Source organism: Panthera leo, chromosome B4 (assembly GCF_018350215.1).
Source record: "Panthera leo isolate Ple1 chromosome B4, P.leo_Ple1_pat1.1, whole genome shotgun sequence".
Taxonomy (NCBI): Eukaryota; Metazoa; Chordata; class Mammalia; order Carnivora; family Felidae; genus Panthera; species Panthera leo.
Genome location: NC_056685.1, coordinates 99,297,027 through 99,369,115, shown reverse-complemented (window position 1 = coordinate 99,369,115; position 72,089 = coordinate 99,297,027). Strand labels below are relative to the sequence as shown.

The 72,089-nt window shown below is 41.7% G+C and overlaps 1 long non-coding RNA gene across 1 annotated transcript; it reads right to left on the bottom strand.

Moving 5' to 3' along the window:
* Window positions 1–25,274: 25,274 nt before the first annotated feature.
* On the bottom strand, window positions 25,275–34,638 carry LOC122223685. Its single transcript, XR_006204393.1, has 2 exons — window positions 34,489–34,638; window positions 25,275–25,447 (listed from the first exon to the last, which is right to left on the bottom strand). It is a non-coding gene; the product is annotated as an uncharacterized LOC122223685 (long non-coding RNA).
* Between the last annotated feature and the right edge of the window lie 37,451 nt (window positions 34,639–72,089).

The window sequence follows — 72,089 nt, the reverse complement described above, 5'->3', positions numbered from 1 at the left end:
TTCTAAAAATAGGGAATGTAAATGCCTTGAGCAAGATTCATTCTCTCCACTTGTCAGCAGGCCTACATTGCTCCCTGTTGTCCTAAACATTCAGTCACATCTTACACTTAAATCACCTGAAGGTATTTGAGTTTGCAGCCCTGTTGCAGGAATTGGAGAAGAGTTGATGGATCGTGAGTTGGAAAATGACATGCTCAGAACATACTTTAGGAAGATTATTCTTGCAGAGATGTAAAAGATGGATTGGAGGGGGGGAAAGGACAGAAGCTTCAATACTAGTTAAAGAAGTCCCTGGAACCTTCCATCTAAGAGTTATACATGCATACCTAACCTAGAACTGTGGAAATAAAAAGTGATCTAAGAGATGTTGTAGAAGTGATATCAAGGTGTAGGTCGGGTGTAGGAGATGGAGAGAAGAGAGACTTCAAAATGATGTCAAAATATACACCTGGGACTGATTGGAGACTGGCGATACCATTAACAGAAATAGGGAATTCAAGTAGAAGAATAAATTTAGACTGGAATGTGGAGAAGAAGCAGATGAGCAGGTGAGTTTTAGTACCCAGTTATTTTTCTGATGCTGTTACTGTTACAGATGGTCTTGCTCACAGCACGACATTTCCTTGAGAAAAGCTGTAGGTTGAACATGGTATCTTGTTTTATCTTTCCTAAGACTAATGGAGGGAATCTGATTTGGACAGCTGGCTGAGGTTAAAGGTTTAGTCTGTGGCCATGGAATGAAGCCATATTAACTGGGATGAAATCTGTGCCCTTGACCAGAAGAGCAAAGGACTAACTGGTAATCACCTTCAGCCATTTCTGTTACGGCATCTAATCAGGTATTGGCTTCCTGTCCTCAACACTTTGCCAGCTGGATGGTCACCTTGCCTTATTGCCTGGCACAAATATGGATGGATGTACCACTGTTGCACTCGTTTGATGCTTCATCCCTCTTGATCCAGTGTGAGATTGATTGGATGAGCATGATGGGGAGTGGAGAAGTATGCTAGGTCAACAAGTGTGGGTGCATACAGTCTTGCTAGATGCTAAGTTTTTCACCCTGCCTGTCCATCCAGTCTCTGAGATCTGCTTCATGATGCCAGATGGTGGGTTTGCTAATGGTACTTGCTACACATCTCCCACCCAGCATCTTCTCACTGATGCTTGATGCCAAGACCTATTCTCACCTGGCTCTGAGTCCTGGTTCAGTTATCAGCTAACTTAGTGGCTTGGTATGACCTTTTTATTGTTTTTCATGATCCATAGGTTGACTGGGGTTCAGGTAGATGTTTCACAGGATGCTCACAAAGCTGTGGATGGGGCTGGAATATCCAAGAGGCTTCATTCACATGTCTGGCCCTTTGACAAGGACAACTGGAAGCTGGAGCCCATAAGCCGAGCTACTGATGGCTGAGTCTCTTGCTCTCACTGTGTAGTCTCAGGTCTCTCCTTTTCCCTGTGGCTCCTTCACATGGTCTCTCCAGCAGTAGCAGGTTGGCTGAACTTCTTACATGGCACCGAGGGATTTCCAAAGCACAATTCAGAAGCTGTCATGTCTTCTGATGACTTAGGCGCAGAACTGGCACAGAGTCGCTTCTGCCTCGTATTGGTCAAACCAAGTCATGCAGCCACCCTAGATTTAGAGTGGGAAGGCACTATGCAAGGATGTGAATATTGGGAGGCACAATTGACAGGCCATTGGACGTCCCCACTTCTATCTCAGAATAAAGTCCTCTGGGGGCGCCTGGGTGGCTCCATCAGTTAAGTCCAACTCCTGATTTTGACTCAGGCCATGATCTCATGGTTTGTGAATTCAAGACCTACCTAGAACTCTGTGCTGACAGCATGGAGCCTGCTTGGGATTCTCTCTCTACCCTTCTCCCCTCAAAATAAATAAATAAACATTAAAAAAAAAAAAAAGGAATGCAGTCCTCCGAGGACCTCTGTGAACTACCTCGCACAGTGTCTGACCTCAACTCCATCCTGCCTCCTTCCCTCACTTCTCTCTAGCTCCTCTGGCCCCCTTCAGCCTGAGACAGATGGAAGGAAGCTTTCAGTGAGGTATTGGCGGGAGCCTGAGTGAGTCTTGCCAGACATGTAGGAATCATTTAGGTAGGCAAGTAATGGTAAGGGAATACCAAGAGAGGTTAAAACATTTAAGAGCGCCGAAGATTTTGAAAATTACCAGTCATGTGGTGAGAACACAGAGTAGGTAATGGTGTATTGTGGAAGATGAGGCTAAAAGAGACAAGGAGGAGCCAGCTGACAGAAAATTATGTGTCGAGCCAAAGAATTTCAGTTTGGTTCCTTAGGTATTAAAGAGTTGTAGGTAGGAAACACTTGATTGGATTTGAATGTTAGAAAGAACACTCTTTGGGATTTTGGGAGATGCAGTAGAGACTGTAGAGATTTAAAAAACAGAGATACCAATTAGGAGGTTATTACAAACCATCAGGTAAGACATGTTGAAGGTCTTAGCAAGGCTGTCCCTAGAGTGCATGAGTCCCTGGGCAAGATATTTTGGGGGAACCCTGTCTATATAAAAAAATTGATTAAAAATGTATTACCAAGCTTATGAGTCCATAAAAGATGATTAACTTATGGTTTAAGAAATGGGTGAAGTAGAGATTCTCATAATTGTTTTCTATCCAATCAGTGCATAAAAAGATTCTTTCTAGTATCCTGGGCCCCATCTGCTCCTATTCAGGTTTAGGAAGTATCTCTTCATGCTCTTTTGTGTTGAATATGAGGTTCCTGGCTAATTTATATCTCCCATGGCAAGAAAGGGTAGCAACACAGTTCTTACAATGTCATGGCTCTTGGTGAGCTATTTATATAGAAGTAATACAGATCTTTTTTTTATTATTTAACTTTTTGGAATGTTTATTTATTTCTGAGAGACAGAGACAGACAGAGTGCAAGCCGGGGAGGGGCAGAAAGAGGGAGACACAGAATCTAAAGCGGGGTCCAGGCTCTGAGCTGTCAGCACAGAGCCCGACGCGGGGCTTGAACCCACAAACTGTGAGATCATGACCTGAGCCGAAGTCAGATGCTTAACTGACTGAGCCACCCAGGCACCCCAATACAGATCTTTTTATTCCTATAACTCATTAACATCGGTTATTTCATGCCTGTTACATCATCACTCATGATGTGACACATCATCCATTGTGCTGCTCTGAATACTGGCTTGCAATGTTTCTGTCATGGGTTGTTATTCTGTGTCATTGACGATAACCACAAATGCAAGTTTTGCTCAAGGTATGCACAAAAATGTGAACAATAATTTGTTTTCTGCTCATATTAAATTTGTTGATAAGAATTTTATACCTTAAATGTAAAATAGCACATATTTTAACCATGCCTTCTCTTGAACTCTTGTAACCCCTGCATTCCTAGAATGTCATCACTTTTAGTGTTGATCCCACTCCTGTCTTCCACCACCACCTGCAAAGAGGATAGGAGATGAGCCTCCGAGCCTGTCGGGAACAGCATAGTCCCAATAGCCATGCAATGTCCATCCCTCATCTGGCAGGCCTTAAGAACAACCTGGGAGAGCACAATGCCACCATATCAATCCAAAGGAGAGAAAGGACATTGATCAGAAGGCCCAGTGTTATTGCACAGCAACAATTTCAAAAGCCCTTGGAGGAGACAGGCCTGGCCATTACTAGGAGACTCTCTGACATGTGGTGCAGAACCTGAAAAAGGAACAGGGCAACTGCCTTGGATGCCAGAAGCAAGAGAGGTCGGGGGTAATGGATTCCTGTCACCACTGCCAATGACCTTGGATGCTGGGACCAGGGATGGACTGCAGTTGGAGCATAGATACTCAGGAGCAAAAGCACGGGCTCACGTGGGCAGTTCAAGTCCAAAGACAGGCAGTGGACTGTCAGTAACCAAAAATCCTGAATTCTTATGTCTGCTGTTAGTGTCCGTAACTGAAAATTAGAGTACCAGCGCTATTCTGGCAACAGAGTCTTGAATGATCCTGTGAAGGAAATACTGCACTGGCCAGTAGGAACATTCCGCCTGTCGGGCTGCACTTCTGGAACTGAGACCCAGCCATGCGCCCCAGAACAATCCCGCAGTGGCTGGCTCCAAAGTCCTTTGGGACAATTGGCTGCCAACCGCACACACCGGGTAGAGTTACAGAGAGCTCTCTGAAGAGGAGAAACAGGGACCAGGAAGCGTGTGGGCTAAGAACGCCAGTCCTAGGTACTAGAGGAGACTCAGAAAACTTTGAGGCCTTTGAGGAAGGCCCTTTAAAACACGTGGCCTGCTTTGTCACAGGACCTTAGACAGGTGGCCTGCTTACCCATGTCTAAGGGCAGTTCCTGCAGTATTAAAGGGCACCAGAATAAATACGTGGGGTTCGTTTGAGAGACTCTTAGAAGATGCTAAGGGAAATGACCATAACAATGATTGCCAAACTCTTCTCCACATCCAGAACATAAATATTTTTTCAAACAAATCTTCTATGGGACACCAAACATCTGTGTAAAACAGATACAAGCTCAGATGTGGTAGATGAAGTTGGGACATGAGGCGTCAGAATCTAGCTGACAGCCCATGTTCAGTATTCCTACCCCTGAGACACCTAGGAAAACCTCAGGATTCCACGGAACACAGTTTGAAACCCACGTATGTAAAGAACAGACTGGGGCGCCTCGGTGACTCAGTTGGTTAAGCGCCTGACTCGACTTTGGCTAAGGTCATGACCTCACAGTCGGTGAGTTCGAGCCCTGTATCAGACTCTGTGCTGACCGTGTGGAGCCTGCTTGGGATTCTCTCTTCCTCCCTTTCTCTCTGCCCCTCCCCTGCTCATGCTCTCTCGCTCTCAAAATAAATAAACTTAAAAGATAGAGTAAAGAAGAGGCTGCTGGTGGATATTAAGGCTGACTTGCTGCTCACCCCACTATGAAGATTGCAGCCACCTACTAATATTTCCCCTGTGGTGCTTTCTAATCTGCTTTGAAAGTTTCTAGAAGAACTTAAGCCACTTAAAAAAAAACAAAAAAAAAAAAAAACACTTTTTCAGGGCTGCCTGGGTGACTCAGTTGGTTGAGCATCAGAGTCTTAATTTTGGCTCAGGTCATGATCCCAGGGTTGTGGGTTCAGGCTCTGTGCTGAGCGTGGAGCCTGCTTCTCTCTCTCTCTCTCTCTCTCTCTCTCTCTCTCTCTCTCTCTGTCTCTCTCTCTCTCTCTCTCTCTGTCTCTCTCTCTCTTTGCCCCTCTCCCTGGCTCACACTCTCTCTCTCAAATTAAAACAAACAAACAAACAAAACCAATGCTTTCACTTCCTCTTTTTCCTGGGGAATCCAATTAAAATCTTTATTAAAGTCTTGCCGTTCTTCCCTGCTTGCGACCCTTGCTATATAAGCCCATACAAAAAACCTAGGGAAGAGAGTTGTTATTTACAGATAAGTTATTATGACTCCAAAAAAAAAAAAAAAAAAAGGAAATACCAAAAGAAAATAGTCCACCCGAACCCTTACAACCCAACTGAATCGGAGTAAGTCTCCCAGTAAGTCTCAAACACCTGTGCTTGGTTCTGCGTTGAGGAGGGTGTCCTTGCAATTCTATTGAAGACTCACTTGGAAATGATTTATTTTCACTGGAAGGTCATGCAACTTCTTTTTTCCAGAATCCCTTTACCAAATGGCTCCAGGAGCGTTTCACTGTGTTCTGGAGAACAGTAAAGCTATTGTGCCTTAAGCTGGAATGACTAACAGCGAAGGAGGCCGACCTTCCTGCCCTGAACCAGAGATAAAAGGGCTGCTTTGAAATTCTGGCCGTCCAGTTGACAGTATTTTCATTATTTCTGTGAAGCCTGACACTGGAAACCTTTGATGGGAGGAGCGCTTTGTGTCCTGCACGCAGGGCAAGTCAGCTAACATCGTGCATATTCTACCTGTCCCAACACTTCCAGAGGCTAACGGCTGATGACCTATATAAAGGAGACTTCACTAAAGATGTACAGACAAAACCCAAGCAGTCTGCGATGATATCAGACCGAAACTGCCCCCTGAAGAAAATGTGAACAGCCGAGAGGAATCTGTTTCAGCGACCTGCAAGCCAAGGTCTGTCTAAAAATTGAGAGGAGGGACGCAGAGAGTGAAAACCGCAACAGAAGGGGGCCTACTCTGCTGGTAGACGAGAGTGAGTTCACGGAAGAGGTACTTACTCCCTGTTGTTCACTTCCGGGGTTGAGTGCTTGCAAAGCTACCCCTGATGTTTTCAGTCCCATGTGTTACCAATCCTGGAAAAGGTTCCTCAATTGCGCACACTTGCCCTCCTTTTCCTTCCACCACCACCTGCGGGTCCCCTTCATTATCAACTCACGCATTTGACCATCCATCAGGACACAGTTCAGTGTCACAGCGTCACCTACTCTGAAAGCTGCTTGTTCCTTTTATGCAGGATTAAGCTGTGTTACCACCATGAGCCTTACTTTTTTTATTTCTTTTACAGTTTATGTATTTATTTTTTTTAATTTTTTTTAACGTTTATTTATTTTTGAGACAGAGAGAGACAGAGCATGAACGGGGGAGGGGCAGAGAGAGAGGGAGACACAGAATCGGAAGCAGGCTCCAGGCTCTGAGCCATCAGCCCAGAGCCCCACACGGGGCTCAAACTCGGAGACCGCGAGATTGTGACCTGAGCTGAAGTCGGACGCTTAACCGACTGAGCCACCCAGGCGCCCCTGTATTTATTTTTTGAGAGAGAGATGGAACAGGAACAGGGGAGGTGCAGAGAGGGAGAGGGAGGATCCCAAGCAGGCTCCACGCTGCAAAGCTCAGCACAGACCCCAATGTGGGGCTTGAACTCATGTGACCTGAGCAAACTCAAGATTTGGTCGCTCAACCAGCTGAGCTTCCCAGATGTCCCACCACCATGAGCTGTAAACCTTAGCTTTATAAATTGGACCTTGCACTCTCTTGTGCTGCATATTTGAAATTTTTTTTAACGTTCACTTATTTTTGAAGGAGAGAGAGACAGAGCATGAGCGGGGCAAGAGCAGAGAGAGAGGGAGAGACACAGACTCCGAAGCAGGCTCCAGCCTCTGAGCTGTCAGCACAGAGCCCGATGCGGCGCTCGAACTCACAAACTGTCGGCTCATGACCCAAGCCGAAGTCGGACACACAACAACTGAGCCACCCAGGTGCCCCTGTGCTGTGTATTTTAATGAGATGATCCTTGCGGACACAAATTCTGTCTTATTAACACTTGATTCTCTGACAGCATCAGCACAGCACTTGACTTTTCTGGATTTTCCAGTCTTTGGACATTAATTTAAAATGCCACATACATGGTAGATTTCAAAACAATGGATACGTTTATTGGCCGTTTTGATGATCTCTTTTGTGAAGTACCTGTCCATGTCTTTTGCTTACTCTTCTCTTAGGTCACTTGGCTTTTTCTTAATGATTTGTGGGATTCTTTATATATTCTGGATGAGAATTCTTTGTGGTTGTAAGTATTGCAAATACCTTCTCTCACTCTGTGGCTTTTCTTTTCATTCTCTTAATGGTGTCTTTCGGTGAAAAGACAGTCCTAAATTTACCATAGTCCAATTTATCATCTTTGGCTAGTGTGTTCTTTATGTCTTAAGAAATGATTGTTTAGCCCCAAATCTAAAGATAGTCTCCTAAATTTTCTTCTAGAAGCATTATTTTTTTTTTCACGTTTACATAATCAGATGTGATCAACTTTTTCTAGACAGGCATGTAAATATCTATGGCTCTCCGGGTCACCAACGTTCAGCCTACTTCTATTTACAAATACATAATAATACCCTGTGTAAGTTCTCAAACATTTACCTTTAATATCTTAAATGAGAATACTAGTCAAGTCGATACAGTTTCTTATACTATATTTACTTCTCTGGAAGCCCTTAGACTAGGAAAGGCAGAAGAGATCGTCTGCCAAAAAAATCTGGTGTTCAACAGTGCCAGGTTTAAATCTCAGTGCTACTTTTTAGTTGTTTGTGATTGTGGGAAAGTTACTTAATTGCCTTCAGCCTTGGTTTCTGATCTAGAAGATGTGGATAATAGTAGCTAAGATATTGGAATGTTGACCATGTGCCAGGCTCTGTGCCAAGTGCTTTACTTGCATAATATCATGTAAGCCTCAAAGCAACTCTATTAGTTAGGTGCGGTTAATATCATATCCTTTCCTCTTTGCAGATAATAAAGCCACAGAGCGAATCAGTTGGTGGATTCAGGATTTTAATCCAGGCAGGCTGACCCCAGGGCTCATGTATGTAAACACAGTGCATACTTTCTCCCTATTGAAAAGTCAAAAGCCATGTTCTGACTATAAAATGAGATAAGCCATGTAAAATGCTTAATGAACTCAGTGCCTAGACTCTGTTAAGAACTTAATATATTAGGATTTATGAATACAATGATAATCAAAGAATTAATTTGTATTATCCTCAACCCTAGGCTCTTTGAAAGCTAGAACTGCATTCCCTCTCCACTTCAGGAAGTGATATAAGGAAATCTTTTGTTACCAGTGAGAAAATGATGGATATCACATGCTGATGTGACTGGAGTTGGAAACACTGATTGCACCACACACAGTATCATAATTTCAATGAATTGCTTAACCTTCCTCCCTCCATTCTGCCAAACCTTCCCTTCTTTTTCTACCCAGTCAATATTTATTGAGTGCTTAGTCTGTGCTAGACCTGTTCTAGGAGCCAGTGACACAGCAGTGAACACAGCAGTCAACCTCTCTGCCCTATGAAGCTTACATTCTGGTTGGAGAAGATAGAAAATAAATAAATAAATAAATCAGTAACTGTAATATTAATAAGCTCTATGAAGATAAATAATGCATGTTAAAATAATAGAGAGTGAAGAGGCAGGGACCAAAAGGAACTTATTTATGGATAGGGAGATCAGGCAGGATGCTTTCTGAGGTGACATTTGAATAGACACCAAGAGAGGTGAGGGGGAGAGTTATGAGGATACTTGGGGGCAGAGGGTTGCAAGTAAAGAGAACAGTAGTTTCAGGGGCCCTGAGGTGGGAATATATCAGAAACATTCAAGGAGGGGTGCCCTGGTGGCTCAGTCAGTTAAGTGCCTGACTCTTGATTTCGGCTCAGATCATGATGTCTTGGTTCGTGAAAACTGAGCCCCACAGCAGCCCTGCTTGGGATTCTCTCTCTCCTTCTCTCTTCACCACCCCCTGTCCCCACTCTTGCACACACACACACACACACACACACACACACACTCTCTCTCTCTCTCTCTCTCTCTCTCTCAAAATAAATAAACACTAAAAAACAAAAGAAATATTCAAGGAATAGCAAGGAGGCTGGTATGCCTGGAGTGGAGCGAGCATGGCAGTAAATGAGATCACAGAAGTATGTGGGGTCAGATCATGGAAGGCATTAGGCCTTTGGTAATGGAGGATATTAGTGACAGGTAGTTTTACATAGTAATTAAGAACATAGTTTCTGTCAGCAAATTCTCTAACTTCAAATACTAGTTTTATTTTTGTATGACCTTGAGCATTATGGCTCCTCCTTGTGCCTCATCTGTACAATGGGTACACTTTGTGCCTTATCTGTACAGTTTCCTCACCTGCAAAAGAGTATTAATAATATCAAATTAGGCCTGAGCAAATTCTGTTGTTGTTTTTTTTTTTATTTTATTTTTGGTATCCAGGTAAAGAGCTGAAACGGAAGCATTTTTCTTTTGAACTTCTGATCCATGGAAGGTAGTAAGCCTTCACTCACATAAATACCCAAGATGGACTTTTTATTAACTATACTGAGGGTGGTGTTTCAGACTTCTATCATGAAATAATTGACAAAAGAGTATCAGTGAGAGTATTTCACTAATCAGTGATAGTACTGATCACTAATAGCACTGATAACTTATTACAATGGCTAATCAGTGATAGTATTCCAATCAAAAAAATGACTTTCATGTTACCAATGAGTTTCCAATGGGACTTAAAGATAGGTCTGGTTCTGAACACACATCAGACTCAGAGCAGAATGAATTTTTCTCGGACTAATTCAAGGCATTTAGTCAGGATGGCTCAAGTACTGTGAAGGGAGACAAATCTAAGCCACAAGGATATAGCCTATAAAGGAAGACAGGCTTTGATGGAATCACATCAGATTAGTGTTCTAATATGCAGTATAATTAGATATCAGGTCTAGACTCTTCTGAAAACAACACAAGCAGACAAGTACGGTAGGCCAAGACTTTAATTCAGAGGGTAGAAGGAGAATAAATGTTTTGTGGGGTTGTCCTTTCTTAAAAGGGTGACCTCTATTACAAAGTGTGTGTTGAGAGTGATACACATTTAGCAGTGCCAACATCTTCAGTGGCTTCGATTCACTTCCTAAAGCGGAGAAAGACACACAAATGAAGAGGAATTGGGGTTTATTTGGACTCCTTGTTTCCAAATAGAGCATATTCTGCATTTGTATCTCTTACTGCCTTAGTTAGCCATTAGCCCAAGACCGAAGAGCTTATTTTTCCCTCCGGCATGGTAAGTAAGCTAATGGTTTGGGCAGCATCCTCTAGGTCACATTCCCAAGAAAGGCATGGTCGTGGGTATAAGACGTCTTGCTCCATTTTCGTTTATTCGACCATCACTTTGGAAAACAGCCACCGTGTTGGCCATGCGAAGCTCAGAGTTCCACCCTTCCCGGTGTCTTTGATCTTCCCTCAACAGGTTCAAGGGCAAGAAGCGTCACTGTGACAGGTTTCTGGGGGGTACAATGTCATTGGAAGTGTTTAAATTAGTCTGCTTTGGGGAAAACGTTCTGCTGACACTGACTCTGTGGGTGCCTTTCATCCCAAAGGGCCAGATAAGATGGGCCCAGAAGTTAAGTCTATAGGACAATGGGTCAAAGAATAAAAATCAGGGATGTTGTTGACGAGGAGATATCGCAGCTCCTCTCTATCCCCTCACATCCCTTCATTTCACTCCCATACTGTAGGCTCTGGATGCCTTTTCCTTGATAGCGTCGAAATCTAAGACAATTGGCCTAAGAACTCAGGCTAGCCTGGCTAAATTACATTCACCGTTGCCTGTGGTCCACTCTAGGTCTCAAGGGTATGTGCTTGGGCTTGGGCCGGAGCCCAGCTAAACATAACACGCTTCATTGCCCGTGTCACTGTCTGTGTATGTATTTCACTCTAGAACAGAATTCAGGTGTACAGGGTTCCTCAGCATGAATCCCTCCATAGCCCTACATTGCTAGCAGGTGGCATAAATTTGGTGGCTCAAGAAAGCATATTCACTGGCAAGTAGAGCATTTGGGGAGTAGGTGTCCTCAGAGAGTGAGGGAAGGTTTATAGGATTTGGTATTAGCAGAAAAAGGGATTCCTTTGGGTGCCGGCTTGTCCAAGATTTAAAATGCTAGGCCAGCAACGAGCTGTGAGAGCGAAGACCAGGGCATCAGGGAGGCTCTGACCGTCCCTACTCTGGAGGCTCAGCCAAGGAACTGAAGCCAGGAGGATGAGCTCACCGTTGCCTTATTAATGTCCCATGTGTAATAAAAGTGGGTGGCAGAGCTCTCTTTCCAGAGAACACTATGTCTTATTGCTTAGTCAAACAAGGACAAGTACGTTTCAAATGTGTGACATTTAGCCAGGAGGCAGATACTGATCCACGGTCCTTTCTCTGCAGTTACAAAATCCCCAAAGCTCTGATAAACAAAAGGGCTTTCTGGAAGTGCAGGGACAAAAGTCATCTGGGGGAGGGGGCAAATACAGTTCTGACCACTAGTTGTGCCTCCGAGCGCCTACCCATCACTATCACATCTGCTGTGGGCATTTTTGTTCCTCTGAAATTTGGGGTTAATTTCACTCTTGAAAATACCTAGACAGCAGATTTTTCTTAGGGGTCACCCAGAAGCTTCACAAACTATTTTCCTAGAGCTGTGGATATTTCTCTTCTTATTTGTCATGGGATCAATCCATGGAATGACAGTTCTGTAAAAAAATAGGCCACACAGAAACCCATGGAGGAGGGGAAGGAAAAAAAAAAAAAAAAAAAGAGGTTAGAGTGGAAGAGAGCCAAAGCATAAGAGACCCTTAAAAACTGAGAACAAACTGAGGGTTGATGGGGGGTGGGCGGGAGGGGTGGGTGGGTGATGGGTATTGAGGAGGGCACCTTTTGGGATGAGCACTGGGTGTTGTATGGAAACCAATTTGACAATAAACTTCATATATTGAGGAAAAAAAAAAAAGAAAAAAAATATAGGCCACAACTGCCTTCTATTCTGTTATGGAATGCTCTGATTTAGGCGTCAGGAGAACAGCCACCAAGCATGTTGAGACCTGCCTAGAAGGATCTCTGCCATTTCCTCAAAGCTCTGTTGAGTTACTTCCTGTATCACGCCATCGATGATCTATCCCAGCTCTGCTGATTTCCTGTTTTAGGGTTTCCTGCTATGTCCTTCATACCCACTTGAGAATATTGTGTCAGATTTTAAGCTGGAATAAATAGAAGGGTCTGTAGTGTGGAAACAGCGACCTTTGAAGTAATCGCACTGGTTTCTTTCTACTTATTTTCATGTGGATGCTAGAAATTTTAAAATTATATATGTGGTTTGTACTATATTTTTATTGGACAGAGCTACCGTAGAGAGTTCTAGTTATTTTTTTTTTTTTTTTAGTGAAACATATGTGTACATTTGAAGAATACTTAAATTTGAGGGGTTACTAACACCTTACATGCTTTCCCCTGACCCTCAAGGTCTCTCAGTAAGCAGCCTAAATCACCTCTTTGTTTACTAAAGACTACAACGTCTGGAAGATTAAGGAGGACAGAAGAGAGTCAGAGAAAGAGAGGTGGTCCCTGCTGACATTGTCCCTGTCATATGCCGTGAAGTGAGTTGGCCAAATGGTACTTATGGTTTGACATGTGAAAAGGAAGAAGACACCCACGTTTCTAATCCTGGTGTCCTAGAATCTCTAATCTCTCTCTCCAGCTTCTGTCTTCTAGGAAAGAGGGGGGCTTTGAGATGGGAAACCGAGCGGCCTTCAGCAGGACTAGGATGGGGTGCGGGGAAGCTGGCTCCTGAAAATAAACAGGAAAAGACAAAAACAAACAGAGAGGAGGCATTTGCTCAGACTCAGTGGCCGCATTCATAGGAACCAGTGTGAGTCAGTGGGATCCAGAGAAAGTCAAGTCAGTGAGAAGGAGGTTATAGAAGCCCCCCTCCCCCCCAGGGAACGGGGAGTAGAGTACATTGCTGACTTCAACTTGTCTTTCTTTTTTTTTGTTTTTTAATTTTATTTTTTATTTTTTAAAATTTACATCTAAATTAGTTATCATATAGTGCAACAATGATTTCAGGAGTGGATTCCTTAGTGCCCCTTACCCATTTAGCCCATCCCCCCTCCCATAAACCCTCCCGTAACCCCCTGTTTGTTCTCCATATTTATGAGTCTCTTCTGTTTTGTCCCCCTTCCTGTTTTTATATTATTTTTGTTTCCCTTCCCTTATGTTCATCTGTTTTGTCTCTTAAAGTCCTCATATGAGTGAAGTCATATGATTTTTGTCTTTCTCTGACTAATTTCACTTAGCATAATACCCTCCAGTTCCATCCACGTAGTTGCAAATGGCAAGATTTCATACTTTTTGATTGCCGAGTAATACTCCATTGCATATATATATACCACATCTTCTTTATCCATTCATCCATCGATGGACATTTGGGCTCTTTCCATACTTTGGCTATTGTTAATAGTGCTGCTATAAACATTGGGGTACATGCGTCCCTTCGAAACAGCACACATGTATCCCGTCGATAAATGCCTTAGTAGTGCAATTGCTGGGTCGTAGGGTAGTTCTATTTTCCATTTTTTGAGGAACCTCCATACTGTTTTCCAGAGTGGCTGCACCAGCTTGCCTTCCCATCAACTTGTCTTTCAATGCATGATGAACAGGAGGCTCTCTGCTAAGACTTGTCCCTGGAGGCAAAGTGGCAACACCAAAGTTATTTTTCTCGAAGCAATGAGTCTTCAATTTTCCCTCTTGCTATTCACATGTTGTCATTTTGCCATTAAGGAGTAGAGTGATGGGGCACCTGGGTGGCTCAGTAGGTTAAACGTCCGGCTTTGGCTCAGGTCATGATCTCGCAGTTCCTGAGTTCGAGCCCCATGTCGGTCTCTGTGCTGACAGCTCAGAGCCTGGAGCCTGCTTCGGATTCTGTGTCTCCCTCTCTCTCTCTGCCTTTCCCCTGCTCACACTCTGTCTCTGTCTGTGTGTCTCTCTCAAGAATAAATAAACATTAAAAAAATTTTTTTTTTAAAAAGAAGTAGAATGAGGGGGGAAGTGGAGACTACAGAAACTTTCCTTGTCCTCCCACAGACAATGCACAGATAATTCTGAGCATTATTATTAACTGCCTTACACATAGTATCTTGGGACATTTTAGGGGAGGTGGAAATTTTTAAAATATCTTGCTTTGAACATAGTAATACAGAAATATCTATACAATTGATATCTCTGAACACCATGTAAATATGGAATCAGAAATTAAGAGAAAATTTCTACTTTAACTTATTGAAAATATCATTGAAACATTATGGTATTAAGATTTTAAGATGCTATTACTATTTTGGTATCTGATTTACTCTCTCTTTCCATGGTTTCTTTGTTACTTTAAGGTAAGATAATTGTGTAGTTTTCCCTGATATATATCATTCCAACACCAAGCAAATCTCTAATTCTCTGGCACCAGTTGGCTGTCCAACAATTCAACGAAATTCTCTCACGAACTACCCAGAGTTAGCATGGATCCCACAGGTTAAGAGCTCAGTCCCACAAGGCTGCCCATTTCAGACCCCAGCTGCAAATGGGGTCCCCAGCCTACCCACGCTTTCACCTGGCTGACTACCAGTTCTGGGATTCCCACAATCCCTTCCCAGATTCAAGAATTCACTAGAATGACTTACAGAGCTCAGGGAAGTGATTTATTCACTATTACTTGTTTATTATAAAGGACATAACTCAGGAGCAGCTAAATGGAAGAGATAAGATACACAAGGCAAGGAATGGGGAAGGCGGTGGTGTGGAGGTTCTATGGCATTCTGCGCTCCCTCACCTTGATGTATTCACCAACCAGGAAGCTCTAGGGACCCCATCATTTTGGGTTTTTATGGAGGCTTCATTATGTAGGCATGTTAGACTAAATCAATAGTCATTGGTGATTGATCTCAATCTCTATCCCCTTTCCCCTCCCTGGAGGGAGGGGTGGAGGCAGGGCTAAAAGTTCTAACCTTTTAATCACACAGCTGGTTTTTGTGGCAAACAGCCCCTGTGCTGAAGCTACCGAGAACCCCTCCATGAGTCATCTTATTAGCTTAAAAAAGGAAATTTTAAGGGGCGCCTGGGTGGCTCAGTCAGTTAAGCAGCCAACTTTGGCTCAGGTCATGATCTCGCGGTCCGTGGGTTCGAGCCCTGTGTCGGGCTCTGTGCTGACAGCTCGGAGCCTGGAGCCCGTTTCAGATTCTGTGTCTCCCTCGCTCTGACCCTCCCCCGTTCATGCTCTGTCTCTCTCTGTCTCAAAAATAAATAAACTTTAAAAAAAAAATTAAAAAAAAAAAAAGGAAATTTTAAGGATTTTAGGAGCTCTGTGCCAGGAATCAGTGACAAAGACCAAATATTTATTTTGTATCATGCCCCCAAATGATCATGATAAACAATACCAATCATTGACATTTGAGAACGTCAGACAGTGTTCTGAGTGCATGCAGGTATTTGCTCACTGCTGTATGGGAGGGGCCTACAGGGTGAAGATGGAGAGAATGTGTAATCCTCAGAGAGTCTCTTCTAGTAGATAGATGGGGGAGGGGAGGCAAAGGAATCAGCATTTTTAATAAACACTCTAGGTGATTCTAAGTCAAGTGGTCCACAGATTTCTCCTTGGAGAGAGAAAATATACTTTTTAAAAATTGATTTATTTATTTTGAGAGAGAGAGAGAAAGAGAGAGAGAGAGAGAGGATCCCAAGCAGGCTCCACACCCAGAGTGGAGCTTGACGCAGGACTCAATCTCATGACCATGAGATCATGACCTGAGCCGAAACCAAGACTCAATGCTTAACCCGCTGAGCCATGCAGGCGCCCCAAGACAAAATACACTCTTAAAGCAGTTTTGAACTGTTCTACTTTGTTTAGTCTAACACTTCAATAAGATCAAATGATATGTTTTTATTCAGATTCAGAAATGTCTAATTTACATTCTCTAAAGCTGACATGTCTAATGTTTGCAAAGATTTTATTCTAATGCTAATTCTGTGCCCTAGAACTCAATAGACACTCAGGCCAATTTGGTTTCTGAAATGGAAAGAAAAGAAGTACCGAAAATCCCTAGTGCCCCACAGACTTCATCAAGAGTTACTCCTCTGCAATAAATCCAAAATGTAAAAGCAGAGCTCCTAAATCTCATCACTATTGACATTTGGGACTGGATAATTCCTTGTGGGGAGCTCTCCTGTGCATTGTAGAACGTTCGGCATCATCTCTGACCTCTATTCACTAGATGCCAGTAGCAGGCACCCATTTCCTGCCTCCAGTTGTGACAAATCAATAACATCTCCAGACATGGTTCCATGTTCTCTTGGAGGCAAAATCTGCTCCAGTTGAGAACCACTGCTCTAAAGGAAATCAGTGAGGCATCCTGTTATTACCTCCCCTCTGCATACTTCTCCCCCTTGGTTTTACGTTGTCAGGGAACTATGCTCTATGCAAATAACAGAGAGCTAGTTAAAGGCAACAGTGAGGTCAAGGCAAACAGCTGGATCTTCCTCTGGCCCACCGGGTGCCTTCTGGAACTCCAGGAAGCGTCCCTCAAGGGATAGGATGGTGTCAGAGAACTTTGCTGCCTGAACTCCCCACCCCCCCTCCCAGCTTTTAATGTGATCCTGAAGTGGAGATGGAATCATTCTCGCCCATTTTTGTCACAACTGAAAGTTCCCAAATTAGACCACTGAAAGCATTACCTTGTCAATGGGAGCATTTCCAGGAGCAGTTTTCAGGTGTTGTGAGTGTGCAGGTGCTTCTACATAGGCCTGTCTGTAACTATTACCGTCAGAAGCAGGACCTGGGATTTCTGGGACCTCGGGGGATCCCAGAAAAAAGACTTGAGATATTGCCCGTGTTATTAATAGTTTGCCTCAAGTTGCTGAGACTTATCCAACTTGCAGGATAAATCCAGGTGGCCAGGCCACTTGGAGAAAGATAAATAACTGATCATTGATTTCACTAGAGATTTAGGAACTTTATGTGTAGCAAGGAAGAAGAAAACACAGATATAATCTTCTCATCTTTGCTATCTGGAAAATGAAGTATGCCCTCTTAGAATCTGTTTGGACTAGGGGCGCCTGGGTGGCTCAGTCAGTTAAACGTCTGACTTAGCTCAGGTTTGTGGGTTCCAGCCCCATTGGGCTCTGTGCTGACAGCTTGGAGCCTGGAGCCCATTTCGGATTCTGTGTCTCCCTCTCTCTCTCTGCCCCTCCCCTGTTTGTGCTCTATCTCTCTCTCTCTCAAAAATAAACATCAAAAAAAAATATTTTTTAAATAATCTGGATGATTCAGTTTCCACAGGATGATTCAATTTCCACAGGATGATTCAACTGTGGAAACCATTTTTAGGTTTTCAAAATGAAATGAAAAGAAGCTTTCTGAGATTGTCATTGTGAGGGGCCTCTCTCATGACTGGGCCTCAGCACATACAGTTGGAGTAACTGGTCTGTGATGGGTCCAAGAGTGAGAACTACCAGAAAGACTTCTTTCCCTAAAGCCACTCCTCCAGTCATCCCACTCTTGTCTGAAATTAGAAACGCATTTAGATTGATGAAGTTACAGCTTCCAGCCCATCCACAGCCCTTTAAAAAATTCAAATATCCCAGGCAAGAGTAACAGTTAAGATGACATCAACCATTCACACTTCAGTGTGAATTAGTTTATTCTCTGGCACAAAAATGAGGAATTAGTACAAACACTGAGACTTTGAGAGACATTTTTGACAGAGGTGGGAAGGGAGGGATTGTTGGGGAGATGGCATTTTAACACTGATCATCTAGAAAGAAGAGTCTGAAGCAAAAATTAAGTGCTACCAATGTATTTTTTTAAATTTAATACTTTATTATCATTGTTGTTTCAAACTATCAAAATAACATGTGAAACCAAACAATACAGAGGGATATAAAATAAAAATGTATAATCTCTTCCTCCCCCATCCATTTCCACGGCCATGTAAGTCAGTACTAACATTTTGTTTATTTGGTATCTTTTCACTGGGTTTATACAAACTCATATATGCATGTATAGTATATATATATATATACAAAAAACCTAGTATGTATATATATATATATATATATATATATATATATACACAAAAAAACTATATATATATATATATATATATATATATATATATATATAGGGGTTTTTTTTACAAAAATAAAATTATTTTATATGCTTAGTAATTTATCATGGACATCTTTCCAAGTTAGTGCCTTTCTCTCATTCTTTATAAGAGTTGCATATATTTTATGATATAGATATACATTATCTATTCAACATTTTTTCTGTTAGCATCTATGCCTTTTATTTCCAGTTATTTCCTGTTAAAGATAATGCTTCATAATGTGAGCACCAATAAATAAATTATGACGTAGGCAGATAATGGAACGAACCAGATGTAACAACATGTTTAGATCTTAAAAACAAACTTGAGTAAAAAAAAAATACAGAGTAAAATTATCTGTTATGTAAATTGTTAATCATATAAAATAAAACTATATATTGATTATCAACGTTTATAGATGTAATAAAACATTGGCAGAAGAAAAGGTAATGCTTCAAAAAATATCTAGCAGACTTATCTTCATGTGCTATTGTTTTTATTTCAGTAAGACAAATTTATAGGGTATGTCACCCAGGACAAAGACAACAAATTTCTGTTCCTTTTTCATATGACATGGTTCAGGGTGAATTCACTATTCTGTTTACCAGCTTTTAATGTTTCAGCTTGTCTAATTATATAAATCCTATTTGGAAAAGGTAGAGACATAAGAAAAATAAAAGTAACTTAAAGTTCTTCTTTAAGTGTAGCGCTCAAACTGAAACACAAAATTCCTAGGCAAGCTTAAACAGGACATATTTAAGCTGACAATTCACTTTCTTTGTTCTCAAGCCCATCCTCTAGGGATGGCAAAGAATTGTGTTCACTTTGAGGGCATCAATCTTAATAGTTTGATCCTGACTCTTGCAATAATAAATATTCCAAAAGGGATCTGAGAAAATACTTTCTTTTTTAAAATTTTTTTTAATGGTTATTTATTTTTGAGAGAGAGAGCATGAGCAGGGGAAGGGCAGAGAGAGAGGGAGACACAGAATCCAAAGCAGGCTTCAGGCTCTGAGCTGTCAGCACAAGAGGTCAATGCGGGGCTTGAACCCATGAACCACGAGATCATGACTTGAGCCCAAGTCGGCCACCTAACAACTGACCCACCCAGGCGCCCCAAAAATATTTTCTTAACAGTCCAAATAGAAAGCTTGAACAGTTTATCCACCCCATAGTGATACAGAATAAAACAATCAGGACTAGGCACGTCTGTGCCCTTGAATTTTAGGTTTAAGGGCTAATCCAATTTTTATACAGTATAGATATCAAGAAGACAAATGTGGAGTGCAGGAGACAGTGAGTGAGTATGCAGACACACGATCCGGCCCCACCTCCACGTTCAACACTGTTTCATTGAAGATGTCGGTCTATCTGTGCATCAATGTGCTTCCAGAGCCCATCAGGTCGAGGGCTGGTGGCCTGGCATGTGGCCACTCTGGGAAAGAGTGTTGGACACAGTTTGCAGCTGTGGCGCCTGCCCTGATCTACGCTCTCCACCTGCAACTTCAGGAAGCCTCTCTGTCTCCTGTCGCTCTTGAGTGGCATTGCTCTCCCTCTCTCCCACAACCTTTGCCAGCCAATTTGGCAGGGCGATGGTGGCAAAGTAAAACAGGCGCCCTCCTGTCCTTCAGCAAAATGGAGCAGAGGAGCTCTCCACAGAGTTAGTTTTTTTTCCTTTTTCCTTTCTGTCTCTCCTTTCTCTCTTTCTCTCTCTCTTTCTTTCTTTCTTTCTTTCTTTCTTTCTTTTCCTTCCTTCTCCCTTCCTTCCTCCCTTCCTTCCTTCCTTCTCTTTTGCTCTTTCACTCTTTCTTTCTTCAATAGATAGATAGATATAGTTTGAGATATAGTTAACACAAACATAGTTTAAGTTTAAAGTATACAACCCATTGATTTGCTGTATTTATATATTGCAATATGATTACCACTGTAGCTTAGCTAACACCTCCATAGTCACATAATTAACAGGATTTCCTTCTTTCTCATAGCTAAATAATATTTCATTGTATGTATACATACCACATCTTCTTTATTCATTCATCCACTGATGGACTCTTAGGTTGTTTCCATATCTTGGCTATTGTGAATAATGCTACAATAAACATGGGGGTGCAATATATTGTTTTCATTCCCTTTGGATATATACTTAGAATGGGATTGCTGGATCATATGGTAGTTCTCTTTAATTTTTTTGAGGATCTCCATATTGTTTTCCATAATGGCTGAACCAATTTATGTTCACACCAACAGTGCTCAGGAGTCCCCTTTCCTCCATATCTTTGTTATTCTTGTCTTCTTGATAATAGCCATTCTAACAGATGTGAGGTGATATCTCATTGTGGTTTTGATTTGCATTTCCCTCGTGATTAGTGATGCTGAGCACCTTTTCGTGTATCTCTTGGCCATTTGGATGTCTTCTTTGGACAAATGCCCGTTCAATTCCTCTGCCCATTTTTAAACATGATTGTTTGTTATTGAGTTTGTTATTGAGTTCTTTGTATATTTTGGAAATTAACCTCTTGTCAGAAAAATGGTTTGCAAATATTTTTTCTTACTACTTAGGTAGCCTTTTCATTGTGTTGCTTTTTCTTTTGCTGTGCAGGGCTTTTTAGTTTAATGTAGTGCCACCTGTTGATTTTTGCTTGTGTTACCTGTGCATTTGATGTCAGAGGGTTTCCTAAATACATATTTTAAAAACCTCTCATCCCATCCACTTGCTAGAAATCCCTCCCTAAGGTAAGTTATCTTACTTTAAACATTACCTAGTTGAAGAGGACATAGACTGAAGTCGCTCTAAACTCTTGCTGAGAGAAAACAAGGTACGGGGCACAGGGGGACAAGGAGCAAATTACTAAGCCGAATATTCATTATATCCCGCAAGTTCTGGAGAGGGAATCTTTACATCTCCCTGCCCTTGTCTGCTATCTTTCATATTATTGTAAATAACCAAAATGTGTCAGGTGCTCTTCCTCTTTGTTCCTAAAGCTCACTATGCTTACTACTATTTCAGAATTTATAACATTTCTAAGATTTTAAAATAAAAGCATTAGTGAGGGAATATTCTAACTGATACTAAGTCTCTTTAGGTCTTTAATTCCCTAATACAAAGCCAAATTTATTATATATTCGGGTCATGGGCAGTGTGATTCTGCTTCCAAAGTACATGTAAGTCTTTAGGCATGAGACAGATAATGGTCAAACTATACACATGAACTACCCTACTTCCCCACAAAAGTCAGTAGAATGTCTCACTCTAGTTTGGGAGCCCTGTACATATTCCAAACCTAGAGTTGTAACAGAATGCACACAGATGAGCCTCAGCTACTAGACTATTAGTTTCTAGAATTCAGAGACTGTTTTATTCACCTTTTTATTTTTAGCTGCCAGGACAGTGCCTTGAACATAGTAGACACTCAACAAGTGTTTGTCAAATACTTGTTCAATGGAAAAATGGAGCAGGGAAGGAAACCAACACTTACTGAGTGCCTGCTACATGCCAAGCTCTGGACTAAGTGCTTTGCAGAAGTTCTCGCATACTTTGGTATTTTTGTTAGTGTTCTGCGTGGTGGGTAGCTCCAAGAATAGCACTAGGACCAGCAGAGACCATCGGAAGATACATTTCTGTTCAACATTAGGAGCTTCGTAATGTTCAGAGATGACTAAACATGGAGCCAGCTGTGTCAGGGAGGATGAATTCCCTGTGACTATGCGTAGGCAGAAGATGTTATATAGGGACTCAAGCATCAGGTGGGTTGGGGACTGTCAGCCAGACCAAAGCCCCTCACTCAGATGCCCACAGAGGCCAGGCAAGGAGCATAAATGAGAAAAGAGGCCAAGTGTAAGAAGTTCTTCACTTCTCCCTTTACTCCATGTAAAACAGTTGCAGCGGGGTGCCTGGGTGGCTCAGTCGGTTAAGTGTCTAACTCTTGGTTTCAGCTCAGGTCATGATCTCACGCTTCGTAGGTTTGAGCATTGAGCTGTGTGCTGACAGCATGGACCCTGCTTGGGATTCTCTCTCCCTCTCCCTCTTCTCCCCCCACCAAAATAAATTGATTAATTAAAAAAAAAAAAAAAAAAAACAGTTGCAGCATCATGATGAGCAGTTGCTGACTCTCAACCTCTAAATTGGAGACACAATAGGGAGTAATGGGGTCATATTCCTTCTAATACACAATTGTTTTTCAGCACCAATAGTTTTCATGCAGGGACATGGATCCTGTTTTGAGAAACCTTTCTATTTTTTCTTTACGTTTATTTATTTTGAGAGAGAATGAGTGGGTGTGTGCAGGATCTAGTGGGGGATGGGCAGAGAGAGAGAGAGAGGGAGAGAAAGAGAATCCCCAGCGGGCTCTGCACTGTCAGCGCAGAGCCCGACTTGGGGCTCAAAGTCATGAATCCTGAGGTCATGACCTGAGCCAAAACCAAGAGTCAGATGTTTAACCAACTGAGTCACCCAGGTGCCTCAAGAAATCTTTCCATTTTTAGAGAGAAGCCAGGAATTCTCCTTTTTATATAAAAGCTTCTAATTCTTAAATGTGCTATCAAATTCCATTGGGGAAAGAAATAACACTGTGGGCCACATAACATGTCTACACATTTGGCTTATGGTCACTTTGTTATCTCTGCAACTGGTAATGTTTAAGGTAACTTTAAACCTGAGATTCTTAGAATATTTGCCTTACAGAATGGTTACAATCCAGTGTTTGGCTATAAATGATAAATCCTGACATTGAATGGCAATGTCCTAGGTTCACAAATCTCTAACTTTAACTTTTATGCAAGGGGATGGATTTGTGCTGGCCCTATTTCATTTCACTGACTTTCTGTCATCATCATCATTGCAGTAGAGGCTTATCTGATTATTTTACGTAACTTCATCAACCACAGAGTTGATGGATAGCACAGGGATAGAGAAAGCCAGGTAATCTTATTATGACTTCGAGCACAGGTCTCAGTTCTCATGCAGCACATGAGACTTGAATGAATTAAACCCTTGTCCAAGATGATGCACACATCAGCAGTTATATTTTGACAGCTCCGGTTTTGAATTATCTTTCCAGATGTTCTCTCAGTAATTAGAGAAGCCCCGTTTCTAGTGAAGCTCTTTCGACTGGAGGGTCAAAAATGACTTGAGTAGAAGTTTTTATCCTTCTATAAAGTGACATCTTTCCTTCTTAATCTGCATTGATAGAAGCTGTTTTCTATTATCTGGAATTCAGAAGAAGTGTCTTCTCCTGGGAGAATATACCATGTCTTAGAAGTTTGTAATTGCTGATTTCTACAATGATCAAGATCAACTCTGCTCTAGGCTATAGAAGAAGCCCAAGCCCACCCTTTGTTTTTTCTTTTCTTCCTTGGGTTAGCTTGTTTGTTTGTTTTGCCACTGGCATGATCCTATTTGCCACCCCTAAAATTCTGGTGTTGTCCTAACATAATGGTGTCAAGGAGGCCATTTGGCCAACTAGTAGGGTTGTAGGACTTAGAGTTACCTTCTTTAGAAAAAGGAGACCCTGTACTTCCATATGGAGTATCGTCTTCACCAGGAAACAGGGTTAAGGAGAGGCCTACAGTAAGAAACAAAGGGAAGTTTCCTGTAGTAGCATGCCTACTATGTATCTCCTTGCTGACATAACATGGCAATCGTCCAAGAGTCTCTAGGCTTCAGGTATGGCAAGTTAGGGCACTGACTTCTAGATTCTGACAGACTCAACTTTCCTTTTGTTCCCCCCAAATGAGGGAGTTGTGGCTGTTTCCTGCACTTGCTGTCTTTGGTCACCTCACGGTGTCTCTAACACTTGTATACCCAGTTTCTCATAATTACTTGTCTCTGTTGTTGCAATTTCTGTTTTCCTGACTGGACTCTGACAGACACAACTTGCTTTAAGATAAATTCGTTACTTATATTTCTGTCAGAGAATTGTGTTGTCCATAAATACTGAGGATACTTCAAGCTGCCAATTTGACTTTTCTATCTTCAATTGAGGCAAGAAGACTGATGGAAGAAAGCAGTTAAAATCATGAACAAATGTGGATTTTGAGATAATTTACAGATTTCAGTTACTATCCTATTTTCTTTTTGTCATCGTGTGTCAAGTGTTTCTTGTAAATAGCATTAAGGACAGTCTCTTTTTTTCTTGTCTTTTATTATTATTATTGTTATTATTATTATTTTTTTTTTTTTACTTATTTTTGAGACAAAGACAGACAGAGTGTGAGCAGGGGAGGGGCAGAGAGAGAGGGAGACACAGAATCTGAAGCAGGCTCCAGGCTCTGAGTTGTCAGCACAGAGCCCGACTGGGGGCTCGAACTCACAGACCGTGAGATCATGACCTGAGCCGAAGTCAGACGCTTAACCCACTGAGCCACCCATGTGCCCTAAGGGCAGTCTATTTTTTTTTTAAGCTCATTCAGTGTCTGACTTTAATGGGGAATCAGTCCATTCATAATTAGTGTAAAAACGGGTATACTTGATTTTAATTCTTTCAATTTTACTCTGATTTTTAAAAATGAACTTTGCCATTGTTTCCTCTATTCTTTTCCCTATTTCTTGGTTTGGTTATCCCAATTTTTATCCCTATGTCCCTGAATAATCAAATTTAATTATATGGCTAAAGAAAAGTGTTTTGTATGTTTTATTTTTATTTTTTTTAATGTTTATTAATTTCTGAGGGGTGGGTTAAGGGGCAGATAGAGACGGAGAGCAGATAGAGACGGGGGCAGATGATTCAAAGAAGGCTCTACATGGACAGCAGCGAGGCCGATGTGAGGCTTGAACTCACAAACTGTGAGGTCATGAGCTGAGCCAAAGTTGGATGCTCAACTGACTAAACCAGCCAGGTGCCCCTTGTATGTTTTTAATTTGAAAAAGACCAGAGATTTAAAATGCCCTTTTTCTAATGGTCATGCTTTCATTCACATGGTTTGCCAAGGAATCTTTTAGGGAAACTAGGGCAGCAGAAGAGATTCAGATGTCATCCTGGGTGCTCTGGACTCCACAATGGCGAGATTGCTTTGGCTCTCCATTAGACATTCCAACACACAGGTTTTCTCTAAAATATAAAGAAAAGCAAATCAAAAGAGAAGACCTTGAAATAAAAAAAAGTTCTGCTATGAAAACAGCTTATTAAGGAATTGATGTGAAAGTTGGTGAGTCCCTTTATGCTCTGACAAGCTTTGGTATGCTTTTCCTCTCCCAGAAAAGCACTACTTACACTGGCAAACTCCTGTGAATCCTTTTTCTAAAAAATATTTTTTTTAAGTTTATTTATTTATTTTGAGAGAGTGAGAGAGTGCTAGTAGGACAGGGGCAGAGAGAGAGAGAGAGAGAGAGAGAGGGAGAATTCATGCAGAGCCCAATTCAGGACTTGAATTCACAAACCACAAGATCATGACCTGAGTTGAAGTTGGATGCTTAACCTACAGAGTCACCCAGGTGCCCCTCCTATGCATCCTTTGAGGTGTGTTCAGAAGGTCTTTTCTGTAAATCTTTCCCTGACCACCCTCTCCAAACCTGCTTCCTTCTTTGTGCCCCCTCCACGCCTTATGCATGCCCCCATTACAGCCCTTATAGCATGGTTTTGCAATTATCATCCTCTGCTCTAAGCTATGTGCTGTTTGAGGGCAGAAACTTCTGTTCATTTAGCTTCGCATCTTCACTAGTTACTGCCAATGCTTAATAAACACTTGTTGAGTAAATGATTAATTGTTTTGCCAACGGTAGTGGTTTATTAACAGCAACATATTTCTTTCATCTTTTATCTTTGCTTTTTTCCTGAAGCAACAGAAAAAAAAATAACTTCAGAATTAATGTTACCTCTAAGGAACACAAATAGTATTCTCACTAGTCCTATTAACGTGTTCCCCTAATATTTTGGGAATTTAGGTTGAGGCCATCTGAACCCTTGTCTCTCTCTGTTCCTCAACAATCTTTTGGCAGATTCCTGTGTGTGTGTGTATCAATGACTAACCATCTGAATTCAATTTGCAACCTTCTTGCTCATGGGGCAAACATTGGCAATTAGCCTAACTGGTAGTCCTACTGGCTAAAATCACATCCAATAAGACTTCCTTAGGACGTATCCAGTTGGATACTTTCTTTTGGAATGCTTAAATGAATGCCCATCCTTTAACTTAAAATGATCTTTTTAATCTCCCCCTCCACAGATTAAGGCCTTTATTTAGCATGACAGCAACTGAATTCCCCAACTCTGCCAGACATGCAACTTGATTATGAGTTCAGTCAATACCTAAAATCAATGCAAAAAAAGTAAAGTCAGAAAGGTTCGAAATATAAATCCATTAAGGCCTGACATTTTCTCAAAATTTTAGTGAATAGCACACAGTCACTCTCTGCTCCAGCTGTAAAAATAACACTATGAATGTAAACTAAAATTAGTAACTTGGACCTCCTTTATAAGAAATTCATCATTTTAAAAAATGCAGAGAAACCATTGGGAAGCAATTTCCACAAATCGAAGGACTCCTCATTTAGAGTGAATACAATATACACAATAGAGAGTATACAGTGAACACTACCACCAGACTGGCTCAAACACAAGGTCTAACAGAATTGTTGTCACAAAGCACATTTGAAAGGGATTGCTAGCAATATGAATTCCTCAGGAAGGTTTTCAATCTCTTAAGTATTTATGCAGGCTGAAGACTGAAGGGGGATTCTAAGAGATCTGTGGCCACATTTGGCAGAGTAGAGGTTCATGGAGTCCACCAGGAAAAACAAACAAAACAAACCAAAACAAAACAAAACCCTAGAGGCCTCTTGCTTTCGTGCCTTGACAGGCTGACACCGTAAATTACCTGTACAACCTGCAGTTGTCTACTCTGTTAGTAGAAGGAAGAGTTCAGGTAGGTTGGGTCATGTTATTTCCCTCTCCTTCTGGGAAACTGTCAGACTGACTTTCCAGCTCTCCCAGAACTCACGTGTAGCCACAGGCCTGAGTGCTGTCAATGGGAAATTCCCAGCAGACACCGTCCAGGTGGCCTAAATTCAACTCAGTTCTGAAACTATTTACCTAGAAAATAGCATCAGCGGGCACCTGGGTGGCTCAGTCGGTTAAGCTTCTGACTCTTGATTTTGGCTTAGGTCATGATGCAGGGAGTCAGGCCCTGTGCTGACAGTGGGGATCCTGCTTAAGATTCTCTCTCTCACTCTTTCTTTGCCCCTCCCCAACTTGTGCGCTCATGCACTCTCTCTCTCTCTCTCAAAATAAATACATAGACTTAAAAAAAAAAAAAAAAAAAAGAAAGAAAATAGCGCCAGATCCCACAGGTTAAGGACACTGTTGTACAAGACTCCCCTCCACCCCCTTGAGAAGCCAATTTTAAGTGCAGGTTTGTAACTTGTGCTTCTGACCAAGTGGCTATAAATTGGCGGTTCCTACAACCCCCTGCTTAGGGTCGAGTGATTTGCTACAGCATCTCACAGAACTCAGGGAAACATTTGCCAGTTTATTATAAAAGGATATACTATAAAACAATACATGTGGGAAAAGGCTCAGAGCTCCCATGCTTTCTAAGCATACCACAATCCTTAAATTCCCATGAGTTCTGGGGCGCCTGGATGGTTCAGTCGATAAGCTTCCGACTTCAGCTCAGGTCATGATCTCATGGTTCCTGAGTTCGAGCCCCACGTCAGCCTCTGTGCTGACAGCTGGGAGCCTGGAGCCCGCTTCAGATTCTGTGTCTCCCTCGGTCTCTGCCCCTCCCCCACTCATGCTCTGTCTCTTTCAAAAATAAATAAACATCTAAACAAACAAATTTCCATGGGGTCATCCACCAGGAAGCTCTCCAAATCTCCTTTTGGTTTTTTATGAAAACTTCATTACATAAGCATGATTGATTAAATCAATGGCCATTGGTGATTAAGCTCAATCTCCAGCCCCTCTCTCCTCCTGGGAAATCAGGGGGTGAGATCAAAAGTTCCAGCCTTCTAAACACCTGGCTGTTTCCCTTGGCAACCAGCCCCCCCCCCCAGGGTGCAATGCGGCTAGTCACCTCATTAACATAACAAAAGACACTTTGTTTCACTCTCAACACGTAGGAAATTCCAGGGGTTTGAAGAGCTCCAGGCCAAGAACAAGGATGAAGACCAAAAATGTTTTCTTACTGTAAGTCACAATATCGCAGATTGGATCTAATGAATATTAAAAATAATATTTGCAAAGAGTTTTTAGTCATGTAAATGATTATTGCTAAGGGTAACAGAATATGCCATCTCAAAATATGAATGTAGGCGTTCAGGACATGCTACCTCATAATATGCTGCTTTGGCATTTTGAGTTGTAGACATTTGAAAAGCAATAAATGCAAGGAGGGCTATCTCTGAACTGCTCGTATCTGCCTCAAGACAGAGCAACAAAAGGAACTCAGTTATAGATCCCTCCCCAGGAGTTTCATCAACCAGGAATCACTGACACCACATCCAAACTTGACCACAAATTATCATATCTCCCATCTATTTTTTTCTAAGAACCCATTCATCTTCCCTAAAAATCACTTACTCTCCCCTATGAGGCCTATACCTTCCTCCCCTCCCCAATTAATATGGTATTTAAGCCTGAACTCTGAGCACCTCTGAGTTACTCATTTTTCCCTGGTCATCTCCCATGCATACATGAGGTATACACGTTAATAAACTTCTTTTATTACAGAGGTCTTTGCTAAGAACTTTGAGGGTAGAGGGAGGATTAATTTCCCTCCCGTACAATTATTAGAAAGATATGTAAAAAGAATAGGATACAAAATTGTTTTTTTTCCAAAACATCTCCAATGCATTTTTGGAAAGTAGGAAAAAATATGCCCAAATGTTAAAGTCAAAAATTGAAAGACGGGAGTCTGGGTGGCTCAATTGGTTAGGCCTCTGACCTTAGCTCTGCTCATGATCTCATGATTTATGGGTTTGAGCCCCATGTCAGGCTCTGTGCTGACAGCTTGGAGCCTGGAGCCTGCTTCAGATTCTGTGTCTCCCTTTGTCTCTTGCCCCTCCCGTGCTCATGCTCTGTATCTCTCTCTCTCTCAAAAATAAACATTAAAAATTTTTTTAATTGAAAGAACAATTCATTGGAAATCCATATCCCTTCACTTATATCCAACACTACCCATATGTTGGAGGGCTCCCTATTTTCTCCTCTAGCCTTGGCCTTACTCAAGGGATGAGAGGTATTCTGAGCCAAGAGGTATGCCCATCTGGAGCTCATCTCCTGCCACAACCCCTCACTTTTATTCCATGCTTCAGGTGTCCTAGAGCCTGGAATTCCTATTACTTTCATCTTTTTGGGGGTCCATTTTCCTGAGGTTAGACCATCTCCACTGTGCATAGCCCTTGGCCCAATGGTGGCCAAGAAACATCTGTTTCTGAGAGTGGGGAGCTGCATGATATGGATGTGAAGGTGAGGAAAGTAATTTCCCTAAGTTCTTGGATGGACTCCTATAGCCAAAGATAGATTAGTAAGAGAAAAACTAACAGAGAAGTTTATTAATATGTATACCTCTTGTATGGATGGGAGATACCTAGGGAAAGATCAGTAACTTAAAGCTTTAGTTAGAACCTCAGTTCATACAGTATCTTAGCAAAGGAACAACACATTTCTATAGAAGTCACAGACAAAGGAAATAGACTTTGAGTCTCTAAGGGCAGCAAATAATGAACACACAGATATATAGGAAACTAATGGTAGATAAAAGCTGGATAGTAAGGTTTGTTATATAGATTCTTCCAGTACCATTTCCACGCTGATAGGATCTAAAGTTATCTCTAGTGACTAACTTTTGTCCTTCTTGATAGAGAGGGGAAGAGAGATATCCTTGAAAATTTATGTCCTTGTTTTGGGCAAATAGAGGGAGGGCAGCAAGCTTTTCTTATATCTGCATCTTCTCAGTTGTCTTCAACTCCAAATAATCTTCTGCCAAAGGGGCATGTTTTGGGGTTTCACATTCTGCTACCCCACGGGTGGTGCTTCAATTCATGAACTGAGGTGTCCACACAGGTGTGCATAGAGCCCCTTATGGTGCAGGATGGACTTAGGAATGGGTGAGAAATGGTTGCAGGCCAGGAGACCAGGGCTGCCTTTCCTTGAATTGCTATGTTTTAACATAAAACTTACAGGTGTTTGTGAATTCTAAATTTGAACTTGGTTTCCAGATCATTATGAAGATGCATTGGTCAAAGTAAAGAATAGAATGTATTTTATTATTTTATGAGTTTGCTTTATAACTTTAAATATTTAGGCATGGTATATGAGTCTCCATTCGTACTTTTGACCCAGACCCTTCAGGGTTAGGAACAGTCTTGCTTAAATATACCAATTATCAACATTTTGCCACATTGGCTTGTTTTATCTGTCTGTCTATCTATCTATCTATCATCTATCATCTATCTATCTATATCAATGGGCCTTATTTTTTAATGCTGAAGCATTTGAAAGTATGCTGCAGATATCATGGCACTTTCTCTCTGAATACTTTACCATGTGTTTCTTAAGAACAAGGATATTCTCCCATATAACCATAATATATCACACCAAAGAAGTTTAATGTTGATATAATAAAATTATCTAATAAATGTGGCCTATATTCAAATTTTCTCCATTGTCTTAATGCCCTGTCAAAGATTTTTTGTTTTTTTTTTTTCTAATCTAGGATCCAATCAAGGATCACTCATAATATTTGCTTTTCATGTTGTATGGTAATGACAAAAAGACCAAGAAAGGCTTTCTCTTAAATGGAGGTCAAATTAGATTGCTCAGCAAAATTGGTGGAAATGTTAAAACACTAACCACATTTTTTGGAAATAGAACACAAAGTCTTCAAGATTTTAAGGGAGTGAAGGGAGAATAAATGCAACAGCCTTTGAGCTTTAATTTCCGTTTTTTCTGAGGCTGTTATTCCTAAATGATATGCACCTGCTTTTTCTTCTGTGGGCTTCTACTGTGATTTTATGTTTGTCCTAAATTTTCAGAGGAATAAATGCAGTGTTAGATGAAGGAACGTTTTCATTATTATCCTAGAAAGAGAGTGTGTGTGTGAGTGGGGGAGAGGGGCAGAGGGAGAGAGAGAGAGAGAGAGAGAGAGAGAGAGAGAGAGAGAGAGAGAGAGGGAGAGAGAGAGAGAGAGAGAGAGAGAGAGAGAATTTCAAGCAGGCTCCATGCTCAGCCTGGAGCCTGACACAGGGCTTGATCCCATGACCCTGGGATCATGACTTGAGCCGAAATCAAGAGTCAGATGCTCAACTGACTGAGCCATCCAGGTGCCTCTAGATGAAGAAATTTTTAAAGTAAATAAAACCTTAAGCAAGCTGTATTCACATGTTTTTGATAAACAAATTTGCACTTTGCACATTTGCAAATCCTTCAGTGCTAAACACTGATTTTCTCACCCCTTTCTTGGCCAGACTTTTTCTGTGTCCTCATGTACAGCAGGAAGACATTGATGTTTGTGAAAACTCAGCCATTTTATGATAACTCACTGGTTTTTGTGGCCATACACTAATGTTATAAGCATCTATCTCATAAGATTTCATTTAAGAATAAAAATGTTCTTAACAAGAAACACATTAAACAGACAAACATTAGGTATTAGAGATCAATACCCCTACATAATCATTTGGGGTGTCCAACACAAGAACACAAGACTCTTGAACACAAGAGTTCATTGGAAAACTGACATTTTAAAAATATTTGAGCGCAAGAAAATAAGCAAAGAATTAAAAAGGACTTTTCAAGCAAAATTTTGTTTCCTTATAGATTATGAACTTCAAATGATTTGCTTCGTTTTAAAGGTGTAAATAGTTGAAGATCAGAAAAATAATATTGTCTATGCAGTGTGTTGTGTATATAAATTTTTATTTATTTATTTATTTATTTATTTATTACACAACATTCTACATAGACAAATCTTCATGCATCTAAGTCAATGCTATTGAAAGTGTGATGCATGGGTAGGTGCCAAATAGCACATTATTTGTAACCAGTTTTGAAATAAATTTCGAGTCCCACGATGGAACTGCTCCTTCCCTGGGTGCCACATCAGTGAACTGAAATTTAGATAACTTTCATGTCCCTATGAATGCTCGGCTTCACCAGAAACAGACTATCCAGGCAGCCAGTCCCCAAAAGTCCCGCCAATTTAGGACTCCTCCTTATTTCCTTGTTCCTTCTCACCCCAAGCAAAGTTGACTATGTAGCCCCAGCCAATCTGATATTTTCTCTTTCTCTCTTCCTTGTTCTTTATTCTTTGTCCTGTAAAAGCTTTCAGTCTTTCTCTCTCCCCATTTAACAATTCTCTGAATGGAGGCTATCTGCTTCATGAGGTGTTATCACATAGTTTGTCTTCTTTAATCATTTTTTAACAAGTCCATGAGGAAACAAGTAATAAATTGAAAGGAAGCATTTAGAAACTTTCAAAGCAGTATGTCAGAGTACCTTTATACATGTTGAATCCAAGAAAAGAAAACCTGGCTTGTATTTTGTATATCTTTTTATTCCATCTTTCTACTTCTTGTTGTTGTTGTTGTTGTTGTATTTTTATATGAGTTCATGATGGATTGGGAAAAGAAAAACTGGTTCTTCACCTCAGATAATTTGAGAAGCACTTCTGAACATGGTATTTGGCAGGAGTGTGAAGTGTGTGTGTGTGTGTGTGTGTGTGTGTGTGTGTGTGTTTATAGGGTTGAAAGAAAAGAGAGGTGAAGTGGAAAGTCATTAGATCAAATGCAATATCATTTGCAAAAGAGGTTTATATTAAATAATAAAAGACTATATATATTTCCAAATACGATGTAAACAAAGGAGTTCAGAACAAGACTGCTCCTCCTTAACATGCCACTCTCGCAGGAGGATTACTTTGACCTGAAGGCAATCAAGACCCAGAAGACTCGTGAGAAGCTTGTAACCTCCCCCTTAAATGCCTAAAAGAAATGTAATTTTTTCATTTGTGGGGGAAATATGCAATTATAAAGGAAATTTACGTTGGAAAGGGGGCCTCTACCAAGAAGAGAGCTACTGCCAGAGATAAACCATTTTTACTTAAGAAACTGATCTGCCTAACCTTGATTTGCCAAACATTTCCTCTCTCCCCTTCCTATAAATTGCTTTCCCTCCTCTGAAACCTTTTCCTTAGCTCAGGATGTTTTATAAACCTCAATTGCCTGGTTGCCTTTTGGGTCTCCTGCACATGTACGCAAATAGATTTGTTTTTCTCCTGTTAATCTGTCTTATGTCATTTTAATGATTGGACCAGCCACAGAACCTAGAAGGGTACAATAAAAATTCCTCCCCTACACAAATTCATAAACCAAATGGGTTAGCTAATCTTCTATTATTATTTGAAACCATTTTTAGGGAATAAACGAAAGAACAAAAGATGTGCCAGGTCACAGTACTTGAACATTTTTAGTGTTTGTTTCCTCTCTCTCTCTCTCTCTCTCTCTCTCTCATTTACTTGCTCTCTCTCCATTTGTTTATCCTTTACAGTGTCCACACTATCCGATAATGGCTTTCCATGTTACCAACATAGGGGAGAGTAAAATAATTTTCCCTCTACCCTTCTAAGTTCTCAGCTGGAGCCCTATAAAACAAGATTAATAAGAGAAAAACAAACAGAAGTTTATAATGTATACCTACTGGATACAAGGGAAGTATTCAGAAAACTGAGTAACTCTCAGAGGTGATATACCATTCAGGCTTAAATACCATCCTTAGCTAAAGACAAAAGACAGAAGGGTTGGGGGAAGTCAGTTACGGGGAGATGGGCAGCACAAGTCTGGTAAACAAGAGTAAGATTTGCCATGAAGATTTAAGTCAGGGACTTCTGCATTGATAAGAGTTTCTTCTGGTTTGGTTATCCTTCTCTTCCTGGTACAGTGAGGGAGATACCCTTCCAAATAGAGATTTCTTTATAAATATCAATTTCTCTTACAAAAGGGTAACTTCTACTCCATTTTCAGAGCTTCTCCTGTGTCTGCTCCTTCTCAAAGAGGAGCCTTATGCCAAAGAGGTATCATTGGGATGGCATATTCTGCCACTAATCAGTGTCAATATTCACATTCCCTTCAGATTTGCCTCAACATCTTGCTCACATTCCTCCAAATGGTCCTTTTTCTTTCACTTGCCTCTGCTCTTCCTTTCTCCACCATAACAGTTCCTGAAATCCTATTTTCTCTGAATGCTTTCTTTCCATTAACCTCATCCCACACAGATCACTTCATTAGATGATCTCAATGTTTAGATGTATTTTGTATAATTTTGAATTTTATGCAATAGTTTGTAATTGTTCTCAAGCTCGCCTCCTGTTGGCTACCCACTCTATGACATCATCCCTTTGGATTCTAAATTCCTGCAAAATAGGAGTAGCTACTTTGGTTCCAGAGCTGCGCTGCCCAAGCCAGTAGCTATTAAAGTTCAAATATTTAGGTTTTTTTTTAAATTAACATTAAATTAAAATAAGTTAACATTAGGTAAAATTAAAAATTTATTTCCTCGGTTTTATTGCCTGGATTTCAAATGTTCATTGCCTACATGTGGTTAGTTGCTATCATATTGGAAACCGGGGTGCCTGGGTGGCTCAGTCGGTTGAGTGTCCGACTTTGGCTCAGGTCATGATCTCCCAGTTTGTGGGTTCGAGCCCCGTGTCAGGCTCTGACAGCTCTGAACCTGGATCCTGCTTTGGATTCTCTCTCTCTCTCTCTCTCTCTCTCTCTCGCTGCTCCTCCCCTGCTCGTGCTCTGTCTCTCAAAAATGAAACTGAACCTTTGAAAATGCTTAAAAGCATAAAGTTGAACAAAAATCAAAATGGCTGCACTAATACTTTAGCCAAACTCAATCTTAAAGTAATCTTGTTCCTCTCTTCTGCAAACCTCCCCTCCTCCCTTCTTAGCCTTTTGTTTCAGGAACCCGGTACCACCCTAAAGACATGATGAACAAAGCTGGCAGCGCCTACACAATTCCTGTCAAAACTGGCTAGATCCTGTATTTCCTTATCTTTAAAAAGTTTTTAAATGTTTATTCATTTTTGAGAGAGAGAGTGTGAGTGGGGGAGGAGCAGAGAGAGAGGGAGAAACAGAATCCGAAGCAGGCTCCAGGCTCTGAGCTGTCGGCACAGAACCCGACATGGGACTTGAACTCACGAATTGTGAGTGAGATCATGACCTGAGCTGAAGTTGGGTGCTCAACCAACTGAGCCACCCGGGCGCCCCTAGATCCTGTATTTCCTTACAAAACCTCCCACCCCTTTCCTCCCGGCAGGCTTGCAGTTTCTGAAGGCCTTAGACCACTACACCCTCCTATGCCCGCAAAGCAATAAAGCTATTGTTCCTCTTTATCCCACATTCTGTTTTCACATTATATTTTTGTCTCCATGATTTTCAATAACACGTTTAGAATATTTTCATCACTGCAGAAAGTTCTACTTTCTGCAGAGAATTCTACTTTCAGGAATTCTCTCGTATTTCCCATAACACCTATCATAGCTCACTGTTTACAGAAGATAGTCAAGGAGGAGTTAAGATGGCAGAATAGTAGGGGGACCCTATGCTTTCCTTGTCCCTTGAACACAGCTAGATAAATATCAAATCATCCTGAACACCCAAGAAATTAATATGAGGACTGAAAGAACAAGTTGCACACCTAGAGGGAGAAAAGTGGCTACATCATGGAAGGGAGATACTACGGAGAGTTGATTTGAGGGAGAGAAAAGAATTGAGGGTGCTGCGGGGTGGGGGGGCTGATCAGGGAAAGAGGAAAGAGGGAGAAAGGGAGAGAGACAAAGACAAAAGGCAGCATGCAGGAGATTGCACAAGAAAAACTCTTCCCCAAAACCACTGACTGGGAAAAGGAGAGGAACTGATTGTGGCAAGTTTTTACAAGCAGGGGAGCTCGAAGTCTGAAGTTTTAGAAGTCATACCATCACCAGGGTCATGCCTGTGGGCTTAGCGGTGTTCTGGTGGGGAAGGAGAGCAGAGGCCCTGGAATGGACAGCATGGTCTGAGGATCTCCTGGGTCTCACCGGGAGAAACAGTTCTCCTTCTTGGAATGCATTTGGGAGAGATGGCACTACCTTTCAGGGGACAGAAGAGACAGGGGGTCACTGAGCGGCCTGTTAATTAGCATAGCAGTAGGGGCACCTGCTGAGAGGGCAGCTAACCTAGAAGCCAAATGTTGGCTGCATTTTACCACAAACTCCAAGCCTCTGCACAGTCGTGGGACGGATTTTCTGGGATCAACTGGCACTAGCCACAGCACCGCGATACCCTCCCCCAGAGGATCAGCGTGGGTCTGCACTGCTCTGAGTCCCTAAAATTTGGAGGTTTTGAAACCTAGCTGTGTGACTGAGATAAAACACAGGAGTACTGGCCACAGGCAGGTAGACAATTCAGACACAGGGTGAAAGCAGGATTCTGACAGAAACCTGGGACACAAGAGGGGAGATTGTTCACTCATCTGTGAGGGCTTTCTGAATAGCAGTGGGCACAAACTCCCCGCTTCCGAGAGCGGGGCAATGCCATTTTTCCTGCCTCCCATCAGCAGGGACAGACTTCGGTGAACAACACAGCGCCTCCCAGTGGAGCCTGGAGCCACATACACCAAGCTCTGCCCCACTGCTCACTGCAGGTGCATCTTTACTAGGGCAGGTCTGGCTGAGAACCCAAGCAGCAGGCCTCTTCCCCAGAAAACCAGCACAAACCCCAACATGTACCAAGACTACTGATCATAGAGCTCTGCAAAGCTTCAGCTCTCGTGGAAATAGGATCAGGCTCATTTTAACAAGCAGACTAAAGTACACCTAGTTAAAATGCCACACACTGGAAAGGTCCAAACGCTCCCCACTGCAGGCAAGGAGAAACTCTGCAGAGGACCGATCTGAGGGAAAGAGCAACCAAAACACAATAGCGGAGTGCACGCTCTGAAATACTTCCTGAAGCACGAGGCCCTGGATAGTATAGGACCTCTTCTTAATACAGCCATTACTCTCAGGACCAGGAAATATAACAGGATTTCCCAACACACACACACACACACACACACACACACACACACAAATAGTGACCTAAACAAAGTGCCAAAATGGAGGAATTCACCCCAAAATAAAGAACATGAAGAGGTCACAGCCAGGGACCTAACCAAAACAGATATAAGTAATTATGCCTGAACCAGAATTTAAAACAACAATCATAAGGAGACTGACTGGGCTTGAGAAAGCATAGAAGACACCAGAGAATCCCTTACTGCAGAAATAAAAGAACTAAAAACTAGTCAGGCTGGAAAAAAATGCTATAACTGAGATTCAAAACCAACAGGATGCAGTGACAGTGAGGATGCACGACTCAGAGGAATGAATAAGTGATACAGAATATAAAAATATGGAAAGTAATGAAGCTGAAAAGAGTAGGGAAAGAAAAGTATTAGATCATGAATGTAGACTTAGGGAACTCAGTAACTCCATAAAGCATAATAACATTTGTATCATAGGAGTCCCAGAAAGGGGAAAGAGGGCAGAAAAGTTTTAAATGAGCACATTATAGCAGAAAACTTCCCTAATCTGGGGAAGGACACAGACATTGGAATCCAGGAGGCACAGAGAACTCCCACCAAATTTAACAAAAGCTGGCCCACAGCAAGAATATATCATAGTAAAAATTTTAAAATATACAGATAAGGAAAGAATCCTGAAAGCAACAAGGGAAAATAAATTCCTAATCTACAAGGGAAGACAAGTCAGGTTTGCAGCAGATCTCTCCCCAGAAACCTGGCAGGCCAGATGGGAGTGGCATGATATACTCAACATGCCGAAGTGGAAAAAATATGCAGCCAAGAATACTTTATCCATCAAGGCTGTCATTCAGAATAGAAAGAGAGATAAAGAGCCTGCCAAACAAAAACTAAGGGAGTTCATGACCACTAAACCAGCCCTGTGAGAAATATTAAAGGGGAAATTTTGAGTGGGAAAGAAAGACCAAAAGCAACAAAGACTAGAAAGGAACAGAGAAAATCTCCAGAATCGGCAACTTTACAGAATACAAATTAAAAATTAAAATAAAAAAAAGATTATCAACAAATGAATATGTAACAAATAATATAGTATAGCAAATAACATAGTATTACTAATAAGATTATTACCAAGATCAAGAAAAATCACATTTACAATATATCATAAAAGACTTTGAAGGGTTGGAATGGAAAAAGATAAGATATTATGAGATTTAAAAAAAAACACCAATAATAAAAATAAAAGAGAATACCTGCCCTATTTATTTTCACAATTGTGTGTGTGTGTGTGTTTGTGCATGCACACGCACAGGAGATCCTTATGAGAATAAAATGAGAGGCTCCATAAATTATAAAGCCTTAGACAAGTATGAGGGATTTTTAGCAGAAATTCAACAACATGAACAACAATTTGGCTATTATTCCTGGTTATAAGACAAAAGGAGACGGGATGATGATGCGAAATTGTTGGAGATGCAGTGGATCGTTTCATTCATTATTTTTTCTTACTATATTTTATCCTAGCATTTGCATATTCAGCCTCTCCTGAGGAGCTGAACACACAGAAACACTGAGAAATGTTGCTGCTTTCAGAAGCATCAAGATGTAACTCCAAACAAAAGCTTTGTGCCCTGCAACTAGCTGTCCTTCTTCATCTGGTGAGCAGCATTCGTGGGTTCTCAATCCCATCTCTAGAAAACTAGTTGTCCCCGGTAGAGAAGCCACAAACTCTCCAGGACCTCCAGGACCTCTGTCTCCAGGGACTCGGAGTCAATGGCTGCCCTCCAGCACTGACACTGGACTGTCACTCGCTTTTTCTCCATTCCTTTTTCTTTTAAATCAAGTGCAGGGGTCGAAAGGAATGGCTTCTGGAAGGATAGACAGAACAGTTTCGCTCAACACAATGTAAAGGTTTTACAGGAAATATTTGCTGTTTCATGTATAATTGAATAAAAACGTAACGAATGTCTTTATTAGTGTAACTATAAGCAGCATAGAAAGACTTTCAGAGTTGGAAGAAGCGTGAAGATCCCTGTAGCTCCACAGATGAGCAAAGTCCTGTTGATAAATGGCCACCCAGTCTCTGCTTAGGAAGTACATGTATATTAGAGAGTGTCCTAGCAGGAAATAGAGAGCGCACTCCCACTGGGTAGGCAGAAAGTGGCTGTTCACTAGATTGCGGGCAGGCTTTACAGAAACCAGCAAGGAATAGTGCAGGACTTTAAGACCAGTGGCGTCAGGGAGTCGCCTATCTTCCCTGTGCCTGAAGGGGCATTGGGAGTGGGAGGCAGCGGTCCTGGAACTCCGAGAGGGTAGCTGTGTCAGTGCACCGGGCCGCTATAACAAAATACAATAGATGGGGCGGCTTGAACAGCAGACATTTATTTCTCACTGTTCTGGAGGCTGGGAAGGCCCAGCTCGAGGTGCTGGCAGATCTGGTTCCTGGTGAGAGTTGGCTCTCTGGCTTGCAGATAGCAGCTTTCTTCCCACATATCCTCACATGACAGAGAAAGAGCAAGCTCTGGTGTGTCTTTTTCTTCCTATAAAAAAGCTAATCTCATCGCGGGGGGGGGGGGGGGGCGGGGCGGGGGGGTTACCTTCATGATCTCGTCTAAACCTAACCACCTCCCCAAGGTCCTACTTCCAAATATCATCACTTTGGGGGTTAGGGCTTTAACATATGAACTTGGGGGCGGGGGGACATAAACATTCAGTCCATATCAGTAGCAATGGAGAGGGCTGCCTAATAAGAGCTATCACCTTCCATAGAGGGATGAAGACAATTCAAGGCAATATGACATAGAGAGCCAGGGGAGTAAGTACCCTGATCTCTCCACCAGTCCTACCACTGGCCAAACCCAATAAGAAGCAGTAGGACAAGGTGGCTGGTGGTGGTAGTTCATATCAGTCAGCCTCTTTTGGCACAGGGCAGGGGGAGATAATGATCTGGAAAGGCAAGTAGAAAATAAATACCCAGCCAGCCTCTCAGACCCTTTTTCCCCTGGATTGACTAAATGTGAGAATGCGTGTAAGGCTCTTAGCCTAGAGCCCACTGTGTTTTGGAAGCTCAATAAATGCAATATGCTGGGTATACATTTTATAGTCCCAGCCCCTGTTACTCAGGTGTACACATATTCAGCTTCTAAAAAACTGCTTAAAAACTGAGTTTGGATCCCAAGTCCCCAATTTCTGTTGAGTAGATTGCAGAAAACATAATCTTACCAAATCATTATAATTCATTGTCTTTAGATATAACTCATCTTCTTTTGATAAATTGCCACAGTCATTGTTTTCTCTTCTACTTTCTTCTCCCTTTCTCCCCTTCTCTCCAGGCCTGATCTAAATTTCTTGAAGGGTCTTATGAATTATCTAGGCATTGGTCCTATATGATTCACTCTCATCCTCTGTCCTCTCCTATAATATTATCACCTATTCTCTCCAGCTCTAAGGTTTGTGATATCACTATATGCTGAGTCTTCCAGGTTTTATCCTTAATACTCACAGTCAAGCCTTGGAATTGAAAATAAACAAAGCGAAAAATCTTTCAGCCTCACTTGCCCCCTCAGCTAGATAGGCAGGTGCAATGAATGATCTGTACAACTGCACGTGGCCGCCTTTAAACTTGACGTTAAAGTGTTTTATTCAGAGTCAAACATCATAGACTTCCGTTTGAAGTGATTGAATTAAATCGCAGAGGTGATGTTTAATCAAAGACAAACAGCCAGCAATGGTCCGGTTTCTTATAAAACTGATTTTTTGGGTGCTTTATATTTATTAGGGAGTGAATAAAACTGACCATCCAATAGCTACACATCAGAAATATTTGGCCTACTTTGTCAGGAGAGACTTTAATTTTCAAAGATGTGCAAGTCTGAGGTTTGGCTCTTCACGGAGCTTCTGCATCCAGATAATAATGCTTTTTTCCCTTTGGCCTCACTGGTATAAAAATGGAAATAAGTTGATGGAATCTCTGGGATTCAGTTTGGTATATGCTGCAAGAGGATGAAGGAAGAAAACCAATAACGATACTTTGATTTTGAAAATGTATTCTAGAAGGTTATTTGCACAGTTTCAAATGCTCTGAATATTGGTGTTCTGACATTTTGAAATAAGATTAATAAGGTCTGTGGCTTGTGCCAATATTCAAACTGGGAAAGAATGGTGCTGATTCTAGACTTGAAGGTCATCACCTAAATCCAATTAATAACAAAGGAATGTGGGACTACGACAGTCATGAGGATTTAGCTCATCTGCCTGCCGTTCGTGGTTAGTTCTGACCAGGTAAGGGACTAAAGTTCAGGTTCCTTTGTCCATGTTAACATGTGTGCATCCAATAGAAAAACAAGGATAATGAACATTTGTCCTCAACACACACACCTAGAGAGTCCAGTAGTAATTAATGTAAGATCATTACTTGCTGAGGGCTTTGTTAAATTATATAAAATAGCAAGTATTTACATATGACTTCCTTACTAGGACACAGTGTATTCTCGATATATTACTATCGTTACCTCTTGAGGGGTAGTGCTTGGTGCTCACTGAATAACAAGAGAAGAATCAGTGTAAATGGTAGAGAGATTATAAGCGTAAATACTTCTTTAATGCTTTCTCCGTTGCAGGCTCCGTGATAACACATTACATATATTAATTTATTTAATTCTCCCAATAACTTTACGATATCGTTACCATTCCTAGTATTCCCATTTTACTGATGCAGAATCATTTATTTGTCTAATATCTACTGTCTACCATGTACTTGATAATGGCCTAAGAATTAGGAATACCTCAAAGCATCCCTGCCTTCGTGGAATTTACTATCTAGTGGTGAGAGATAAAAATAAACTATAAAAATGTAAATTATATGGTAAGTTAGAATGTGATAAATGCTACTGAGAAAAGTAAAGCATTAAAGAAGGAAAGGTTTCTGTGTACGTGTGTGTGTGCATGTGCATGCAATTTAAAATTTTTTTTAAATGTTTATTTATTTTTGAAAGAGAGAGGGAGAGGGAGAGAGAGTGTGAGCAGGGGAGGGACGGAGAGAGAGGGAGGCACAGAATCCAAAGCAGGCTCCAGGCTCCGAACTGTCAGCACAGAGCCTGACGCGGGGCTCAAACTCACAGACTGTGAGATCATGACCCGAGCTAAAGTCGGGACGCTCAACTGACTGAGCCACTCAGGCACCCCCATGTGCGTGCAATTTAAAGGATGTTGTGAGAAGATGCTCAATGTCACCAATCATCAGGGAGATGCAAATTAAAACCACAATGAGACCTCACCCTACACCTGTCAGAATGGCTAGATTCAAAACAACAAGAAATAACAAGTGTTAGCGAGGACGTGGAGAAAAAGGAACCCTGTTGCACTGTTGGTGAGAATGTAAATTGGTACAGCCACTGTGGAAAACAGTATGGATGTTCTTCAAACAGAAAGAGAAATACCATATGATCCAGTAATTCCACTACTAAATATTTACCCAAAGAAAACCAAACCGCTAATTCGAGAAGATAGATGCACCCCGATGTTTATTGCAGCATTCTTTATAATAGCCAAGATATGGAAGCAACCCAAGTGTCCACTGACAGGTAAGTGGGTAAAGAAGCTTTAGTATAGATTCCACCGTATGTAGGTATGTACATACAACGGAATTTTACTTGGCCATATGAAAGGATGAGCTCTTGCCATTTGCAACTACACCGATGGGCCTGGAGGCTACTACGCTAAGTAAAATAAGTCAGAGAAAGACAAATATCATAAGGATTTCACCTATACATGGAACAAACGAAAACAAACGAACAGCAGAAACAGATTCATAAATACAGAGAACTGATGGTTGCCAGAGGGGAGGGGCTTGGGGGAATAAACAAAGTGGATGAAGGGGAGTGGGAGGTACAGGCTTCCAGTTATGGGATGAATAAGTCACAGGGATAAAAGGTACGCATATGGAATATGGCAATGGTATTAGAACAGTGTAGTATGGTGACAGATGGTAGCTGCACTTGTGACGAGCATAGCATAACAAGTAGATGTGTCGAATCACTACATCGTATTCCTGAAACTAACATAACATGGTGTGTCAACGATACTTCGATAAAAGGGGGAAAAAAGTTAAAAAATAAAGGATGATGAATAAGGAAAGCCTCACTGAGAAGGGGACTTTGAGCAAAGATTGAGGGAGATGAAGAGAGACCCATATTATAAACCTCTAGGAGAAGAGTGTGTCACAAAGAGTAAACTGCCAAGTACAAAAGCCGCGAGGAGGTGCCCGGACTGTTGCAGACAGAGCAGGGAGGCCCTGGTGGGTGGAGTAAAAATGAGTATGTTGGGGAGGAACAGAAGTCAGAGAAGTAGGAGGAAAGGCCAGATCCTATGGGCCTTGCAGATATTGACTTTTATGGAGCTGAGAAGCTTTGGGAGAGTTGTGAGCGGAGAAGCTACATGGTCTGACTTCTGTTGTAAAAATATCATCTGGATGTTATATTGAGAACAGACTATGTGTGGGCAGGTGGGAAATGGGTGCTGGTAGGACAGGGCAGAAACCACAGAGATGGGTTGGGAGACTATTATAATATTCTGGGAGTTCTGGAGACCATTAACAATAACCCAAGAGAGTAATGGAGGAGGATGAACCAATGTAGTTGTTTGGGAGGCGGTAAGAAGTATCAGATTCTAAGCATCTCTGTAGGTGGAGTCCACAGGATTTGCTAATAGATTGGATATGAGCTAGAAAGAGAAGAGAAGAAAAAGGTGACTCCAAACTTTCCGCCTTGATCAACAGGAAAGGTGAGGTTGGTGTTGATTGAAGTTGAGGAGGATTGGTAAGCTCAGGAGTTCAGTTTGGATATGCTAACTTTGACATGACTATAAGATATCTGTGGAGGCAGGATAAGGATCCCCCAAAAGGCCCATCGAGATCCTAATTCCCTGTGAATTAGGGAACCTGTGAATATGTTTGATTATATGGCAAGGGGGAATTGAATTAGTGGATGGAATTAAGGTTGCTAATTAGCTGACCTTAAAATAGGGAAGGTGTCCTGCACTATTCAGGTGGATGTAATATAATCATAAGTCTTTAAATGTGGAAGTCAGTGTCAGACTATGCAATGCGAGAAAGACTTCACTGGCCATTGCTGGCTTTGAAGATGGAAGGAGCCCACAAGCAAACAAATGCCAGCAGTCTCTAAAAGTTGGAAAGGCCAAGAAAATGGATTCTCCCCTAGAGCCTTTACAAAAGAAATGCAGCCGTGCTGACACTCTGATGTTACCCACTGAGACCCATTTTGGACTTCTGACCTCCAAAACAGTAAGATAATACATTCATGTTGTTTTAAGCCACTCAGTTTATGATCATTTGTTGCAGCGGAAATAGGAAAATATAACATTTCCAAGTGGAGATTGCTTGTAGGCAGCTGGATATTTATGTCTGGACTTGGGGTCGTGGATAGGGACATTAATTTGGAGTTATTCACATATGGACGATACTTAAAAATCAGGAGACTGGATGACATCACCAGGAAAATAAGTAAAATCAGAAGGGAAAAAGTCCAAGGACTGAGCTTCGATGAACTCTGATATTGGAGCCAGTAAAGGAGACCTGGAAGGGGAAGCTAGTGAGGGAGGATGAGAACCAGGTGGGTGTGCCGCCCAGAAGCCAAGTGAAAGAAGTGTTTCGAGGAGATGGGGTGATGACACGTGTCAACGGCTGTTGATGGGTCACGTAAGATGAGGAGTAGGAATGGATCTTTGGATTGAGCAATGTAAAGGTTGGCCTTGACAGGAGCAATTTGGGCAGAATGGTGTGGGCTAAAACCTTCTGGAGTAGGTTTTAGCAAAACATGGGAAGAACGGAATTGGAGCCAGTGAGTCCAAATAACTTTTAAAGAGTTTGGCTATAAAAATGAGAAGAGAGATAGGGCGATAGCTGGAGATAAAAGAGGCCTTTCTGGCTGTGGGTTAGAGAAATAACAGCGTATTTGTGTGTTGATGAGAATGAGCCAGCAGGGAAGACCAGAGAGGCTAGGAAATTTGCTCAAGTTCACATGACTGTGCGGAGCGGAGATGAGTTGTCCCAGCTGAGGTCATCCTAGACAAGCCTTCCCTCAGAAGCAGAGTCACTTAGTCAACCAGCTGTTGACCAAGTACTTGTGAGTTAGCCCAGCCAAGACCAGAAGAATGGCTCAGCTGAGCCCAACTCGAATTGTTAACCCGGAGAATTGTGAGCTTAATGAGGGGTTGCTGTGTTAGGCTGAAAAGTTTATAGGCTGTTGTTATGCAGAAAAAGATAATGGGTATTGGGCCAAATTAAGCTACATGCGTTCGGGGTACAAGTGACCATGTAACTTCCAAGATCATAACTGATTAATATGCAAGAGGTGTTAGTAGCTTCATTGTAATGAGGTAATGAGAGCAAGAAAACTTGCTCTTCTAGGTCAACCCAGGTGTAATAATGAATATTCTATGCTAAACATCCAATTTCCTTTTTCTCTGGGGAAAATAAAGGGAATGTAATCACCTTCAGTGACTTATTTATTTATTTTTAATTTTTTTTAACATTTATTTATTATTGAGAGACAGAGAGAGACAGAGCATGAGCAGGGGAGGGGCCAAGAGATGGGGAGACACAGAATCCAAACGGGCTCCAGGCTCTGAGCTGTCAGCACAGAGCCCGTCGCAGAGCTCGAACTTACAAACCGCGAAATCATGACCTGAGCCGAAGTCAGTCACTTAACTGACAGAGCCACCCAGGCACCCCTTCATTGACTTACTTATGACCTGAACATTGATATTCTTTCTCTTGAAAGGTGGCAAAAAATAAGAATAAATAACACTATCACCGTTTCCTGAATGCTTGTCTAGACAGTGCCCAGGAACTGTTTTCTCTTGCCCTAATATTCTGTAATTTAATTTTGTACAGTTTACATTTTAGTCACATTTCCTGTGTAAAATCATGAGGGAATCATTTGCAGCTCAAATATTTTTTACTTAAAAACATCAGTTTTCATGTTAATTAGCTCACTTGTGACAATTGTTTCACAATGTATGTCAAAACATCAAATTATACACCTTAAGTATGGACAATTTTATTTGTCAATTATACCTCAATAAAGATGGGGAAAAAACAAAATAAATTTTGGTTCTTCAAAGTAAATTTATCAAAGGAAGGAAGGAGGGAAAGAAGGAGGGAGGGAAGGGAAGGAGGGAGGAGGGAAGGTCATTTTCCAAAGCTTTAATTGCCCTTAGTTTTGACCCACAAGTAACCATGCAAACTCACTTTGAGAATGTTATGACTGTGGTACGAGAAAAATTGTAATGGCCACCAACTCATCAGCTTTTGGCTATAACTACTAAAACCTAAAAATAGAAGCTAGGAATTGATTTCTAGGCAACTCTTCTCTTTTTCTCAGAATCCAGATCTAGGAGACCAGGAGAATAAGCAAGTCAGGAGCAAAAACCTCTTTTATAGCATCTTACACCTTAGTGAGTTTCTAAGCACAAAACTTCTGGTCTTGTACTCATTTCTCTTTTCCCTCTTTCCTGTAGGGTGAGGACATGGTGGTTCTCCACAGGGTCGTGATTCCCATGGCCTCCCTTCTCTCCCTTCCCCCATCGCCCTCAAAATCCCACAATCAGAGGAATCAGGAAACACTATGCCCTTGCTGGTGCTTTCTTTGTGTAAATCTAGTCACTTTTTTTTTTTTTTAATGTGTGTTTGTTTTTGAGAGAGAGACAGAGTCCAAGCGGGGGAGGGACAGAGAGAGAGGGAGACACAGAATCCGAAGCAGGCTCCAGGATCTGAGCTGTCAACACAGAGCCATATGCGGGGCTCGAACTCATGAGCTATGAGATCATGACCTGAGCCGAAGTCAGATGCTTAACCAACTGAACCACCCAGGTGCCCCTAAATGTAGTCACTTCTAGTTTTACAGAATTTAGATTATTAACCAGACTGCGTTGCCAGTCCCTGTGCCTCTTTGATGTAAGAAAGATCTAGCATACTGTTTGAGGCCCATACCTTTGCAGATCAGGTAAAATGTATACACCGTTTCCTAGAGGCATGCGGCAGCAATTTGATGTTTAGATCTAAGAAATGTGTTTGCCCAAAGGCACAGTGATGTGTTAATAAACATTCCTGTCCACAGAAGTTTTTGAGTCATTTTGTGCCAGATCATTTTACGATGACCTATCAGGAAACATTTTAGAGACAACAGTTTTGTTCACAGCTCTGGTAGATGACGGAGAAATCATAAAAACCATCCTATGGAGGGGGTCCTTAATTAGAATTATGAGAGCTATTCTGAACTTGGCATCCACTGTAGAGTCCAGGCTGCGTTAGTGGATAGCTCTTCTCCATTTTGGTCTCTAGGTATTAAGCGCATGAAGCATTTCCTTATCTACATAACAGGGTGTCAATCTGTACTTCTATATAAATAACTTCTGTATAAATCTGTTCTAAGGTCTTTGTATACATTACCTCCAAGGTGAAATATTGAATGCCCAAAGCAGTTGAATTCCATATTTTAACTTTTTTAAATTCTTAGACATAAAAACAGTCCTTGAAGATCTTCAAAGGCCATTTTGTCATGAAGTAAAGAGCAAATCTATGAATTAAAGAGGTACTGAAAGAGAAACAAGCCCTATGAATGTGTTTCTTTTAAAGTTGTTTCATAGGAAGACCCAGTAAGAAAAGTATGAAAGAGAATGATGTACCTATTGGATGGCCATGAAAGAAGGGAAATTTTGGCAAAGGCAACACGTAATCTTGAAACTCTAGAGAAAAAGATCACAATGAGACCATTACTACATGCAATAAGGTAGTTTTTCTTCCTTTTTAAAGTTGTGGCTTGAGTGAAGCTGATTTTAAAACTAGGTAGCTAGGAAAATGCTGGTACTAACTTATGTCTTTGCTTATGAAATGTATGTTGCCAAAAACAGTGCATAATTTCCAGGAATGGTGAAATTGACATTAATCATATCTCCCCCAGGAGAAGGGAGGACTTTGGGATGAAAAATGTCTTTGTTATCTCTTGCTGCGTAACAAATTCCCCCCCGAATCTAGCAACTTAAAATAGCAACAATGCATTATCTCGCCTAGTTTCTGAGGATCAGGAATCCAGGACCACCTTAGCCAAGTGGTTCCGGTTCACGAGGTCATAGTCAATCTGTCAGCAGGGACTGCTGTCTCCTGAAAGCTTGAATGGAGCTTTGAGGAGAATCCACTTTCAGATGTGTTCGCATGGCCATTGGCAAAAGGTCTCAATTCCTCACTTTTATTTTTATAACCTCTAATGTAGGAAGGGGTGTGCCACTACTTCGGCTGTATGCTAGTGGTCAAACAGATCACCTCTAGTATGACATGGGAGGGAACCACACAAGGGTATCAGGAGGTGGGATTGTTGGAGGCTATCTTGGAGCTGGCTCTGTTTACAGTTTATTCACTTTTAAAAAATCATTCAACCCTGCCAGGTAATGGGCCAGCCTCTGCAAATATACCTATATCCTTTTGGATTATACAAATCATAATCCCAGAACTTGGAGATGAAAGGGACTGTAGAGATCATCCTCTAACCCAACCCTCATTCTTGTCTAAGATTTATCAGGATAGAATAGGGAAATAAAGCCCAGAATGTATCAGTAATGCCCCAAACCACCCTCTCCTCAAGAGCTGATGCAGAATTTAATCTTTGGGCTTGTCAGTACCTTCCCCCCACCCGTTTTTTTTTTTTTTTTTTTCAATTTTTAATGCTTATTTATTTTGAGAGAGAGAGCGAGAGAGAGAGCGAGCATGAGCAGGAGAGGATCAGAGAAAGAGGTAGACACAGAATCCAAGGCAGGCTCTAGGCTCCAAGGTGTCAGCACAGAGCCCCACGCAGGACTCTAACCCATGAGCTGTGAGATCATGATCTGTGCTGAAATCAGACACTCAACCAACTGAGTCACCCAGGCATGCCTTTCCCCAGTTTTGTTGAGATATAGTTGACATCCATCACTATATAAGTTTAAGGCATACAGCATGATGGTTTCCTTTACATATATTGTGAAATGATTGCCACAATAAGGTCAGCTAACATACATCTCAATATAATAAAAAGAAAAGAAAAAGAAAAAAAAAGTTTCTTGTGATGGGAACTCTCAGGATTTACTCCCTTAACCACTTTCCTATATATCATACATACTTATATCTAGAGTCATCATGTTGTACATTACATCCCTAGTACTTTTTTATATTATAATTAAAAGTTAGTACCTTTTTAATTTTATTTTTCAATTTACATCCAAACTAGTTAGCATATAGTGAAACAATGATTTCAGGAGTATATTCCTTAATGCCCCTTCCCCATTTAGCACCACAACCTCTCCAGAAACCCTCTGTTTGTTCTCCATATTTAAGAGTCTCTTATGTTTTGTCCCCCTCCCTGTTTTTATATTATTTTTGCTTCCCTTCCCTTATGTTCATCTGTTTTGTATCTTAAAGTCCTCATACGAGTGAAGTCATATGTTATTTGTCTTTCTCTGACTAATTTTGCTTAGCATAATACCCTCCAGTTCCATCCACATAATTGCAAATGATTTCATACTTTTTGATTTCTGAGTAATATTCCATTGTGTGTGTGTGTGTGTGTGTGTGTGTGTGTGTATATATATATATATATATATATATATATATATATATATATATATATATTACATCTTCTTTATCCATTCATCCAGCGATAGACATTTGGGCTCTTTCCACACTCTGGCTATTGTTGATAGTGCTGCTATAAACATTGGGGTACATGTGTCCCTTAGAAACAGCATACCTGTATCCCTTGGATAAATACCTAGTAGTGCAATTGCTGGGTTGTAGGGTAGTTCTATTTTTAATTATTTAAGGAACCTCCATACTGCTTTCCAGAGTAGCTGCACCAGCTCGCATTCCTACCAGCAATGCAAAAGATCCTCTTTCTCCGCATTCTCACCAACATCTGTTGTTGCCTGAGTTGTTAACGTTAGCCATTCTGACAGGTGTAAGGTGATATCTCATTGTGGTTTTGATTTGTATTTCCCTGGTGATGAATGATGTTGAGCATTTTTTCATGTGTCAGTTGGCCGTCTGGATGTCTTCTTTGAAGAAGTGTCTATTCATGTCTTTTGCCCATTTCTTCACTGGATTATTTGTCTTTTGGGTATTGACTTTGATAAGTTCTTTATAGATTTTGGATACTAAGCCTTTATCTGATATGTCGTTTGCAAATATCTTCTCCCATCCTGTCGGTTGCCTTTTAGTTTTGCTGATTGTTTCCTTCTCTGTGCAGAAGATTTTATCTTGATGAGGTCTCAGTAGTTCATTTTTGCTTTTGTTTCCCTTGCCTCCAGAGACGTGTTGAGTAAGAAGTTGCTGTGGCCAAGATCAAAGAGGTTTTTGCCTGCTTTCTCCTCGAGGAGTTTGATGGCTTCCTGTCTTACATTTAGGTCTTTCATACATTTTGATTTACTTTTGTCTATGGTGTAAGAAAGTGGTCCAGATTCATTCTTCTGCATGTCACTGTCCAGTTTTCCCAGCACCGCTTGCTGAAGAGACTGTCTTTATTCCATTGGATATTCTTTCCTGCTTTGTCAAAGATTAGGCGGCCATATGTTTGTGGGTCCATTTCTGGGTTCTCTATTCTGTTTCATTGATCTGAAAAAGTTAGTACTTTTTGACCACCTTCCTCCACTTACCCCTCCCCCCCAATATCTTTTCATAAAATATTTGAATCCATGATCTTTTGTTTATGGTTTGTTTCACTGATAATTCACATGCACCCAAATGTTGAATTAAATTTAATTTTTATAGGTCAGTATTCATTTTTTTTTAATTTATTTTTTTTCTTTTCTTTTTTTAAAAATAGAGTAGGACCCTTGGCTTGCATTTTACAAGCCTTAGGTTGGTTGTTTTTTTTTGGGGGGGGGGTTTGTTGTTGTTTTTTTTAAGTAATCTGTACATCCAAAGTGGGACTGGAACCGACAATCCAGAGATCAAGAGTTTCACTCTCTACCAACTGAGCCAGCCAGAAACCCCTTTTTTTATTTCTAAAAAAATATTTATTGAATGTTATTTTGTGCCAAATGCATAATAGATAGTGGATACACTGTTTAATGTAATATTCAGTCCTAATGAATCTTCATCTATTGGAGGGAGAGGGTATATTTACTGAGCATTAAAATAGAGAGTGTATGAGAAATGAGTAAAATATTATTCTTGTTCTTTTTTTTTAAATTTTTTTAACGTTTTATTTATTTTTGAGACAGAGAGAGACAGAGCATGAACAGGGGAGGGGAAGAGAGAGAGGGAGACACAGAATCGGAAGCAGGCTCCAGGCTCTGAGCCATCAGCCCAGAGCCCAACGCGGGGCTCGAACTCACGGACCGCAAGATCGTGACCTGAGCTGAAGTCGGACATTTAACCGACTGAGCCACCCAGGCGCCCCAGGATTATTCTTGTTCTAAAGGAGTTTAAGGTCTAGTACAATTAATTTTGGAATTAAGCATGTAAGATGCTAATCAGCATAATTTACTTTTCATATAACTGACCTCGTGGCACTGGTGTGCAGCTAAAAAGCTCTAACTTATGTTGGTGGTGGCTGCATTTGTTGCTGGCAATCGATCTGGCCTCATATTACTTTAATTTGCTTACAATTTTAATGTTTTTATCATACCGTCTTGTTTATATACACATGGAGTATATGCATAAAACAGAAAAGTGATACACAGAGTGAATGCAGCTAAAAATCTCTAATTCACCTCAAGATGCTTAAAGAATGCTAAATGATGACAGTTGTCCCAATTACTAGGAGCTTATAGCATCATTAGGAAATTAGTTTTTAAAAAAGAGTTGGCATCAGGCCCAAGATCGGAAAAATGGGTTCTTCCCAAGGACAGAGGATGCCGCAAGTTCTTCTTCCAGCATTATGGTTGTTGTGGCTTCCTTGGTCAAATATTTGCATCCAGGAACCAAGCTGTGAATTAGAAGCTCACTGTGTATGAGTTAAATCGTTTCTCAGCAATATCCCCTCAAATCCAAACAGATTTTGGATGCAAGAGTTCTCTTTGGATGATTTCCACAAACCCCACCCTGTCTAATAATGAAACTCCCATGGGTTTTCTCCCTGATGGACCTGTAAATTTTTCTTTCTGACTGACCTGTGAATATTGGCTCCCAACACCTGTCATTCAGGTCTGTGTTGTACGTGCCATATGTACTCCATTTGTGCATCTGTGCCAGTGCTGGCTCGCCCAATAATCAGCCAATTGGAGGGGGAGACGGAGCCCAAGACAAGCACTTTGGTTTAGTTTTTTCTGCATAGTGCATAGCAGAGCATCACATACAGGAAGGCACATAATAAATGTTCTTTGATAAAGCCAAGAGCTGCTGCTAGCATGGCTTCCAGGCCCAGGATAGGTCGGACTTGTTTCTTCTTTTTCTTGATAATATTGAATGTAGGCATTTCTTTTTTAAAAATTCTTTAGCATTATAAAGCAGCCTAGAGGCAAAAAGAAGATATGATAGATACAAAGGATCTGAGAATATTGTGGTGAAAAGGGAATAGGCTTTGGAATTAGCTATGTATTCATCCATTCATTCAACAAATATTTGTCAAAAATGAACCCATACTAGTGAACAAAACTGACAAAAAGTCTTCTATCTTGGAACTTGCATTCTAGTAACTAAAATGTGTGGTGTCAGAGAGTGATAAGTGCTATGAAAAAAACATAAAGTGGGGCAGGGGTGAGGGACAGCCATGAGTGGGGATGCAATTCTGGTAGGAGGGTTAGGGAAGTCCTCACTGAAAGGTGACATTTGAACAAATATGTGGAGGGGGTGAGGAAGGGAGCCATGTGGATATGGGAGAAGAGCATTGGGGGCAGAGGGAATGGCTGAAACAAAGGTCCTGAAGTGGGTCTGGCAAGCAGGCCAGTGTGGTGAGAGAGGAGACTGGAGATTAAACCTTGGTGTGCTTCATAGGCCACCAACGCTTCTTAAGCTTCACCACCACCCCCCACCACCCAACCCCCCAAAAAGTAGAGACGAGAATGTCTGTATAGCTTGCAGGACTCTTGGGAAGACCAGATGAAGTAGTGAAGGCCAGTGTCAGGTATCCATATAAGAGCTTTAATTAAAATATGAAGGCTGTCTCCTGGCACTGATACTGCTTCTGTGTCTTCCGGGAAAAGGAAGGAAATAACAATACATCGCTGGTTTGTCACGAGGAGTGAAGGGTGGCAAAATGTGCCACCCCAAAATCTACCTCTCTGGCATAAGAATTATTTTGAGAAACAGCAGGCAAAGAAGGAGCTCTGAAAATGGATTCGAAGTTACCCTTTTGTAACGGAAATTTGCACTTGTAGGGAAATCTCCATTTGTAAGGGTGTCTCCCTCTGTGTACCAAGAGAATGACTAAATCACAAGAAACTCAACTCGGCAATGGAGAAGGCACTGACTTAACTCTGCATAGCAAAACTTATTCTAGTGTATCATACTTTCCCCACTCATCTCCCCATAATTGACTTCCCCCACACCTTTCTCTCTTTTGTCTTTAGCTGAAAATCGTATTTAAGTTGAATTCTAAAGGACCTCTAAGAGTTACTGAGTGTCTCCCATGCATATATGAGGTATACATGTTAATAAACTTCTGTTTCTATTTCTTTTGTTTGTCTGTTATTTGTTACAGAGCTCTCATCAGAGAACTTGGAAGAGTAGAGGGAAATTTTTTTTTTTTCCCTGCAGGAGCAAATGCAATAATGCATAAAATATTTAGTTCAGCGGTAGACACAAGGTAGACCCATAACTAATGGCGGTTCCCATTATCATCAGATGCTCTAATAAAGCATTCATTAGTATGGAGAGAGACAAAACTGGGAGAGCAACTTTATGCCACTAGCCAACAGGACTAGGCAGAAAACAGGAGCTAGGTTCAGGGCCCCGAAGAACCAGGAAATATAAGAGCAATGGATCTGAAAATCAAGGCAAAGCGATGAAGAATTCCACTGAGGTTTTACTCAAGCCCAGGGCGGTGGGTAGTGAGATTTATTGGAAGGAGCTGGAGTGGGAGAGACAGCAGAGCAGGGGGCAAAAACTAGGTGAATCTGAGGCTTCAATATAAGGCAGGAAATATAACTAATAGGCATCATAAAACTGAGTGAGTAGAATCAGCATAAACAGACTTGGCTGCAAATGGGCCTAAGTTGAGATATCCACGTATGTGGAAACCCATAACTGCTAGGTGGGAGTACAGTGGGGAACATTTGGATGAGAATAAAAGTAGAGAGAAAGCAAAAATGATACAGATGTGGGAGGATACTAAAGACAGTTCCATCAGAAGTAGGAAATAGAAGTTGTATTCCTGAATGAGGCAACAAATGCTGGCCAAGCTATCTAGAAATTTTCTAGATCCCAGGTTCAATTAAGAACAATGCACTAAATAAATTCTTGAAAGTCTAAGTATTTTGGTGGTTAACATAAGGGATTATAAAGGTGGACAGACTTAGTTTCAGATGTGTTAAGTGACCTTGAATAAATTCGCCTCTAGTAGCCTTGATTCTCTAACAAGTAAAATAAGGATGGTAAATAAAGTTCTTGTGAGGACAATATATGAAAAGTCTTTTGTAGATGGTTAAACATTTTCCTAGGATTTCGTCTTTCACTTATTAAAGAAATGAAAAAAGTGTTGCTATTTGGATTTAATTTTGACCAACGAGGAAGAATCCGTGAGCTGAGTTTGGAACTTGGAAGAAAGGGGAGAAAAAACAAAGCTTACCTACATTAGAGTCCTGAATAGAGAGAGCCGTGCTCAAGGCATAAGCCTTAGATCAGAATGTTCCATTCCATTCCTCCAAGAGTTTCCCAAAGCCCAACCTGACAAGAATTTTGTTTTTCCTTTTTCAAGCAGACCACCCAGACTGCCACACATTTCACACCTCTTCGCAATGTTCCCTTTCCCTTTGTCTTTCTGTTTGATATTTTTGTGCAAACATTAATTATTTATTCCTGTAAGTGGTAGAAAAAGTGCTGAAGTCAGAGTCAGGAGCCCTCAAGGTCTTTTATTTCACACCCAAGTACACAACTGCCACCTTTTTTCCTCCATCCTTCCTTTTCTTCCTCTTTCCCTTCTCTCTCTCCCTTTTTTTCCCCATCCAGACTCGTTCCGAACTCAAATTCCAAATATAAGGATTGAAAGTGCAAGGATGGAGAGTTCAACTTTAGGGAGTAGGGCCAGGGTCAGTGCAGGGTGTGAACACAGGTGGCAGCCATTGCAATCTCTGTTACTTATCCTCTCCCCTCTTGGGGCAAATGCTGTTCCTCCTTCTGCCTTTGCCCTTGACAACAGTATCCTGATTTGGGTTCAGGGCTGCTACATTCCCAGCCCGAGGCAATGAATCATGATAAGGTACAACAAATCATTACAAAACTTCTCGGCTTCCCCGGCCTCCCCTGCTGCTAGAGGTGGGGCGGTAGAAATCACTCATACCCTTTCTTCCCTGGACATAACTTCCCTGAAGTTAGGCATGGCTGTATGACTTGCTTTAGCTAAGGAAATATGAATGGAAATTTCACCTGTCACTTCTGGATGGAGGCATGTAAGAGCTGATGTGCAGGACATCGCACTCTCTTTCCCGGCTGTCACCTTGGCCCTACCCCGTGGTTCCACTTATCAACTGCATAACAAATCATTCCAAAACTTGGTGGCTTAAAGCAACTACTATCTCATGCTTCTGTGAGTTGATTGGAATCAGTTAAAAGGTGCTTCTGTTAGTCTTTCCTGAGGTTCCTCATGTCTGTACTATCAGGTCGTGGTCAGGGCTGCTGTGAGTGGCTCACTCACAAGTCTGGCATCTTGGAAAGGATGCCTGGAAGGCTGAGCTTGGCTGGGTCTCTCTCTCTGTGTCATCCCAGGGCTCGTCAGTCTCCATCTGATCTTTTCATGTGGTTTCTCTATGTGATCTTTCTAGAGCATAGTGAAGAGTAGCAGAATATGCTACCCCAGAATATGCCACTTCAGCATAAGCATTATTTTGAGCTAAAGGCAACTGAGAAGCCTAGATTCAAGAAAAACTCTCTTTTTTGTCCCTATTTGCCTAAAAGCGGGATGTAAATTTGCAAAGGTGGCTCCCCTCTCCTATCAGGAAGGACAGAAGTTAATCACCAGAGGCAAGTCTAGACGCTTTTATCAGCCCATAGACTACACCAAAAGAATCTAGACAGCAAATCTTGCTACAGCTAGCCCTTATCTAACATTAGTTTCCCATATAATTTACCTCCCCCAGTTTGCTGCCCTAGAAACAAAGTCTCTTTCCATTGTCTAGTCATTTCTCTAAAAGTTCATTGTTCCTTTGTTAAGATATTATATAAGCCGAAGTTCTAAGCATCTCTTCAAGTGATTCATTACTGAATGATTGTGTGTATGTGTGTGTGTGTGTATGAGAGAGAGAGAGAGAGAGATGCATATGTTAATAAATTTCTGTTTACTTTTCTTGTGTTAATCTCTCTTTTATGAGATGAGGCACTTCCCACTGGGGTGAGGTTCCTAGGAGGATTTTCCTTCTCTACGATGGCCATATAGTGGCACAGAGTTTTGAAAAGCATAAACCACCAGCCTTTTAACGACTTGGGTTCAGGATTGGCACAGCATAGCTATCACCATATCCTCTTGGTTCAAGCAGCGACAGGGCCAAACCAAATTCCAGACGGTGAGAAATAAACACCGCTTCTCGACGTGGGAAGTGACAAAAATTGGTGGCCATTTTTAATCTACCACATTTGCATTTAACATTAGAAAATTCAATCCTCCTCACATAGACCTGGAGGTGCCCAGATTTGGCCTGGCGGTGGGGAAGATACTGTCCGAGTCATAACCTGTCAACTCTCACCCCAAATTCCTGCTCCCAGATCCTTCTCAGTTGCTTCTGGTCATTTTATGACCAAGTCTCCATTTCTTTCTGGTTTATTTCTTCCCCAGATAGGACCAGAGCTGCACCTTCATTCTCCAAGGCAGTGCTATTACAAGGGTGACGATGGGAGCAGATGAAGAGGAAATCAGACATCAGACACCCCTATTTCTACTGTCCACAGCCTCCACCCCACAGGGAGTATCCTACGGGTAGCCATTCCTCTCCCTCAAGAGCACTTTCCTGACAACTTGCTGAGGATCACCGTAACTCTCTAGGTTTCCTTTTCCCACTTCCTGTATTATACAACTTCTACTTTTTATATCTATCCAGATAAGACCAGGAGTCATTTTACATTAGAAAAATCTCCTGAGCCCAGTGAGAAGCACTTTGGCTCATCATGCTGAGCCTTATCTCAACCTCCCCACTCCACAGTACTGGCCCTGGGTCTTGTCTCCCTCACCTAAAGGCCCCATTAATGGACTTACACTTTTATCTTTTATAATTTTTATATGTGGCCTCTTGTCTGTTCTGTCAGAGATGTCTGCATGCTTTGGGGAGGATTAGGATCATACCACTAGGAATGCAAAAGGAAGGGGAAATCAACATCCAGCTTTTGACTTCCAGACAGTTGGAGACCAACTAATTGTCTTAAAAGACAGTCTTTTCAAGAGGTGAAGTGATTTTCTAAATTTTTTGAGCCAGTATTAACATATCAAGAACAGAGTCTGGTGGGCTAAAATAGAAATATTATTCCAGAGAGGGGTGCCTCTCAGTCGGTTGAGCATCCGCCTTCAGCTCAGGTCATGATCTCAGTTTATGAGTTCGAGCCCCACGTCAGGCTCTGTGCTGACAGCTCAGAGCCTGGAGCCTGCTTTGGATTCTGTGTCTCCCTCTGTCTCTCTGCCCCTCCCCCACTCGTGCTCTGTCTCTGTCTCCCTCTCTCCAATAAACATTGAGAAAAACTTTTTTTGAAGAATAAGTATTATTCCAGAGAGAGAGGACTCAGAGTGAGACTAGTCCCTGCTACAAAGGATAGGGGGGTTGGGAGGTGATGGTGTGAACAGCCCACCTGCTACCCTGAGGGATTATGGGAAGAAGAAGGGAGACACAGGTTGTAGAATAGATAGTGAGGCTGTGAGAACCTTGTGACAGGCCTATCCTCTCCCAGGCCGATGTTCTGAAGGAAGGGGGTCATCAAATCAGTAAGAGGAGGGAAGACAGCAAAGGGACTTTTGTCCTTTCCTTGTTTATGGCATTATTGTAATTACCATTAAATAATACGTTTGTATACTTTTATGTTTAATGACTTTCTTTTGCACTGTCCGTAAGCTCTGTAGAGGCTGTCTCGTTACTGCTTAGCAGTGCCATGCATGGACTAGATATCAAAGAAGAGAGGGACAAAAAAGACACCTGAGGTAGAGCTCTTGACTCCTCAGGATCTGAGTGGCATGCGAGGAATCTGGAAGTTCTCAAATGCCCTTAGGGGCTGCTGAAAATAGAGGAGATTCAGGCTGAGGAACTTGCCATAAGATACCACTGTGAGGGTGAGGCGAAGAAGCCCTGTGGCTGGAAACTCAAGGCAAGATGGGAAACATCTGGGGTTAGTGGCTAGACTTCCAGTGGATGCACGGCCACCAAGCAAGGGGGTGAGGTAGGGCTGAGTCCCAAGGGAGACCCTAATCAAACTCAGAGAATAGACTGAGATGAGTTCCCCAGTTAGACTTCAGCAACCCACCCCCTGCAGGATGCTCTGAGGAAATCAGACATCATACACCCTGTTTCTACAGTGCACAACCTCCATCCCACAGGGAGTGTCCTACGGGTCGGACCAGCCCACCTTAGTGGGTGCCAGCCAGTGTATACCCGAGGACAGGACCAGGTGGCCCGCAGTAGAGACAGACAAGCCCCAGTCCAGCCCCAGCCCCATCTCCCTAGGGGCGGCAAGATATCAGCCTTCCTCTGCACCTGGATGCCACGGTGAGGAAAGGAAGGGAAAGGAGAAACCCAGTTGTCACAGGAAGTTCAACTTTCAATGAACAGAATGTTTAGTCAACACAGAATATTTTAAGCCAAACGCACCATTAATTAGAAAAGTTCATGTGCTCTCCCCACTCACCAAACTAGCTGCCACCCTGTGGGATGGGACTCATGAAACTTGGGTCTGTTCCAGAAAATGAAAAGTGATGTGTCTTTGTACATTTGAGTTTTAGTTTGTGTTCGGTTTGCAACTTCATTTTTTGCATATTCCTTAACAGTTAGGTTTCCTACACTGAAATGCAGGACCCCAGGATGCAGAAACAGCTGCATTAATTTTTAAAGCAAAAGTGTTTCTTCCTATTTCATCAGAAACCATTATCCCTTCTAAACTCCCTGTTCTCTCATGCTTTATTTAGAAAGATCCAGAACCGAGAAAACTTGAAACTCAGACAGATTACTAAGCAATTTCTAGCACCTGCCCTCTAAAGAACTCGACTCCTGGTAGCTCCAGTCACCTTTCCATGTGGTTTGCTGCTTGTCTGAAGGAGGCCGGCAGAAGCTGTCGCTGAACACGCTGAGCAGAGTGGCCCAGGTGTGTCGGGAGCCACATCCCAGCTGACCCAATTCTGTAATCTTTTCTAGGCTCCCATCTGTCTCAGCCTCAGGTAACTGTCCTACTGAATTACAAAAAAAAAAAAAAAAAAAAAAAAAAATTAAACTAAATTCCTATTCTTAGTTCAATAGAAATAAAGTTGGAATTGTTCAAAAGATATTTTCAGGAAGAAATGAAGAAATAATAAAAAAAATTGAAGTATACAAAGCAAAGTTTTTTGGGAGGACAGATTTACGATAGTAAATGAAAACAAAAACAAAACCCTCTGCAAGGAGAGCCCCAGATGCATAGCTTTAAGGGCATTCAACCGCAGCTGCCTTTTCCTCTTCTTCATCCTTCATCTTGTCCTAGATTCAGAAATACCTCCTGTGCTTCTCTTCTGTCTTTAAGCATTGTTGTTCAATTGGCCAAAGTCTGGAGATACTTTTGGCTGGCGGAACTTAAGGAGGGTTGTGAGATTGGCATCTAGCAGGTAGAGGCCAAGGCTGCTGTCAAACATCGTACGGTGCACAGGACAGCCCCCACAACAAAGAACCATCCTGCCCAGAAGGGCAATTGTGCTGAGATAGAGAAACCCTGCTTTAAGAAGAGGCATGTGGAACAAGCCCATTTCGAGAATGCTACCCAATGTGACAATTACCTGCTATGGTCAAAGGATGGTTCTCTCTGGGGAAGGGAAACAATCACAATTCTGTATTAATTAATTAATCCATCCACTTGTGTATCCAATATTTGTTAGTATCTACTGAAAATGGTACTGCTAAGCACTAACGAGGTGGGCAGCTTCTGTCTTGCAGAGCTGTGGACAAGTGCAAAAGAAAGGCAATAAACATAAAATTATGCAAATATATTATAATGGTAATTGTGACAATGCCATAAACAAAATACATGGGCTGATATAAAGAACATATTGTGAAGGGAAAACTGGTCCCTCTAATATCAGTAGAACTTAACAATTTCTAACTATGAACAATTTAATGAAAATCTTAATGTTTCATTCCTTGAAACTTCATCATGACTGTTTTCAACGACAATTTTTTTGTCTTCTTAGTTTTCGTAAGGAGTATTGTAACTCTCCTTGTTTTCTAAATGTCTATTTGAATCTCTTTTCTGATGTAATAGCCTACTGAAGTGTGTGAATATACAAAGAAGGAAGTTGCAAACCGAACACAAACTAAAACTCAAATGTACAAAGTACTCAGTTTAATGCTGAGTACCAGCGCTACCTTTCCTGTGCAACCAAAGTGATTCCAGAAAAGGACGGGGTTAGAGGGAAATCTTGGGGTACTTCAAGAGTTAAGACCAAAGGGACAGTCTCCAGTCTCCAGCTGGTGGTCAGTTTCCTTCCCTGCATATAGATACTCCGTAAGCAGCGAGACCCATATTTCAAAATTTGAGTCTATAATCTTTTCCCAGCAGTGACAATTGAGGACATCTTCCCTGGGGGGGAAGAAGTATTTAAGCTGAGACCTAAGGATGAATTAGGCAAAGTTGGAGGAGGTGGAGGCAAGCATTCCAGGAATGTGAAGGTCTATTTGGTATGTGTTGGCACATCAGGATAATCCTTCCACACAGAAAAAGTACTCATCATGGTCCCCTGCTTCCTTGTTCTTATGGGCAAAATCCATTTCTTCAGAGAGACCAAAACCTTACTTTTATACTTGATCCTGGCCACGTAGCCCTACTTGGGAAGGGAATGGTGGCAAAATTTTACTATGACTCCCAGCCAGCTATCCTGAACATTTATGACAACAATGCATGAAAATTTGACAAACGCACGCAAAAACAAAGCAGTGGGTATTCTCTATTGCAAAGGCACATGCCTATGTGTGTGCATTTTGTAGATCCGATCGAGTGCCGGGCCGGGGCAGACCTTTCTTCCCCTTTTGAACTCAAAGATTCCGTGGAGAATCTGATGAAGGCTAGGGATTTCTCCCCTGGGAAAGGCACAAATGCACACATGCAAAAATGTTTGCATACAGTTCACAGGGGTTCAAATTCTGAAGATCTGCTATCTCAGATGAACCCAGCAGCTTTCAAGCTTAGAGCAACGAATAAGGAAGAACATGTTGGTGCTGTGAGGTGCTGGGTCCTCCGTCAGACATAATGAGTTTGAGGTGCATGTGGCAGGATGTTCACGTAGAAAGCAGTTTAAAATGCTTCCTGGTTTTGTGTGATTTTATAAGCTTGTTGGAATTAAGAGGGAGTGGGTGGGTATGTATCAGTAATTACAATGGGCCCCATCCCTAGAGTCCAGGTTCACCTGTGTGCATATTTAGAATTTTTTTTTTCCTTAGAAAAATGTGCTTGTAGAAAATTTTCCTGGGTTTCTGCCTATTTAAAATATGACCCACCCTTTGTGTATTTTTTTTAGGTCCTTTTCGTAATCATTCCCTACTGTAATTAAAGAGAAGGCCAGCCTTGTGGATATCTGGGGAGCTAGTCTATGAAGAGGGGTGGAAATGTTGTATTGTGGCTGAAAAAAGTATTTGACAAACCGAGCCAGCCTTCTGCTCCCCTTCCCCTCACCCTGCTCGAGGTTCTTGCTAAACTACGCTTGGAGGAAACTGATCCTGTGAGCTGTACTGCTTTTCACTGTCCTTGGGTATAAAGCTTGGGGTTGTAGTAGGCTGAAGATGCCTCCCTAAAATATATCCACATCCTAGTCCCGGGAACCTATGAATGTTACCTCACACGGCCAAAAAAAGGATCTTTGCAAATGCGATTAAGGGTTTTGAGATGGGGAATTATCCTGGATTATCTGGGGGGGGGGGTATAAAGGCCATCACCCGTACCCTCAGGAAGGGGAGGCAGAAGGGGATTTGACACAGACAGAAGAGGGGAAGACAGAGAGAAAAGGAGGAGGCAATGTGACCGTGGAGGCAGAGTTTGCAGCGATGTGACCACAAGTCAAAGAAAACCCACAGCTGCCAGAACTGAAAGAGGCAAGAACAGATTCTCCGCTAGAGCCTCCAGAGGGAGCACAGCCCTGTGACACCAGGGATATTCATCTCAGAATTCTGGCCTCCAGAACTGGGAGAGAGAGACTACATTTCTGTTGTTTTCAATCGTCCAGTTTGTGGTAATTTGTTGCAGCAGCCGTAGGAAACGAGGGGCAAATCTAGACAAAAGAAGAGAGGACAAACTGTCTAGATCACAGCCTGACCGTTGCTCTCCGATTTCTGATGAAGGTTTCTGGCTTTCTTTTCATTTTGAACCCCAAATATTTCTTTCGGAATCCAAGTAAACCTTCCTCTCTCACCTTGACACTTGTATTTTCAAGCTCCGCTGTTCTATACACACAGACCGATTTTGATTTACTAAGTATAAAATCCCATTTTGTTTGTTTTGCCTCCTTCCCCTTCAGTTTATATTCCCTGCCTCCAGATAATCACTTATCACTTTGGAAGAGTCCATCACTCTCTCTCTGTCTCCCTCTTCTCCCCTCCCCACTCCTCTCCTATTGTGCTGGATCTTAAAATAAAAGTTACTTACAATAAACAGCCTCTTCTTTCTTTTCTGGTTATTTCCTCCACTCAGCGGTGCAGAACTGTAGGGCTGCTTGCCCCCAAGTGTTTGAAGCCACCCACACACTTCAAAGCACAGTCCCCAGCAGCTGACGACTGCACACAGTCAAATGACAGTCACAACGCCTTCACCATTAGTTTGTCAAATGCGCTATGAAAACGGCTCTGTAGGATGTAAGGAGAAAAGAAAAATGACATTTCATGACCGAAATAACAAGTGGTTGAGAGTGAGAACTAAAAGCAAATCTACATATCAGACGATTTGAAAAACCCAAACAAGCCATATCAAGCCTTTTTGCATGAAGACCTCCCAGAGCTTCAGGAAGAAATGGTACAGAGAAAACTCTATGAAAACTGCCAAGAGTTGGGGCACCAGGATCTCAGGTGAACATCATAGTGCAGGGGTTAGCAAACTATGATCCATAGGTCAAACCTGGCCCATCACTTGCTTTTGTGAATAAAGTTTTATTGGAACACAGTCACGTCCATTTGTTTACGTATTGTCTGTGGCTACTTTTGCACTGTGAGAGCAGAGTCAAGTAACTATGACAGAGACTGTGTGGCATGCAAAGACTAAAATATTTAGTGGTTTTGCCCTTTACATTAAAAAAATGCCAACTGCTGTTATAATAAAATTGTAGCAGCAGTACTGGGTACAGAGAGTAAACTCTAGCCACGAGGAATAGCAGAAATGACAAGTGCATTCATTTCATCAGGATGCCACAACAAATCATTATAAACTGGGTGGCTTAAACAACAGAACTTTATTCTCTCAGAGTTCAGGAGGCCACAGATCCAAAATCAAGGTATTTGTAAGGACCGATTTCTCTGGAGACTCTTTTATTTATTTATGAAAAAAAATTTTTTTTAATGTTTACTTATTTTTGAGAGAGAGAGATAGCAGGAGAGGGACAGAGAGGGAGAGGGAGACATAGAATCTGAAGCAAGCTCCAGGCTTCAAGCTGTCAGTACACAGCCTAATATGGAGCTCAAACCCATGAACTGCGAGATCAAGACCTGAGCCAAAGTGGGACCCTTAATTGACTGAGCCACCCAGGCGCCCCTCCCTGGAGGTTCTGAAGGAGAATTGATTCCATGGTGGCTGCCTGCAGTCCATGCTATTCCTTTGCTTGTAGACTCATCATTTCAGTCTCTGCCTCCATTTTCTCATTGCCTTCTCTCTGCCTTCTCCATTTCTATCTCTTGTAGGGACACATCATTGACTTTAGAGCCCATTTTAAATCCATGATGATCTGATCTTGAGGTTTCTAACTTAATCACATCCGCCGAGACTCTTTTTCCAGATAAAGTCACACGTTCACAGGTACCGGGGGTTAGGAGTTGGACATAACTTCTGGGTGTACACAATTCAACTTACTGCACCACCACCCATAAAAAATGTTAGCCACCTTGGGGAAGAAGAGCTTGAGGGACTTGGAGATTGCTGTGAATATCACCCACCCACTCTTGAATGTGGCCTTAGGAGACAGTGATTACATAAATATTTAATTTTGACATATAGTTTTTTACATTTTGTGAACTATATTAAATCCACAGACAACTCTGACTCAGTTTGATGGTCTACATGTAGGAAATATGGGGGATGTACGCAACTCTGGCCCTAAAAGCAGCAAAGTGAACAAAAGACAGACAAGGAGGAGGAGGAGGAGGGGAAGGAGGAGGAGGAGCCCCGGAGCAGGAATGGGTTCCTGCAGCCTCTGTTGTTGACTCTGACAAGAAAGGCATCATCTTGTTGGAGCTGTTAGCAGCACAGAGTGAATTCAGTGAAGTCCTTTCAAGTCTGCAAAAGTCTCTTTTGTCAGACAGCTTTAGTTTTTCATCCCAACTTGAGAATCAGGAGGTGTTGCTGCGCTCTGTGTGTCTCATCTTGTCCTTTGTTTCATTCTCTTCACCAGATTTGAGACTAACATTTAGCAGACAGAACCAGCGGGGGTGGGGGGTGGGGGGGGTGGGGTGCAGCTCATATCTCCTTCCCTTTTCCCTCTACTCAAAATATGTAGTGTTCTGGCCAGAATTCACAAGCAGTGGGGAGAAAGAAGTCAAGTTAGCACACTTTTGGGGAAAAGACTGAGTAGAAAGGACACTTTTCTTATAAGGATTGTGCCTGAATGGCACTAAAACCAAACCAGAGAGAGTTAGGAAATCTGGACTCTTCTCCCGAGAATGGGCAACAGCATTACCTTGAGGATGTCTCAGGGCAGCCCCAGGGCAGTGAGAGACGAGACAGTCACAATAGGTGTCAAACTAGTAATTCCCTGTATTGATGTCTTTCTTCTCCATATACCTGGAACAAGTTTGATTTTCCTGTGTGAACCTCTCTATTACCTTTATGAGCTAGGACAAATCAAGGCCCCTCGCTCTCTTTGAAATCCATATCACCCTGACTTCTTTCTTCATTCCTCATTCAAGACAAAATTTCCTGCGTTCATTAAATGTAACCTGCATTTGCTGAGTACCCAAAGCCTAGTTAAAAAGAGGCGCATAAATGAATAAGTCGTGAGGGAAAAAGGCACAGCATGAAGGGTACGTATAGTCAATGATATTATAATAACGATGTAATGGGGCAGATTGTAGCTACGCTTGTGGTGAACACAGCATGATGTATGAACTTGTCAAATCACTGAGTTGTGCACCTGAGACTAATGTAACTCTACTCAATTTTTTAAAAAGGTCCATAATAGTGATTTTTTTCTTTAAAGAAAAAAAAGCAATTTTTTCTCTGAACGTACGCTAGGGGAGGTAAAATTTTTCTTCTACCCTCTTAAGTTTCTTAAGTTTCTGGCTGGGACTAACCTAAGATAGGTTTAACAGGAGAAAAGCAAACACATTTTATTTACATGTACGTGAAAGCCCTCATCAAAAAAAAATGAAGACCCCAAGAAACGAGGAGACCTAAGTGCTTACATACCAGATTGAACAAAGGGTAGCAATTGTGGAAAAGTAATTAAAATATATGAGGAGATGAAAGGAAGCTAAGTTATTTTAGCTGCCTAGACACCCTTCTCTGGTGATCAAGAATGTTTCTTCCTCCTGGCACAAGGAGGGCGCCTTTCTCTTGGGAATTTTCTCTCGAGCTTTCAGGGAAAAGAAAGGCAGGTCAGAGTGTTCTTCTTCCAACTGCTGTTTTCAAAGGCCTTTAACTTCAAATAATTGATACGTCAAAGCAGCATATTTTGGGGCGGCATGCCCTGAACTTTTCAGCACCCACCTGATCTGCCGGAACAATGGTCCCTTTCACATTTTCTTGTATAAAATTCCAGCGTACTGTGAATCACAGGCTAATGCACAGGCCTGGGAGTCAGGGACCTGAGTTGGGTCTCAGTTCCACCACTTACGAGCTAAGCAGTTGGTTTTCCTAAGCCTCCTTTTCTCCACTGATAAAGTGGGGGTAAGAACATTCTTAAGGTACGGAAAAGAGTTCTAGGAAGCCTGAGACGGCTGTCATCAGAAAGGCTTGACTGCGAGGTTGACTCTTGCCTGGCGTCTGGGAACTTGTCTGGTGTTTGGGAAGGTTCCCACTGTTCCCTAAATGATAAGTGCGGTTCATTTTGCCTACACTGTCTGTAAAATAATGTGGTTTAGGACAAACCTCTGCTTTTCTTCCAGGAGTCTGGAATTATGTATAGAATATGATGGGCAGAGGGTGCCTACATGACCAGCCCCCCGATAAAAACCCTGAGACTGAGTCTCTAATGAGATTCCCTCACACTTCACATGTATAGTCACAATTCAGTGCTGGAGGAATTAAGCACAGCCTGTGTGACTTTTGGAAGCTTACCCATGGTTTTCTCCACATTTACCCCCCGGGTCTTTTCTCTTTACTGATTTTGCTTTGTATCCTTTTACTGTAATAAAGCTGAGCCTTGACTAAGATTGTATGCTGAGTCCTGTTGTCCTCCTAGTGAGTCACTGAAACAGGGTGTGTCGGAGGGAGGATGGATTTGAGGACTCCTGTCTTTGTTCAGGCTGCTATAAGAAAATACCAGAGAGGGACACCTGGGTGTCTCAATGGGTTGAGCACTGGACTCTTGATGTTGGCTTAGGTCATGGTCTCATGGTTCTTGAGTTCAAGCCCCATGTGGGGCTCTGTGCTGACAGTGCAGAGCCTGCTTGGAATTCTCTCTTTCTCCTCAATCTCTCTGCCCCAAACCCCGCTCATGCTCTCTCTCTCTAAATAAATAAATAAACTAAGAGAAGAAAGAAAGAAAGAAAGAAAGAAAGAAAGAAAAAGAAAGGAAGAAGAAAGGAAGGAAGGGAGAGAGAGAGAAAGAAAGAAGGAAGAAAGAAAGAAAGAAAGAAAGAAAGAGAAAATACCACAGACTGGGTGGTTTATAAACAATGAGGATTTATTTCTCACAATTCTGGAGGCTGGGATGTCCAAGATCAAAGTGCCACTATGGTTGTGCTCTGGTGAAGGTGCCCTTCCTGGTTCATAGCTGGTACCTTCTCTCTGTGTCCTCACATGGTGGAATGGATTAGGGATCTCTGGGGTCTCTTTTATAAGGCACTATTCCATAGGCCCTAACTAACCAATGGGCTACTTATAACCAGGCCCAGTAACCAAAAAAGGGAAAATTGCATACCCACCTCAAAATGTCCGTAGGCTCCTTTATAAGGCACTAATCTCATTCATGAGGGTTCCTTCATGACTTGAGCACATCCCTCAGGCCCCACCTGCTAACACGATCACCTTCAGGGGTTAGGACTCCATTTTAGCAAACTCCTGGGAAAACTCCCGGGCTCCTGTTTCTCTCCTCTTCTCTCCCCTTCTCTTCCTGTTCATCAGAAAGGTCCAGGACCTGCCTCGGGGGAGGGTCAGGAAGCCAAACCCATCAGGTGAGAATTCTCTGTGATGCAGGGGGAAAGGAAGTAACAGGGATCTTCCAAACATTATTTTTGTTCTGACACACACCCGAATTAGTGTTGTCCATTTCAAAGTTGTTGACTTGAGACTCTCCCCCTGTTTATTACCAATGTCCCAAACACTTTGGGATATTCACTTTTGGAACTGGCTTACAAACCACTGAGATGGAAATCTGTATCCCTTTCTGGTCACATTCCATAGACTAGAGCTCCCACCTGGCACCCCTGCAGCTGTCAGGATTTACCTCTTTAATTGTCACTGCTCTGAGATGAGAGAACTGACTGGCTCAGGGCTGGCCTTAGGCCTACTGGTGACAGTCAACAATGCTCAGGGGTCCCTGGCTGTTGACATAGGTAGGTACAGGAGAAGAGTGAAAGAGGAAGAAAGAAAAGAAAAAACACAGAGAGAAGAGGAAAACAAAATGGAAGAGAGGGAGGAATAAAAAAAGTAAATGCTTCTTGAAAGTGGAGGAACAGTTTATGACTCAGATTCTCCAACCTCTGAATGCAGTCAAGTCTGTTATTTTGGTTTATAGCAGGTTCCCAGCCACCTGGTGGAAGGGGCTGGGGGCAGGTGGGAGGACGAGGTGGGAGGGTGTGAAGAGGGACTGCCCAGAGACACTAGCTTTGAGTTTTATTATCCACTAAGCAGGTGCTCTGTTGAGGATTAAACTTTGCTCTCAGAAAGTGAGGCTATCAAGCAAGCTACTCAATCTATCAATAGAGAAATCAACGTGTCCTTTCTTTTCAAAGTTCTGAAGCCATTATCTGTGGTGTGACAGATGACTACAATGGAATTCATTGTCATAACACAAATGGTGGGTTAAGGGATGAATGAGGGAACTGAGTGGGTGGACAGGCCTATTATAACTAAGAATACAGTTTGATTAATAGAAGGAAAGGCTGAAGAGCAAAAAAAAAAAAAAAAAAGAAAGAAAAAAAAAGAAAAGCAAAGAAAGAAAAGGAAAAAAAAGGAGTAGGGAGAGTACTTAAAAATAGGGAGAAAAATTGATGTAGAGAACTTTAAGAAATAGGTTAACAATGTGCATAATGATATAAAAAGGGAAAAAATTCATGCTCACTCCTTTTCTCACCCCCACTTCTAAATTTCACTGATGGAATAGGCAAAAATCCTGCCTACATGTGGCTGCAGTGTGTGTGTGTGTGTGTGTGTGTGTGTGTGTGCATGTGTGTATAAAAACAATTTAGGGGTGCCTAGGTGGCTCAGTCGGTTAAGTGTCTGACTTCAACTCAGGTCATGATCTCAGGATTAGTGAGTTCAAGCCCCACATTAGGCTCTCTGCTGTCAGTGCGTAGCCGGCTTTGGATCCTCTGTCTCCATCTCTCTCTGCCCCTCCCCTGCTCTCTCTCTCTCTCACACTGTCTCTCAAAAAAAAAAAAAAAATTAAGTTACTGAGTTAAATATCCAGTGCTATTTCACACCATACCTTTGCCTCCAGAGTGTAAAATAAGTTAGGTGCTAATGACAGACCTCAAAGTTACTACTGAATAACTTTTGCCTTTACCTTTAATAAAAGTTTTGAAAACAAAAACATATAGTGTACCTGTATAAAATCTTGTTGGAATTTTTTTCATCTTTTCGTTCCATAACTGACCCCCAGAAGTAAGCTGTCTGAGGAATTAATGTGAATATTTTGACATCTTGCATGTTATTATTTGAGTTTTTTAAAGATAGTTTTGTTGGGGCACCTGGGTGGCTCAGTTGAGTGGCTGACTCTTGATTTTCCTTAGGTCGTGATCCCATGGTTATGGGCTTGCTGAGTGTAGAGGCTGCTTGAGATTCTCTCTTCCTCTCTCTGTCTCTGTCTCTCTCTCTCTCTCTCTCTCTCTCCCCTCCCCCCACCCTTCTCCTCTGCTCACACACACTCTTTAAAAAGTAAAATAAATAAAAAATAAAGATAGTCTTTGCTATTGAATCAGGGATGTTGAAATCCCTAGGAAAAATCAAGAGATTACTTATTATTTATAAATAGATGTGTCCTATTATTATTATATGCAACATTTTAATATAGGAGATTTGTTTTTATAGAATAGTTTGAAACCAGGGTCACTTGGCAAAAATAGATTTTACAAAAGAGTAAGAAGTGGTAATCTAATGATAATTGAAAAACAAATTGTTCTTGGTGGATATAACATGCTTGCGTTTTTTAAAATTAATCAACTAGATATCTTAAGAGGGATACAAAAGATTGCAAAAGGCTCATACATACATTAAAATGTTTATCACTGGCTTTCATTTCATAAAATTAAAATTTCTTTTTTTAATGTTTATTTTATTTTTTTTAATTTTTTTTTAACGTTTATTTATTTTTGAGACAGAGAGAGACAGAGCATGAACGGGGGAGGGTCAGAGAAAGAGGGAGACACAGAATCCGAAACAGGCTCCAGGCTCTGTGGTCAGCACAGAGCCCGACGCGGGGCTCAAACTCACGGACCGCGAGATCGTGACCTGAGCTGAAGTCGGACGCTTAGCCGACTGAGCCACCCAGGCACCCCTGTTTATTTTATTTTTGAGAGAGAGAGAGAGAGAGACAGAGACAGAGACAGAGCATGAGTGGGGGAGGGGCAGAGAGAAGAGGGAGACCCAGAATTCGAAAGGAGGCTTCAGCACAGAGCCCAACTAGGGGCTTGAACCCACGAACCACGAGATCATGACCTGAGGTGAAGTCAGACGCTTGACCTACTGAGGCACCCAGGTGTCCCGAAATTAAAATTTCTAATAGAACTATTAATATGAAAATAAAATTTTAATACTTATTATCTTGGTACCATTATACAGATGGTTCTCTACTTATGTTGGTTCAACTTAATGATTTTTCAACTTTACGGTGGTGCAAAAGCAATACACATTCTGTAGAAACCATACTTTGAATTTTGATCTTTGCCCAAGCCAGCAATACTGTCTATACTATCTCATGATGCTGGACAGAGGCAGCGAGCCATACCTCCCAGTCAGATTCATGGTCACCAGGGTCAACAATTCACAACCATTCTGTCCTTATACAACCATTCTATTTTTCACTTTCAGAACAGTATTCGCTAAATTACATGAGATATCCAACACTTTATGATAAAAATGGCTTTGTGTGAGATGATTTTGCTCAACTGTAGGCTAATGTAAGAGTTCTGAGCATGTTTAAGGCAGGGTAGGCTAAGCTGTGATGTTCAGTAGGTTAAGTGCATTAAATGCATTTTTGACATATGATATTTTCAACTTATGATGGATTTATTGGGACATCAAAGAAGATCTGTACTTAGTTTTGTTATGTTTACCTATAGTATATTACAATTCTGGCTGCATATTAGAATTCTCTGGGGAGTTGTTTTTGTCTTTTGGGTTTAAAAAAAAAATCCTGATGCCCAGGCAGCGGCCCAGACCAATAAATCAAAATCTCCCAAGGATGGAACATGGTAGATTGATTTAATACTTATTTATTTTGAGAGAGAGAGAGAGAACACACAAGTAGGGAAGGGGCAGAGAGAGAGGAAGAGAGAGAGAATCCCAAGCAGGCTCTGTGTTGACAGTGGGGCTCAATCCCATGAACCTTGAGATCATGACCTGATCAGAAATCAAGAGTCTGAGACTTAACTGACAGAGCCACCCTGGCGCCCCATAAACATGCTAGTTTTAAAACATCCCAGGTGATTCCAATGTTCCAGCAAAGTTGTGATCCACTCCCTTAAGTAGTCCCTGACCATCCTCATTTTAATCATCGCCTTTGTTAAAATCATTCCCTCTACTGCACTAAAAGGAGAACACATAGCAAAT